General features: G+C 34.1%; 1 protein-coding gene across 1 annotated transcript; it reads right to left on the reverse strand.

Moving 5' to 3' along the window:
• Positions 1-3,909: 3,909 nt before the first annotated feature.
• LOC139871334 (uncharacterized) lies at positions 3,910-24,499 on the reverse strand. Its single transcript, XM_071859055.1, has 16 exons — positions 24,364-24,499; positions 20,490-20,614; positions 20,216-20,405; positions 19,747-19,808; positions 18,901-18,982; positions 18,431-18,689; positions 18,058-18,210; positions 17,814-17,963; positions 17,538-17,690; positions 16,922-17,074; positions 16,663-16,815; positions 16,416-16,568; positions 5,503-5,655; positions 5,308-5,385; positions 5,069-5,143; positions 3,910-4,517 (listed from the first exon to the last, which is right to left on the reverse strand). Exons 1-16 carry the CDS (start codon positions 24,395-24,397, stop codon positions 4,172-4,174), a joined length of 2,319 nt encoding a protein of 772 aa, XP_071715156.1. The 5' UTR covers positions 24,398-24,499; the 3' UTR covers positions 3,910-4,171.
• Positions 24,500-72,089: the final 47,590 nt, after the last annotated feature.

The raw sequence follows: 72,089 nt of genomic DNA on the forward strand, positions 1-72,089 counted from the left end.
CTATAACAATCTTATTTCAAGTGATGATCTTACTTGAACTTGTTTTCGTGTCATGATTCTGCTTCAAGAACTTCGAGCCATCCAAAGATCCGTTCCAGCTAGATCCATTTTTCTCTTTTCCAGTAGGTTTATCCAAGGAACTTAAGGTAGTAATGATGTTCATAACATCATTCGATTCATACATATAAAGCTATCTTATTCGAAGGTTTAAACTTGTAATCACTAGAACATAGTTTAGTTAATTCTAAACTTGTTCGCAAACAAAAGTTAATCCTTCTAACTTGACTTTTAAAATCAACTAAACACATGTTCTATATCTATATTATATGCTAACTTAATGATTTAAAACCTGGAAACACGAAAAACACCGTAAAACCGGATTTACGCCGTCGTAGTAACACCGCGGGCTGTTTTGGGTTAGTTAATTAAAAACTATGATAAACTTTGATTTAAAAGTTGTTATTCTGAGAAAATTATTTTTATTATGAACATGAAACTATATCCAAAAATTATGGTTAAACTCAAAGTGGAAGTATGTTTTCTAAAATGGTCATCTAGACGTCGTTCTTTCGACTGAAATGACTACCTTTACAAAAATGACTTGTAACTTATTTTTCTGAATATAAACCTATACTTTTTCTGTTTATATTCATAAAATAGAGTTCAATATGAAACCATAGCAATTTGATTCACTCAAAACGGATTTAAAATGAAGAAGTTATGGGTAAAACAAGATTGGATAATTTTTCTCATTTTAGCTACGTGAAAATTGGTAACAAATCTATTCCAACCATAACTTAATCAACTTGTATTGTATATTATGTAATCTTGAGATACCATAGACACGTATACAATGTTTCGACCTATCATGTCGACACATCTATATATATTTCGGAACAACCATAGACACTCTATATGTGAATGTTGGAGTTAGCTATATAGGGTTGAGGTTGATTCCAAAATATATATAGTTTGAGTTGTGATCAATACTGAGATACGTATACACTGGGTCGTGGATTGATTCAAGATAATATTTATCAATTTATTTCTGTACATCTAACTGTGGACAACTAGTTGTAGGTTACTAACGAGGACAGCTGACTTAATAAACTTAAAACATCAAAATATATTAAAAGTGTTGTAAATATATTTTGAACATACTTTGATATATATGTATATATTGTTATAGGTTCGTGAATCAACCAGTGGCCAAGTCTTACTTCCCGACGAAGTAAAAATCTGTGAAAGTGAGTTATAGTCCCACTTTTAAAATCTAATATTTTTGGGATGAGAATACATGCAGGTTTTATAAATGATTTACCAAATAGACACAAGTACGTGAAACTACATTCTATGGTTGAATTATCGAAATCGAATATGCCCCTTTTTATTAATTCTGGTAATCTAAGAATTAGGGAACAGACACCCTAATTGACGCGAATCCTAAAGATAGATCTATTGGGCCTAACAAACCCCATCCAAAGTACCGGATGCTTTAGTACTTCGAAATTTATATCATATCCGAAGGGTGTCCCGGAATGATGGGGATATTCTTATATATGCATCTTGTTAATGTCGGTTACCAGGTGTTCACCATATGAATGATTTTTATCTCTATGTATGGGATGTGTATTGAAATATGAAATCTTGTGGTCTACTATTATGATTTGATATATATATAGGTTAAACCTATAACTCACCAACATTTTTGTTGACGTTTTAAGCATGTTTATTCTCAGGTGATTATTAAGAGCTTCCGCTGTCGCATACTTAAATAAGGACGAGATTTGGAGTCCATGCTTGTATGATATTGTGTAAAAACTGCATTCAAGAAATTTATTTTGTTGTAACATATTTGTATTGTAAACCATTATGTAATGGTCGTGTGTAAACATGATATTTTAGATTATCATTATTTGATAATCTACGTAAAGCTTTTTAAACCTTTATTGATGAAATAAAGGTTATGGTTTGTTTTAAAATGAATGCAGTCTTTGAAAAACGTCTCATATAGAGGTCAAAACCTCGCAACGAAATCAATTAATATGGAACGTTTTTAATCAATAAGAACGGGACATTTCAGTGTTAGCGTATCTAAGCTTGTTATTAGACATTAATCTTATGTTATGTAAACTTAATTACTAAGAAAACTTAGTTATTAAGAAAACTTAGTTACTAAGAAAACTTAACTATTAAGTATTCTTAGCTATTAAGTATTCTTATCCATTAAGGATACTTAGCTATTAAGTATTCTTATCCATTAAGGATACATAGATATTTTAGTATCCTTAGTTGTTAAGTAATTATCGATATTCGTGATACTTACCTATTAAGTTTTCTTAGAGGTTAAGAAAGTTAGTTTTTTGTAGCCTATAAATAGGAGTTGTAATCAACAGTTGTATAAGATAACAAATCTTCAAATAATGCACTCAATCTTCTAAGTATTTCTATTCTACACTTCCATTATTTATTCTAATCTACTTAGCAACAAAGTCTTGCTATTTTAATCTTTAACAACAAAGTCTTGCTATTTTAATCTTTCAAGTGTAGAATTCTATTCTATTCTTGAACATTTACAATAACCGCACAAAAACAAAGATGAAACTGATGGTGGTACATTCAAGTACTTACTAGAGCTTTCTATTACAGTGAGATTCTCTAAGTTGTGGAACAATCACATTAATAACATTTGAACGCCTGCCATCGATTAGCAATGAGACTAGAGAGTCGATCAGTGATAATGTCAAAAAAAATTAACCATTATCACGATCAACGTCAATTTCTCTGCTATTTTGTTATGTGAAGTTCGGATCAATTTCTTGTATACTCGAGAAAAAACTTGTATACACGTTGGCAAGGTAGGTAGTTACTTTGGTTCGCAAAGTTGCATAGACAGTCCTTCCATCTAAAGGGTCATAATTTTTTTTGTTAAATACAGTCACATGCATTGCACATGAGCAGAGGGAAGATAGTTATATCCGGAGGGGTACCCGTCAGGCCGCCAAGTCCTGATAAAAAAAAATGTACACTATTTTTTTTTTAGTGTTTACCCTTCTGTCACTGGTTTCGTCTCATCTGTGGTTGGATTCAAGTTCCGCCACTGCAAATGAGAACATTTTTGTCAACTCAAGTTTTGTTTGCATCACCTGCATTTTTATCCCCGATCAAAAAATAACAAATCCTAATTTCTTACCGTCTTCAAATTTTCTATCGCATCAAAACACAACATTTAATATAACAAAAAATATTAGAAAGAGTATTAATAGAAAATCTATAATAACCAAAATCAAGATCTTAAACAATTTTTTTTAGATCCGGTCACCTTTGCCATTTCTATCACACCACAATCAAAGTGACCATTACCATCTTTATCTCCGAAATCGGAGTGCATCCCCACATTTAACCCACATCCGAATGAGAAAACAAAATATCAATAGAAGGATCTATGAAGCCTAGATCAGTGGGACGAGGCAAGACAGTCTGAGATCTCGACGCTTTATTAAACGCATCCCAACTCCAATCGTATGTGAACCCAGTTTAGACCCAATAACACCTTCCACAATCAACCCAACTCGCACATTATCAACAAACGTTTACTAAGTTGAGATATAGGTTGTGGTGCTATTGAATTAATGTCTAATATGTTTTGCATTAGGCCCAAAGTCGAATTTTTTAAAAGAACATTGTACTTTAAAAAATTATTTAAGAGTGTATAGTAGTTTAACGGAGTTTTTTAATGTTTTTGTCTTTGTGATATTTGCAAACTATGATCACTGACTTTGTTGAAAAAGAAGTTTAGATTGTCCTTATATGATTAATTGTCACCTACATCCGATTCACAAATCATCAACATCCACATCCACATCCACATCCACATCCACTATTCATCTATATTTAGATTGCCCACAGACACTACTAAGTGAGCAGATTGAGTATACATTCAATAGATTAGGCGACCTAATTGTATCCGGGTAAGAGTTATATTGGTAACCTCTTATGGTGGCGTATTCGGTGTTTCATTTTAAATTGCAGATTTATAACGGAACAAGAACCACTTAGCAAAATATAGAAACCTAGTAAACGAATGATTCACACCCGACACAAAAAAATGCACGAGCATGTAGAAAGTTGAACAAGAACATACTTGCCACCATATTAGTTGTCTCTTGGGCTAAGCTATGTCTTCGGGCTTCGGGACACCGGTTTTCAAATTGGGGCACTTGAGGCGTATGTGGCCCGCCTCCCCACAATTAAAGCAACCTGTCAACGAGACTTTGATGGGGCATTCTCGCATCATGTGGTCTGTCTTCCCGCAACAAAAACATCCTTCAAATTTCCCTTTTTTCTTTGAGGAGTCTTTCGATCCTTCAAATTTCCTCTTTATAGCTTGAGGCTCCTCATTCATAGCATCTTCTTTTACTGCCATGTCATCAGCATCTCGTAATTTAGAGCATGCTAATGCAAGATGACCCTTTTCTCCACAAATAAAGCACCTTTTCCTCCTCAGCTTAACCTCACTAACAGAATTGAACATGTTATAGTCAATCCCTTTGTTACTATTATTAAGTTAAAGATAAATTTAACACTACTTATCCAAAAAAAAAAAAACCAAAAAAAAAAAAAACAAATGGGGACTGTTGGTGATTTAGGGTCAAAACGTGTAAGTTGGCAGGGACACGCTAACCCTGTGTGCCGTAGCACCCACCAATCCCACCCCGAAAGAGACCTGTGCCGGAAAAGTACCTCCTCCCAGTACCCACAGTGACGGCAAGGCGATCTTTACCCCAGCTAGCTAGACCCCCGAAAGCACTTCACAAATTTCTCCCCGGAGGGAGAAATAATTCCATGCGGGGCGCCCAGACTGAGAATCGAACTTGCGCATTTCTTGGGTCAAAGCTTCCCCCACTGTAGGCCCAGGGATCAAAGGCATCGGGTACCACTGAGCTATAAGCTCGTTGGTACTGTTGGTGATTTAATAGAAAACCCCTCAAGCAAGAAAACTAGAAAGGGATAAAAAGCGAAAATTACGATATAACATGTAAAGAGAAATAATTTTTTTAAAACTTGCGGAGCAAGTGCCACATCAGCTTTTTCCACTGTCATGTCATTAACTTCTTTGACTGAATTTGCCACATCAGCAGCTCTTGATTTAGAGCATGCTTTTTTTTTTTTTTTTTTTTTTTTTGAAAGGCAATGTTAGTGGTTAGCTCACGAAGTTAATTCACGAAATCCCCCCCCCCCCGAGACTCGAACCCTGGTCTCCTCGAACACCATGTCATGGTGACCAATGAGGCAAAGCCCCATTGGCTTGATTTAGAGCATGCTGATATTAGATGACCCACTTCACCGCAATTAAAGCATTTTTTCCACATTAGGTTACCCTCACTAACAGAATTAAACATGTTATTGTCAACCCCTAAACATGTTATTGTCAACCCCTTTTTTATTACTTTAACACAAATATACCACATATGTAAAAGAAAATTAATTTTAAAATCTTACGAAGCAAGTGCCACGTCAGATTTCTCCACTGTCATGTCATTAGCTTCCTTTATTGAATTTGCCACATCAGCAACTCGTAATTTAAAGCATGTTGACGCTAGATGACCCACTTCACCACAATTAAAGCATTTTCTACTCCTTAGCTTACTCTCACTAACAGAATTGAACATTAGTTAACCCTTTGTTAATATTATTCTAGTATACATTTCTTATAACAAATACTCCCTCCAACCCAAAATAATTGTTCCAATTTGATTTTTGAAGTTATTCCTTTTCATTATTTGACTTCAAATATTTTTTTGGTGTTATATAATATTTAGTGAAAATTATACCAATGAAAATACGTTTAGTGTTATAATATATAAATATATATATAAATGGATAGTCAATTATTGATACACAAAAGTAATATTATTGTATTTCCTAAACTTGTGATATTTTTGCTATAAATAGCCATGAATGCAAGCATTAAACTTGCACCATTTCTCACACTTACAAAGTGTTTCTTTCTTTCTCTCCATTATCATCTTTGTTCTTACACTTCATTATTAGTATTCTTAATCAAGAATCAAATCACTAAAGGTAGTTATAAGCCTACTGAATTATAACATCAAGAATCAAACCACTAAAGGTAGTTATAAGCCTACTGAATTATAACACGTTATCAGCACGATAATCTTAATACTAATTATGGTTGGCTCTGCCACCTAAATGATATATGGTCGGTTATACCACCTGAATAATATATGGTCGACACTGTCGTCTAATTATCATTTATGTTACTAACATTTATATTTCTATTATCTAACATTTATATGGTCGACACTGTCACCTAATTATCATTTATGTTATATAACATTTATTTATGATTGCTTACATATGGTCGACACTGTCGCCTACTTATCATTTATGTTATATTAAATTTATGTTTAATGTTTATATACTTATGAATATAAATTGACTCTAATTTATCATGATGTTTGTTTTAATTTTTGATAATAGAAAATGTCGAATCTGGAAAAGCTTAAATTTACTCCTTTAGAATCAACGGGAAATAACTACATGCCATGGGTTATAAAAGTAAAAATGCATCTTAAATCAATGGGCATTCTTGAAACCATAAATGAAAACAACACTTGTTCTGAAAAAGAACAAGCAACGGCATGTTGCTTTATTCATCAACATATTGATGAATGCTTACAAAATAATTATGTGACTGTAGAAGATCCCCATGTTTTATGGGAAGGTCTCAAAAGCATATTCAATAATCAAAGAGAAATTTTACTTCCAGCTGCTATGGATCAATGGAGAACATTAAGGTTCCAAGACTTTAAGAAAGTAAATGAATACAGCTCAGCTCTGTATAATACAGTCTCACAACTTAAATTCCGTGGACATGAAATAAGTGATGCAGACATGTTGGAGAAAACTTTCTCCACAATGAATGCTGCCAACATCACAGTGCAAAGAAATTTGAGAATGCTAAAGTTCAACACATATCCTGAACTTAATTCATATCTCTTGGTTGCAGAGCAAAATGATGAGCTATTAATGAAAAATCAGCAATCCCGTCCTACTGGTACACTTGCAATCCCTGAAGCAAATACTGCAAATAATTATAAACAGGGACAAGGACGCGGGCAAGGTCGTGGTTATAATAACCATCGCCATCATCATGCCAAAAGCCATAACTATGGTAGAAACCATCCTTATGGTAATGGGAATGGGCGTGGACGTGGCCGTGGTGGTCAAAGAAATAATAATCCACGAAAATATAAATATCAACCACAAAACAAGCCCACTAAACAAGATGTTGAAGAAAATTCTTCTAAAAATTCTGAAGAATCTTGCTACATATGTGGTAGAATGGGCCACTGGGCTAATACTTGCCGAACATCTAAACATCTTGTTAAGATGTATCACAGGATTCGCTGAAAGATAAAGAAAAGGAAGTAAACTTTGTGGATAACGTCGATCCAACAGTCACTGAGAAACCATCTGATTTATATGAAGATTTCTTGAATGTTTAAGTTGTGTGTCTTTCGAAAAATAAACGATTTAATATCGTCTGTCTTTGTCATTATGTTTGCTAAATGTTTCAGTACTATCTATTTGCGTTTAAAATATTGTGTAATATTAATGTACTCACTATTTATTTCTTATATATGAAGTTCAATATGAATTTTGCTGGAATACAACATCAATCAAGTGGTGGAGATCTCTGTATAGCAGACAGTGGAACTACACACACTATACTTAAATCCGAGAAATATTTTATTGATCTAAAACCAACGGAAGGAACTATACATACAATATCAGGACCTGCTAACTTGATAAAAGGGATATGAAAGGCAAATTTCATACTACCAAATGGTACAAAATTTTTAATAAATGATGCCTTATTTTCTCCCAAGTCAAGCAGAAATTTATTGAGTTTCTCCGACATATACCTTAACGGGTATGATTATCAGTCAGTGACAACAGAAAATGAGAAATATTTAAGTATCACTGACAAGAGTCATGTGGTTGAAAAACTGCCAAGACTTAGTTCTGGATTACATTATACACATATAAATGTACCAGAAATACATATGGTAGTTAACGAAAAATATATTGATCCTGGTGTATTCAGTTTATGGCATAACAGATTAGGCCATCCAGGATCAACAATGATGAAAAGGATTATTGAATGTACTCATGGACATCCACTAAAGGATAGAAAAATCCATCATGATACAATGGTTCCATGTACATCTTGCTCTCTTGGAAAATTGATAACTAGACCCTCACCACTTAAGGTTGAGAAAGAATCACCAATGTTTCTTGAAAGAATTCAAGGTGATATATGTGGACCAATTCATCCACCACGTGGACCATTTAGATATTTCATGGTTCTAATAGACGCATCTAGCAGATGGTCTCATGTTTGTCTGTTATCAAGCCGTAATGTGTCATTTGCAAAATTTCTTGCCCAAATTATTAAATTGAGAGCTCATTTTCCTGATTACACCATTAAAAGGGTGAGACTTGATAATGCTGGTGAATTTACATCTCAAGCATTTAATGACTATTGCATGTCTATAGGAATTGTTGTTGAACATTCTGTTGCTCATGTGCATACACAAAATGGTTTAGCCGAGTCATTGATTAAACGTTTACAGTTAATCGCTAGACCATTGATAATGAGAACAAAACTCCCTGTATCTATATGGGGTCATGCAATTTTACATGCTGCTGCATTGATTCGCATCAGACCAAGTGCAAGTCATAAATATTCCCCCCTACAACTTGCTTTTGGTCAAGAGCCAAATATTTTCCATCTTAGAACATTTGGTTGTGCAGTGTATGTTCCAATTGCGACACCACAACGTACAAAAATGGGTCCTCAAAGGAGGTTGGGAATATATGTTGGATATGAAACATCTTCAATATTAAGGTATATTGAACCTATGACAGGTGACGTTTTTACAGCACGTTTTGCTGATTGTCATTTTAATGAAACATTGTTCCCTAGATTAGAGGGAGAAATGAAAAATAAAGAAAATGATGTTTCATGGTGTGAACCTCAATTAAAGTATCTTGATCCTCGCACAAAAGAATGCGAGACAGAAGTTCAAAAGATAATGCATATACAAGAACTTGCAAATCAATTGCCTGATGCATTTACAGATACAAAAACGGTGACAAAATCATATATACCAGCAGTAAATACTCCAGCTCGGATTGAAATTCCAAAAGCTGGCAATAACATCACTCATGAATCTTTGCCACGTCAGAAACGTGGAAGACCAATTGGTTCAAAGGATAAAAATCCTCGAAAAAGAAAATCAGCTGATAATGAAGTAAAAGAAAGTGTTCAAGAAGAACCACAAATCAGTACTCCTACTGCAGAGGAGATTGATGATGTCAATACAGAAATTGCAATCAATTATGCATATTCAAAAATATTATGGAACCGAAATGAAATGAAAAATCTTGATGAGAAATTTTCATTTAATGTTGCATATGACATCATGAATAATGATGATGATCCAGAACCAACATCTATGGTTGAATGTCAAAATAGACATGATTGGGCTCAATGGAAAGAAGCAATACGAGCTGAATTAGAATCACTCAATAAAAGAAAAGTTTTCGGATCCATCATTCTCACTCCTAAAGATGTGAAACCTGTAGGATACATATGGATTTTTGTCCGAAAAAGAAATGAGAAAAATGAAGTTACAAGGTATAAAGCTAGACTTGTAGCTCAAGGTTTTTCTCAAAGACCGGAAATTGATTATGAAGAAACTTATTCCCCTGTTATGGATGCAATTACTTTTAGGTACTTAATCAGCCTGGCAGTTTCTAAAAATTTAGAAATGCATCTCATGGATGTTGTGACTACTTACCTATATGGATCACGTGACAGTGATATATATATATGAAGATACCTGAAGGATTTAAGGTACCAGAAGCATCAAATGCAAAACCCAAAGAAATGTATTCGATTAAATTACAAAGATCTTTATATGGGTTAAAATAATCGGGACGTATGTGGTATAACCGATTAAGTGATTACTTGATAAGCAAAGGGTATACAAATAACCTTACTTGCCCTTGTGTTTTCATTAAGAAAACAACATCCGGATATGTGATCATAGCTGTTTATGTTGATGATCTTAACATCATAGGTACAAATAAAGAGATCCATGAAGCCATTCAACTTCTAAAGAAAGAATTTGAAATGAAAGATCTCGGAAAAACCAAGTATTGTCTTGGTTTACAAATTGAGCATATGCCTAATGGTTTACTTGTACATCAAACAACATATACTGAAAAGATTTTGAAACGTTTCAATATGGACAAGGCAAAACCATTAAGTACTCCTATGGTTGTTAGATCACTCAATGTTGAAACTGATCCATTTCGTCCATGTGAAGATCATGAAAATATTCTTGGACCAGAAGTACCATATCTTAGTGCAATTGGAGCTCTTATGTATCTTACAAATTGTACAAGACCTGACATTTCTTTTGCAGTTAATTTGTTGGCAAGGTTCAGCTCTGCTCCTACCAAAAGACACTGGAATGGGATCAAACACATATTTCGATACCTTCGAGGAACTACTGATTTAGGATTATTTTATTCTAACGAATCAAAACAAGATTTGGTTGGTTATGCTGATGCAGGTTATTTATCTGATCCACATAAAGCTAAATCTCAAACTGGATATGTATTCCTAAATGGAGGTACTGCAATATCATGGCGTTCTCAAAAACAAACACTTGTTGCTACATCATCAAATCATGCCGAAGTGATTGCATTACATGAAGCTACTCGGGAATGTTTTTGGTTGAGATCAATGACACAAATCATTACTGATTCTTGTGGACTAGAACGCGATAAAAGTCCAACAATTATCTATGAAGATAATGCAGCTTGTATAGCACAGATTAAAGAAGGGTATATCAAAAGTGACCGAACCAAACACATACCTCCTAGATTCTTCTCATACACTCAAAATCTCATTAAGGACAGTGAGATTGAAATGAGATATGTTCAATCCAGCAAAAACTCTGCTGATCTTTTCACGAAAGCACTTCCAACTGCTATTTTCAGAACACACGTTCATAACATTGGCATGAGACATGTTCAAAAGATGTAACAACTGAAGCGATGTCTACTTGAGGGGGAGTCAACTCCATGCTGCACTCTTTTTCCCTTAGCTAAAGTTTTTTCCCACTGGGTTTTCTTTAGCAAGGTTTTTAACGAGGCAGTAACTTACAGTTGATCTTCAACAAACAAAATTGCTATCCAAGGGGGAGTGTTATAATATATAAATATACTAGCCTTTAACAGCCCGTGCGTTGCACGGCGGACCCTAATAAAACTAAGTATAAACTTTTAACGAACTTATGAAAAATGAACATAAGAACGTCAATATAAAATATCACACTTGATATGTAAACAAACAATGTTTTTAATTCAACCAATGCATTCAAGTTCTTCTAAGGATTGTTGTAAAGAATAATAAAGATATAAAGCACGTTTACTAAAGTCGTAGGTGAATAAGCAAATTAAATTGATATGTAAAACGCTATATAATGTGTCTTTATCATAAGCTAAATATGACAAGTATATTTGTACATCTAATAAACTAAAATTTGTTATATTGTTTGACAGTATTATAAGCTCACTTTGATAAATACATAGTGAAATCGACCCGTTCAACCTCGTTTCCTAACCTAACCGACCCGTTCAAGTTGACATAAACAGCCATAACAATTTCAATTCAATCACTTAAAACTGAAATTCATTCTTACAAATTAAAACAACTTACATGTTGGTTTTTGGTAGCTAAATGACCGAGAGTTAAATCGTAAAGTACATCCATCACCTTCGGGCAGAAGTGCATCAGAGGAGTTAGAAAAGAATTGAGCCTGACACCCCAAACCATTGGCAGTGAAGTCAAGTATCATGATTGTGTGCCATAACATGTTATGTGAATCCCCAATCACTTTCCCTTGCATGGAACTGATGTTGTGTGTCTGCCTAAAGCCTACAACAAACAGTAACAATGTCACAAAGATCGTCATAAACTATAATACACCTTAGACATTAAACAACAAAGTTATCAAAGAAGACAATAACAACCAAAAATTGTAGAGATAAACACACTAAAACAAAATTCGCAAACATCACCAATCGTACATACCAATAACACAAACAAAGGCACAAAAGAAACAAATTCTGACATTTCCCTAAACACTATTAAAATAAGTAAATATCTACCTTAACAAATTAAAGTTAAGGCAACTAAATTTAAGTGAAAAAGTTCTTAGGTGCCAAAATCTTTTGTTAGTCATTAATTAATTTATTTATTAACACAAAGTTTCATACTAAAAACTCCAATGACCAGATTATAACAAAATAATGAAAAAAGATGTATATTTTACCAAGCAATTTTTATTAATTCGTTAGACTTAAACCAGCTAAAGTTAAAATTTATAAATGCATATGCCTCAAAACTTTTGTTACTCATTCATTCCATCATTAACAAACAGATTTGTACCAGTAATCTCATGTTACGAAAACTACTAAAACTTCAGTAACAAAATTAAAAGCCTACACGAACAAATATATTCCTAGAGCAGCTTTAATTACGTTTCTTATCGGAATTGGTCATACGGGTCAGATTCACCTAAATTGACCCAAACGAATGATTAATCATAGTTCTATTCCAAATAAACTCTACAGCTAATGACTGATTAGTTTATTCCAAATAAAGTTGTTTTATTTGCTTAGTATGAGCCTGGAATGAATTAGAGTTTTAAATGGTGAATGAAAATATAGATGATTACCTGGCATTAATCGATTTATAACACGGACACGATTGAGGCTTGTTGCCAAAAGTTCTCCAAACTTGTGGCAGAGTTGATTGAACTGCTGATTGTAATCATCAACAATATACATTACAATACACTTACCTCATGAACATGTTGAGTATACGATAACGGTAGAAATTCTTAACTCCCATGTACTCATATTCAGAAATTAGAGAAAACAACTGCCAATATGTAAATCAATTGAACCCCAGGGGGTACTCTAGTTGTGAAGACTTGGTAATCTCTTATAGAATTAAAAAGTATCAAAATATTGTAAAAAGTATAAAAATAGTTACGTATAATGTCAATCATACAAAAACTCAATTAAATGTTAGTATACTTTTTGTAGCGTAATAACCAATGAAAAAATGGCTACAATCTCAAGAAGTTCGTTAATGATGCGTCTTCCTAATCATTTTCCCAACACTTTTCTACATTACAAATCCAAGATCATAAGCCACTTATACTTTTTATTCTTCAAGATTTTGGTTTACACTAATCATCTCATATATGGTATTTCAAAATATACCTCTAATAGATTCAGTGAAATTAGAAGATCAATTTGTTGTTGCTGATCAATGAGATTAGAAGATATAAAAGAAAAACAGTTAAGTCCATAGAGTGTGACCCTGTTGCACTTTCAGATTAAACAATTAACTGTAACTCTAATTGCTCATTACCACAAACCAGTAACTCTAGTTGAGATACATAAAGTAAAACAGTTAAGTATAAGTCACATATTCATATTGGACCAAAAAACTCATCATCTTTACCAAATAAAACAACATGAACAATGTAAACAACTCACCATTTAAATTATGAAACCCTAAAGAACAATAGTTATGAATCAGAGATGTAAATTGATGAATATGTATAAACTAATACATATAGAAGATGAATAATACATACCTACGACCATTTCCGGTGGACTGCCTTAAAAAGGCTGCCAAATCGGCAACCACCAACCGCAACTTTGACAGCTGCCGCTACGACCACTGAAACCGCCACCTCTTTGAGGTCGCATAACTTGTTTCAATTTATTTATAGAGTAGAGATTGTATGGCTGCTGATTTCGTGATCGATTGAATTAAACCGTGGATATCTGGATAAAAGATATCAATCATGGTTCTAAAAATTCCATAACATTCAATGTGAAAACAAAGCACGATTAAAGATCAGTTTCAAAGTAGAATGATGGTGAGCATACCCACATGTATTTGACAATTATGATCACATCAGCATGTAAACTTACTCATTGGAAACTTCACACAATGATTCCACAACTCCCAAAAAACATTTTAAAAGTCCTGGTAACCTGAAATTCCCAAAATTAGTCAAACGAATCTATATGTACACTATTTTACTTAAATGGGTCGAAATTGCCCCTTTAACCTAAATATACTCACCACTCATTTGCAATTATATTTAAAACCTAGAAATTCACTTAGTACGACATGTTGGACATGTACACAGTAATATTGCCCAACCTGATAACAAATTGGCCAAACATGTCAGAGGATCAAAATAAACTATTTAAACTCATTTAACTATATAATCTTCAAACGGCTACTATTTCCTTCCATAACTTGCGGTTAGGATTTTATTGATCTACAGAATAATTATTTAATGAGAAAATGAGAAATATCAGTAGGGGTAATTAGTGCCATGTGTCAACCCAAGTGGGAAAAAAAATTCGAAATTCAAATATTTATATGTAGAAGTTATCCATCTTGATAACTGTGATATTGTTAAAGATTTATATATGGAGCTGATCTGTTTACATATTGTTACATTGTTGTGTATACTATAATTTTTAATGTTATCAATTATAAGTTAATAGTTAAAGGTTAAGATATGAAATTAGCTTAACCATAGAAAAATTGTACAAAATTTAAATCGACAATCAGGAGCCATGATATGTGTATTTGACTTTTAAAAAATTCATGACATAAAACTCTTGATCACAATAAGAAGTCATGAGATGTAAGCATTACCTTGAGTCTATAGTATTTCAAAAATGGATTGGATCCCCCGGTCTGATCACAGCACATAAGAAATATGAAATTGATATCACTGTAATAGAGTTTTGTCCTGCAAACAAATAGTCAGGTTTATCAATTTATATAAAACTTACATAATATAAATTGTCAAGTATTAATATGCTTTCTGGATCAAGTGTAAGCCAAAATTGTAAAACTAATTTGGAATAAATTCATTTTTTTCTGAATCACAGGCTCATGACATATAGTACTCCATTTGACATCTGATGTGTATAATGAGTGATGCATTTCAAAAAAGCTATAAACAAAGTAAAACAAAATGTCGAATTAAAAGGATCACAATTCTTCAAATTGACATACCTTTAAACAATCATACTCATATGAGTTTGAATCGAGCCTTTTTGTTGCCTTCAGTTTAGCATCAATCATAACCAGATAGGTAATCAGAGGTCTTAGATGTTAGTTCGAAATTTAACAACTTAAAACGAAAAAAAAAATCAGTTTTGTTTGTAGAGTAATCAAGCGGCCTTCGCAAGATTCACACTCTATTGAACTTGAGGAATCGATTTTCAGAAATCGTAAACTTGAGCCGGCGATTAACAGCAGCGGTTACAATTTGTGAGCAATTGCACGCAATATTTCGATTCAGTAACCGGTGTTGCGATTCAGAAATTGATTAATATAAAATTAGTACCGTTCCGATCGTAAAATTGTAGAGATTTATTCTGCAGGCGGCGGGGTTTCTTATCGGCGCTGGAGACCTCTCGTAAAGTCGGTGTAAATGGTTTAGGGTTCGAATTTCGAAGAGAGAGAGTAAGAGCGACGGTTCTGTTTCAGTTAGGGATTAAAAGTTTAATTTTAAGCCTGATTGGGACACGTGTAATTATGTGGTAATCAGCAAAACTTAATCCAGATTAGTGAGGAGATTACAATTGTCGCGTAAGGATTAGGGGATTTAGCAGGGTGACACGTCAGCTTTGTTTGGTACGCTTTATGTGAGGTAAGTGATATATAAATGGATAGTCAATTATTGATACACAAAAGTAATATTATTGTATTTCCTAAACTTGTGATATTTTTGCTATAAATAGCCATGAATGCAAGCATTAAACTTGCACCATTTCTCACACTTACAAAGTGTTTCTTTCTTTCTCTCCATTATCATCTTTGTTCTTACACTTCATTATTAGTATTCTTAATCAAGAATCAAATCACTAAAGGTAGTTATAAGCCTACTGAATTATAACATCAATAATCAAACCACTAAAGGTAGTTATAAGCCTACTGAATTATAACATTTAGAACCTAGTCCATTCATATAAATTTCATCAAATTGTGAGAAAAAGACTTTTAGAAGTCAAATGCGACAATTATTTTGGGATTGACGGAGTATTATAAACAAATATTTTAGTATACATTTTTGTAAACAATAAAGATTTTATAGAGAACTCCTGTAGCAAGAAACTAGAAAGGGATAAAAGGCGACAATTATGAGAAATATATTTAGTATATACATAAGTAAAGAGTATCATTTATAAAAACTTACGAAGCGAGTGACAAGTCAGCTTTCTCCATTGTAATGTCATTAACATCTTTTACTAAATTCGCCACATCAGCAGCTCGTAATTTAGAGCATGATGACGCTATATGACCCACTTCACCACAATTAAAGCAGTTTTTCCTCCTCGGCTTACCCTCACTAACACAATTGAACATCTTATGGTCAACCCCTTTGTTATTACCTTAACACAAATATATACATATGTAAAAGAAAATTTATTTTTAAAACTTACAAAGAAAGTGCCACGTCAGCTGTCTCCACTGCCATGTCATTAACTTCTTCTACTGAATTTGCTACATCAGCACCTCGTAATTTAGAGCATGCTGACACTAGATGACCCACTTCACCACAATTAAAGCATTTTCTACTCCTTAGCTTACCCTCGCTAACAGAATTGAATATGTTATAGTCAACTCCTTTGTTATTATTTTTAAAACAAATATACATATACATATACATATGTAAAAGAAAATTAATTTTAAGAAACTTACGAAGCAAGTGCCACATCAGCTTTCTCCACTGTCAAGTCATTATCGTCTTTTACTGAATTTGCCACATCAGCCGCTCGTGATTTAGAGCATGTTGACGCTAGATGACCCACTTCACCACAATTATAGCATTTTCTCCTACTTAGCTTACCCTCACTAATAGAATTGAACATCAGTTAACCCCTGTGTTACTATTATTCTAGTATACCTTTTTTTAAACAAATACTCCCTCAGTCCCAAAATAATTGTCCAATTCGACCTTTGAAGTTATTCTTTTCATCTTTGACTTGAAATATTTTTGTTTGTGTTATATAATATTTAATGAAAATTGTACCAATGAAAATTACATTTAAAACCAAGTTCATTAATATAAATTTCATCAAATATACTATAGAAAACAAACAAAAATATTCAAAGTCAAAGTTGTGAGAGAAAGACTTTTAGAAGTCAAAAGGTACATTTACTTTGGATCAGAGGGAGTATTAAAAACAAATATTCTAGTATATATTTTTTTAACAAATAAAGATTTTATAGAGAAACTAGAAAGGGATAAAAGGCGACAATCACGAGAAATATTTAAGATACATATGTAAAAGAAAATTAGTTTATAGAAACTTACGAAGAAAGTGCCACATCAGCTTTCTCCACTGTCATGTCATCAACTTCTTTTACCGAATTTGCCACATCAGCCGCTTGTAATTTAGAGCATGCTGACACTAGATGACCTACTTCACCACAATTAAAGCATTTTCTACTCCTTAGCTTACCCTCACTAACAGAATGGAACAAGTTATAGTCAACCCCTTTGTTATTGGAGTACTTTAACACAAATATACATATTTAAAAGAAATTTAAAAAAAAAAAAAAAAAAAAAAACAACAACAACTAAACTTACGAAGCAAGTGCCACATCAGCTTTCTCCACTGTCATGTCATTAACTTTTACTGAATTTGCCACATCAGCAGCTCGCAATTTAGAGCATCCTGACGCTAGATGACCCACTTCACCACAATTAAAGCATTTTTTACTCCTTAGCTTACCCTCACTAAAAGAATTGAACATGTTATAGTCAACCCCTTTGTTATTACTTTAACACAAACATACATATTCAAAAGAGAGATATTTTTTAAAAAACTTACGAAGCAAGTGCCATATCAGCTTTCTCAACTGTCATCTCATTAACTTCTTCTACTGAATTTGCCACATCAGCCGCTCCTAATTTTAAGCATCCTGACGCTAGATGACCCGCTTCACCACAATTAAAGCACTTTCTCCTCCTTAGCGTACCCTCACTAACAGAATTAAACATGTTACAGTCAACCCCTTTGTTATTATTTTAACACAAATAAAAGTAACGAGATATTTTTAACACAACTTATCCCAAAAAAAAAAAAAAAAAACAAATCAAATGGGGACTGCTAGTAACTTGACAAAATAAACCATACCAAAAGAACCAGAAAATGGTTGTGAACAACAATTCAATGATTAATTTAAGTGTAATGTCATAGTTACCTTGGAATAGCACAATCGTGTTCGTCTTTATGAGACGGTTGTTGAAATGGATAACAAACAAGTAGACCACGCTCATCTCTATTGGGCGGTAGTTGAAAAGAACGATTAGCAAGATCTCGTTCCTCGTTATCACGATGTAGTTGAGATTGAAAGTGAGCAAAACCTTGCTCCTCTTTATCAAAAGGTAGTTTAAATGGAAAATGAGCAAAATGTATCCGCAAGGTTGCGGAATCGGGTTTCTTGTAGTCAAACTTGTAACCTACATTGTTAACTCGTCTTTAATAAAACGTTTGAAGAGTGATCTAGTGTGATTTATAAAATAGTGTGCAGTGCTATGATGTTTATATTGTGATATACTTAAACATTTCCTCTTGAAAGTAAAAGGTAAAAAATAAAAATAAAAATGAGTGTGTCTTCCATAAAGTTGATTGATATAAAACACGTTTTATAAAATGGTAGATTCACCTAACCTTGAAGGGCTTCTAAAGCATTTAGAGCGTGATTGGAGTCTGAAAACTCAACAAAGCACAAAACGATGGCTTTATCACCACTCTGGAGTCAGCAATATTACGATATATCAGTAAATCAGTAAATATCCAATATACAACACTAGTAAATATCAGTAAAAAAGAAAGTAAATATCAGTAAAAAAGAAAGTAAATATCAGTAAAAAGGAGTCATGACAAGTTGGAAGTAGTTAATTATGTTCCAGTAGTATACACCTCCACTAACAGGCGGATCACATATCTAGTGAAGCCATTATGTGTGCATAATGCAGTTTCATCTCGAGGGCAAAAAAGTAACTTAAATAGACAAAATTTCTAAAGTATACTAGCAGTTATATACAAGTAAAATTGATTTACTCAGTGTTCCGATATTAGGCTCAGTCGTAACAAACTTACTAACATTTATAGTACATAATTAATAAAAGTATCAGCTACATAACCTGGGAAATTAAAAAAAAAAATAAAAATATCATCCATATCTACTAAGAAGGGACCGATTTTACTTTACATGCCAACTTTTTGAACTAGTTTATAACTATCATTTTAGGTAATTTGTCGCCATGTGGCTTACTTTAACAGGCCAACTACCAAAAGCCTCAATTTTCCAAACATAAGCATCACTCTTCCCTATTTAAGCAAATTACTTTTGAGGTCATTTATGGCATTCTACAAACAATTGTGAATAATAATGGAAAAGAAGAGCTCGTGAGCTCGTGTGCATTTGTCAAATTTATATTACTCAATTCATGCCTTTCAGAATTGTTAAAGCGTAGTAAAAAGAAAAAATAACGCAGAGTATATCAAACTTACATTTCTTGGCTCCTTGTGCACAACTTTAATTTCAATGAATCCAAGAAATGGACGGAACAAGTCTTAAACGGGTGTCAAGGATTAATAAACATACAAATATCAACATGTTATAAAAGCAAGAAACATTTTAAGCATCAACTATCCATCGACAGTTGAAACACAAAATTTTGTTCTCAAATCTTCCCATTTACATGTACATATGTGTGTATATATCTATCAGAAGTTAACAAAAATCTTAGCTTGTTAAATTGTTTCTAGTTCAAAGATAATTCAATATTTGGATCAAATAATTTAGCATGTTTTATACGATAAAGATAGACTTTGTACGACATTCAATCCATTTGACGCCTTAAACCTATTTCCTTTTGAGCCAATACATTCAAATTTTACCCTCTGACCCCATTATAAACAAAACATGACCCATTTTATATGCAGATTCAGGCTTGATATATCTAGATGAGGAGGATACGAGATACTTCTCTTCGGGAACAATCAAAAGGTAATGCATCCACAAACAAAACATTCGATTTCTGACTTCCAGCTGGCAAACCATTATCTTCAAAAGGTGACCGGTAATCGTTTCCACTAGTTCCAGCAGTGTATCCATTAAAAACAAATTCATTATGAGCACCATACGGTTCTGGGCGTGGTGATAAAATCTTAAAAACACAACAAAAAATGGAGTCATGAAGTGCTACGATATTATAAAAGAGTCGAACGAATCAAACGTGTTCAGTTCTTACGTCCGTGTGTAGTTGATAATCAGATGAGGTACTCAAGTGATTTTGAGAAGGCCATAAAGGCTGGGATGACAATGTTGATACATCAGATGGTAGATAACTAGTATATCCTGGTCTTGAGACACTGGCTGTTACAGAAAAATTAGACAGATAAATAAATCGTGCACCGATTAATATGCAAAAACTGCAACAAAGGTATCATTATGCGCCGTATATTTTCTTGATTGTTTGATTTTTACAGGGTTTGATTTTACTTCATATAATTGGCAGTGGCGGAAGCAGAAATTTTTTTCACCGGAGGCGAATTATTTTTTAAAACTGTATCAACTTTTTTGGGGCAAAATATGGAGGTTTTTGAGCAAAATATGGAGGTTTTGGGGAAAAATATAGAGCCTTTTGGGCAAACTACTGAGGCTTCGGGGGCAAAATATAGACTTTTGGGCAAAAAAAAATCCACTGGGGGCAAAATTGAAAAACCCAAAATTTTTGCACTAAGAATTACAAATCCAACCCCCCCCCCCCCCCCCCCCCTTGTCCCTTCATATTTTCGCCCCTAATAATTGGTGTACTCCTAAAGCACACCTGAAGCATAAATTGCTAAAGATTGTGTTAATAACACCACTAACTATATGTGATTATAGAGCACTATATACATGCAGGTGTACATACATATACATGTATATCATATATGAGGGGGGAGGCTTCCAATGAGAAGGGAATATTTAGTAAGAACCATAAAGACTACTCTTTACACATTAGTCCTAGTCATATATCATATAAGTTATAGAAAATCACATTTTTTAATATCTCCATTGAATGAAGTTCCTGGTAAAATACTAAGGCCATAAATCCGAAAAATTCACAAATTATTATTATTATTTATACATATGTAAGGTTTTCGACTTTATCATTCAGACAGACCTTCACCAACAATTCAATCAACATTAATAAACATAAAGCTTGTAACTTTTTCGACACAAATGTTTCCTATTAAACTTTCTGAGTAATTATTTTACGATAACTATAATTCTTGTATGTTTATGTGTACACATAATTTGGATTCTTTGATATGATGAACTGGCGAAGGTAGGTCAATTTGGTAGTATAATCTAGTATGAAGCATGATAATTAAACAAAGAGTGGAATATGGTGAATTTTTCTCTCTCCTAAAAGGGCATCTGGCCACTGTTCACCGCCTCCCACCACTCGATTATTTAGTTTTTTTCTTTAGATTTTTGCATCTCACCACCCCCGCCAATCGAATCAGACATACTCGAATTGCAAACCCTGAAATTTTCACGCTGTTCCGACCACCACTGTCATCCCACGCGCCGCCGAATTCCGCTGCCGGTATTCCACGCGCCGGCGCGTGAACATCTGTTCCACCGCCGTTCGCTGCCGTTTTCTTCCAGTACGACTGTCTTGGATCTCCGACCAAAACCTTGGTGAGTATTGGTCTGAATTGTTGCTTTCAAATTTGAGTTATAGTTCTGAGATACCTGCTATCTGCTGCTATTGCTATCTGCTGCTATTGCCACTTCATAGAAGCTGATCTGGGTGTATCATGGTGTCCAAGAAGAAGAAAAAGTACCAAGATATAACGGCGACTGCTACTAGGGTTTTGCGAAACCGATCGGTTAGTCGTGGAACAGCGGATGCGGCTTCTAAAAGTGGAGAAGTGTCTTCATCTGATTCTGATGGGGATCGTTCATCTCAGATTATGGATGATGTCGTACGTTCCAATCTGATGGTAGATGAAGTTGATCAGCCAAATAAGAACGAGGGAGATGTGCCAATTGATCAACCTGGGAAGGATAATCGTGATTCATAGAGGATGATTCTGAAAACCTATAGTTCTAGAAAGAGGAAGGGTAAAGTGAACCGGCTGATTGATGTTGGGGATGGTCCGTCTAAAGAAAAGAAGAGTGCTCAATTTGTTCCTTATGCTGGTGATTCTTCTATTCCTGCTAATGAAAAAATACTCCCTGAAGTAATTAAAAAACGCAAGGGTAACAGGAAGAAAGGTGGGTATGGTAAGAATTATGCTGTAACTGATCATTCTATTGATGATATTGTAGTTAGTAACGATGATATTATTGCTAAATCTATTGGTGAAACAATTGCTGTTGCTAAACCGACTGTTTCTGCTAGTCCTGTTGTATTCTTTAAGAGTTCAAAAGATGGTAGTTATAATGAGGTTGATGTAAACTTAGTGGCTGCTGCTGAGAATGCTGTTAAGTTATTTAAGAATGATGGTATTAGAGAGTCAATTGTTGTTCCTGATGATTTCTCCTAATTTACATTGGGTGGCAATGTAACATTAATAAATACGCAGGATAATAATAGCGGTGATAAAGATAATGTTGTTTCTGGGATTAAATCTACAACAATGGAAGGGGTTGAGACTAGTGATGGGCAAGGCAATACAAATACTAAAACCCCAAGAGCATGGGAAAATCCAAACATCACTTTTGCTGACTTCTTAAAACAAAACAAAGAAGAAGAAGAATTAAAAATGGAGTTCATTCCTCATGTTTTAATGTCTAATGGTCAAAAGAGAGTAGTTTTCTCCGCTGAGGAGGTTAAGAAGGGCGGTAGTGCATTTTCTATTCAATTATATGGGTATTTTATTGGAACTTCTATGGATTATAGGGTTGTTAATGCCCATCTAAGGAGAATGTGGCGGAGGTATGACCTTAAAGAAATCGTCAAAACAGCTGCAGGATTTTATTTATGCAATTTTAAAAATGAAAAGGGTATGAAGGAGGTTCTTGAGAGTGGTCCATGGTTAGTTAATAATGTTCCTTTTTTCGTGAATCAGTGGGAACCTGGGGTTTGGCTTGAAAAAATTGAACCTGAAAAAGTTCCAATTTGGATTTGCATTCACAATATACCCATTGAACTATGGAGTGGCAGAAGTATAGGTAAACTTTTTAGTGGTATTGGTAGGCCTATGTTGATGGACAAAGTTACTTCAGAGAGATGTTTGAGTAAAAGTGGAAGACTAGGTTTTGCTAGATTTTTGACTGAAGTCAATGCAGCTGATGACCTTCCTAACTTTGTCGAATTTTCCTATCCTGTGATTGGTTCTTTTCCAGCCAAAGTGGGTAAACTTGAGGTGACTTATCAATGGAAACCGCCTTTATGCACTCATTGCAAAGTGTTTGGGCACTCTTTTAATACTTGTAAAATTAGGCCTAAAAAAGAAGATGAAGTATCTGCACAAGTGTTAAAAGACGCTTTGAAAATCAACAATGATGGTGAAACAGTTGATTTAAATAACCTGTGTGTTGAGGACGGCTCTAAAGTTGTTGGTAAGAAAGGAAGGGTATTTCATAAGTTGAATTTTGATAATAATAAAAGTCAATGGCAGTCAACAGAAGCAAAAGGTATCAAGCAAAATGCAGTTAAGAATAATTATGGTATTAAAGACAATATTGTTGTGGAGGAAACAGATTGGAATGTGGAGTCCCAGAAAAATCGAAATCATAATGTTTTAAGGAAAAGAGATAAAGGGAAGAGCATTGATGGTGAAGGTAATAATAAGACATATTCCAAAGATAGAATTGAAACAAACAATCTTTTTTATGTATTAGTAGATGATGAGGGTAATGGTGATTGATGTTAAGTTCGATAATACTGCTCCGAAATTAGGGTATTCTACATCTTATTAGTCTCTTACTTTATATCTAGTATAGGTCCTCGAGTTTCGCTCAAATTAGTGTTACTCATGTTGTAATTCTCTTTGTATCATTTACTTATCAATAAAATTATCTTGCTTTTCAAAAAAAAAAAATTAAACAAAGAGTGAACCGGATTGTTAAGTTAAAAAATTAGGGTTTGGTTTATAATAGAGAAGAAATAAAAGAAAACGAACCTGTGTCAGCATATCGCCGGTAAGGATCCCCCATTTATAACTAGCTGTTTGAATGTTAACTGGATTAGCCCTGTTTTTTATTTGTTTAATTTAAAGAAGAAACGGAAAACGGAATGTATATGTTTATTTATGTGTTTAGATTAATTCCCATTCCCAACACACACATTTTTGTACTAACTGTAGCTATAAAACTAAACTGACGGTAAAAGGAAGACCCGTGAGATACTATGGGTGTTAAGCATCGTAGTTCGCGTGTTCATATATATACACTATTTTGTAACTGTTTATAAACAACTGAAATTTCGTGATTTATGCTTTACTTACGAAATAAAACCTATAAATTTACTCAACTATTGTGTTGACCTTTAGCATGTTATTCTCAGTCAATTAGCTTTAGCTAGCACTTCCACAACAAGAGAACAATTTAGAGGTCAAGCATGGCGTCTTTAGACTTAAGCATATAGAGTGCGTCGACTGAACTTTGACATCTGATAATATGCCGCGTCAGGACCCATTTTGACGGGATGTTACAATATTTGTTATAAAAAATTGACAACGTTTGCATTAGCGAAAGAAATAACAAAATCCTTTTTATTCCTTTTATATAAAATAACAAAGATGAAAATAGGTTATTTTTATTAACTACAATCAATCCTAGCCATACATTCAATTAGTGGTCAATAATCTAGGCCATCAATTTTTTTCTAATCTTCATAATGACCTCATAATCAAGAAGTTGATTTATTTGATTACTAAAATACCCTTCTCACAACGATTTTAATGTTCATTAATGACCTAATTATAATTAATAAATTTATATAATTAGCTAATTATAGTATTTCCTTAATTGAAAGTTTGAACAAAAAAAGATTTAAATGGATAATATTATGACATACTAGACTTGAGATAAAAAATGATACAGTTCACTTTCAAATTCAAATTTGAAACCGAAAATAAAGCACTAGATAGTATCAACAATTCAATACGGTTCCAAGAAATTAGCTAATTACACACATAACATTTACACTATTGATAAATGCAAATCAGTCATCATAAAATAAACCGCGATGATGGCTTTTAACGGTATTTAAATGACTCAGTATTTTTCACTTTATCATTCGCAATTATTTTCAAACATCAATAACCACAATTCTTTATGTAGAAGGAATCACTCCACTTAATCAAGTGACCAATAAAAAGGAAGACTAAAAGATTAAAGTGAAGGTACACATCGTGTGGAACAAGTTTTTTAAGTACAGTACATCCAAACCATCATCCCTTGAAATGGTCTTGGTCGATCAATAGGTATTGACGGTTTGTATTTATGTATTATGCAAAATAGATATCATCTCTTTTCTGATATGCTTATTGCATTGTTAATTTTCAATGTGGGATAACAAGATTAGAGCTGCAATGCTTATTAAATTGTTGATTATTAATGGTCAATCAGCGGATATTGATGTTTTGTATTATAAGAATTGTTGTATGAACGTGACCATAATTAAATATGACTATTATTGCTATATTATGCTACAAATTATACACTTGAATATGGTGTTCTGAAATTCCAATTCCTTCTGATCAATTGTATGATAGTAGAAAATTCAAAGTAGCGATCTTATGTATGCTTGTGTTTTTATTATAGTTTTGAATCTGATCATATTTGATATAAGGGATTCAATTAATGATTTGAATTTCAAATATATACCTAAATACAGCTTTAAATACATCTATATAATCACTACATTTAAAAACTCCTCTATATACACTTAATAAAAATAAATGGAAGTAAAATCATGCTAAAAGTTTTTTACTTATTCTTGAATGATCTTATTAGTCATAATAGTCAAATAAACAATATCATACAAAGAGATTAATTGATTTTAATTTAGACTTTTTTGCTTCGTTGGTCTCTGTATTATACTTCATTTTGTTAACAGTGCCTCTTGGTTATTAATTGGTCTTTAGGATCTTTTGTTTATCAATATTTTGCAATCAATGTCCCTCGGAGGGACGCTGATTGCAAATTTGCAATATACCCCCTTTTGCTAACAGCGTCCCTCGAAGGGACGCTGATTGCAAACTTTTGATAAACAAAAGATTCTAAATGCCAAATTCGAGGGACGCTGATTGCAAATTTTTGATAAACAAAGGATTCTAAATGTCAAATTAATAACCAAGGGACGCTGTTAGCAAAATGGGGTATAATACAGGGACCAACGGAGCAGAAAAGTCTTTAATTACTTGCCTATAATAATAATTTATTCGATTGATGATTGATTGATGATTGATATACATAATTAGTGGGAAAAAATAACTAATTATGGAAGATATTAGGTAAACACATGATTATAAATATAAGGGATTCAATTAGTGATTTGAATTTAAAATATATCCCTAAACACAGCTTTAAATACATCCATATAATCACTACATTTAAAAACTCCTCTTTATACACTTAATAAAGAAAAATACAAATCAAATCATGCTAGGAATCTAATAAATTAATGATCACTAATCTAAACCATTCATTTTCACTAATCTTCATCATGACCTCATAATCAAATACATGATTTGTTTGATTACCAAATTACCCTTATTTACATATTGTATGAAAGTCAACTAACCATAAATGATATACTTATGAAATGATCACATTTCCTTAAATAGATGTTTGACCAAAGTGTACATATATATGATTGATATTATGAATTACTCCATAAGATAAGATTGAAATAAATTGGGATAAAGTTAGTATAATTGAAAGTCAAAAGCAAACAAATAATAAACTGCAAAAAGATAAAGTCATGTACTAAATACACTTCAAATATGCTTAAAATACGTCAATAAATTTGCTTAAAATACGTACACTCATATTTATTCCATTTTTAACTCCATAAAAATCGCTGTCAACATTAAATTAAAAAACCAATAAATGTGTAATTGTTACCTATTTTAAAAAGTCAAATAAATTATGATTACATGCTAATAAATCGGATAATAATTTGCTAGGCATCCATATATAAAATCATCTACCCTAAATTAGTTCAAAGTTTGTTTGAAGTATTAATCATATTCCATGCTTAATATCAACATCATAATACATTTTCTGTAATTTGTTAAATATCAGGTTATATACACATCAACAATCATATTCGATGAGTTCATATGTTTGTGTTATCAAGATCGTCATTCTTGATCACTTACAAGGTAAACGCTATACTAATATCAAAAAATTGTTATATTACTTTATCATGTATATGATTTTAATATGTTGCAGAAGATTGTATCATATGCAACTATAGAAGCACTATATTCATTCTGTTTATGATAATAGAAAAATATGTAATTCAAGATTGTGGGTTTTTTTTACTACTGTTATGTTAGAATGGGTCAAAATTGTTGTTGTTGTTTGGATGTGGGCCATGTTTATATTTGCATAGTTGTTATGGATCATAGTTATTGTTGTTGCTTGATTGTAGATCATTTTTGCACCTGTATTCTTGATTTGAATCTTATTGTTACTTGGGCCAACTCTGTCAAAACTACATATATGGGCCTAATTTTGAAGCTGTTGAGATTTAAATCAACATTGTTTCTAATATTGGGAATTGAGTTATTATTGCATTTGCTCATCTTTTTTTTTGGGTCAACTTTGGTGATATAAAAAAATGAAAGATCACTGCTAACTGTTGGTGTTTCTGTATGTTTGTTTTGAGATGGAATCGTACATTGAATATTTTAATTTGCGAACTATAAACTGAATGTTATCACAGTTATTGGATGTCGTATGTATTATATTTTATTCATGTCTTACTTATTATGGATAATCAGGTTGTAATGGTTGTGAACATTGGGCTAAATGATTTGTTAAAGGACACTAGATGAGCTGATTTGAAACATTTGTTATTGGGCTTAGAGAAATACAACAATATGAAGAGAATGAAGGATAAAGTTTGCAAATATTATTATTATTTTAATTGTATTAGTGATATGGATATGGTAGGGATACTACAACTCTCCTACGTGGCATACTAGATTGCATATATATTTATATGAGAAACAAGACCTAAAGTTTAAGAAGAAATTATAAAGCATGATGTTATTCGCGTTTATGGTTTTATTTGTTTTGATTTTGTCAACAACTATACAACAGTGTTCTATGATTTGGTTTCATTACTAGCAACCATTCAAATAATATAAAATATCAGTTTATGGAGTTTCAATTTCAATATCTATCATTGGTTAGTCCCATAAAAAAGCCCCGCGAATTCATGAGCATTAAGCTAGTTGAAATTGATAAAAAAAAAAAAACTGGAATTGATCGTATACTGGTATTGATATGTATATAGGTGTCGTGTCTTTATTCTTATACAAATACAAGAGAAGTTGAAATTATTTAATGATTCCGAAGCGAAAAGAACATATTATGATTGAACAGAAACGAATAAAGAGCAAATAATGAATTGAAGATAAAAATGATCAAATAATTAATTTTGTAAATCAATGTTGTAGAAGTCTTAACATTTCAAATAGTCTCTAGAAAATGCGTGAAATACTCACAACTAAACAATTGGCAAACACATTGTTAGTGATATATGAATACATCACGAGGTAACGTATTAAATAATCTTTGAATATCTCGTCGGTGTTGTTTGTTTTCTTGTCTGCAGACCTTATTAAGTCTTATGTCTGCACGCACGCAGACGTTTTTACTGCAGACAGTTTGTTTTTCTAAAGACATAAGATAAAATAATGTCTTATTATGTCTGCAGCCTCGCAGACTTAGAAATGTGCTTCTAAGTGCTGCAGACAGAATTAAGTTATGTTGCAGACATAAAAAACAAACAGACTGTGACGATCCAAAAATTTCCGACCAAATTTAAACTTAATCTTAATATGAATTCGACACGATAAGCAAAGTCTGTAGAGTTGAGTCTCAAAAAGTTTGAACTATTTTCATATATTCATGTGACATTCGACTGTCCCCGGTGATTCACGAACCATTGCTTGTAAATATGTGGATATATATAAATATGTGTATATCTAAATATATGTATAATAATATATATAATAACATGAACATTAATAAACTATTATATACATTTATTGTTATAAATAAATATGTATAATAAAATACATTGTAATAAAATTTATTATTTTATATGTATATTTCTTGTATATATATATTGTAATATTAAATTTAATTATTTAATATATATTTATGTGCTTAGTAAATTTTTTTATTTAAAACTGTATATATATATATATATATATATATATATATATATATACATAGTGTATATTAAATATAATTAATTTTGAGCTTAAATGGTAAATGTCTGTAACTTTCGGTTGACGTTTAGTTATTTTTAAAATAGGTCTAATATATATATATATATATATATATATATATATATATATATATATATATATATATATATATATATATATATATGAAGTTTTAAAATAAAAGTTGTTCCAAAATTTGATTAAAAAGATAGTAGTTTTGATAAATATTTTTTTTTACCTTTTCAATCTAAGTTTTTGTACTCCGTACATATAAATTAGAACAAAAAAAAAATAATTATCGAATCTTTTTGATCGAGTTTCAAACAGGTAATGACTGAAATAAATAAATAGACTTAATTTGAAAATTTGGGATTTTTAGGAACACTTTTATATTTTAACTGTTTAGCAATGAACACGAGATGATATCCGGGAAGAACTGTCGGCAGACAAAAATAGACTATGGCACGTTTTATTTTCATAAGTATTATTATATTAATACTTTAATTATTATTACATCTTATGCAATTTATATTTAATTATTATTATATCTTATGCAATTTATATACATACATTCTTACAATGATCAAACTGAAACTATCAAAACCCATAATTCTTCTTCTGCTTGATTCTAATCCTTCTCCTTCTCATTTCATCGTGAAAGATCACTGCCACCCTCGACTACCGGCAAACCATCATGAACCGCCATCATTACTACTATATTCGATCATCACCCTCATCACATGCTCGACAACCACACAAACCAAACTCATGATTTACTACATCCTATTCCTTTTCGATTTGCAACTAAACCATCACCCATGATTTCATGAACCAAACTATTTCGGTTGTTAGCATCATCTATCACCTTCGGTCACTCTCCTCGTTGATCATTACATCATCATTAGACATCTTTGAGTCGTGCTTCGGGTTCGACTAAATCATGGTACATCACCCTTACCTTCTTGTTAACCACATTTGATCACCACTTCACCTCCATCAATCACCACTCAACCACCATTCTTCCTTCAATTTTCTGTTACTCGTTGAAAGACACGAACCACCAACTTTATCATCTCCTTCTCTATATATATATATTTTTTTTTATTTTTCTCTCTTTCCATTTCTGAATCAAACGGACACAAAACAAACATATAAACATAAAATATGAACCTGCTTTTTCTTTTGTTTTTGTCGTGGACCCACGGTAACAAACGCACTTTCACTTTGTAGCTATATAATTGTTGTTCATCTACAGCCTCCACCTAACAACTTGCGTTTGCTATTGGTTAGATCATGAGGTATATACAAGTTAGGTTAATGGATCCAAAACTGATACGAAAATGGATTTGTTTACAGTTGGGAAATTTAGTTCTTAAAAAGACTCGTACATGGGCTCCATTATTAATGTTGGTGGACTTAAACCTTGGACTTCTTTTAATTAGTTTAATGGGCTAAACTAATGGACTGTTTGATTTTGGCCGCAGGCCACTAAAGCTATAAATTGGGCCGGCTCACTATCCTTCTAATATAGATACAAAGGTAACGTGTTAGATAAACGATGGTATATTATGATAATTAGTGATGATACAAATAGATGATGATCGAGTATGATGTTGATGATGAAGTAATCAACATGAGTAGCATGATGAAGAGTTATGATTTTATGTGGATTTTAGGTGATGCTACGAAGAAGATAAAAGATGATGATGATATTCGATTGTAACACCCCTGATTTTTTTTTATACAGCGGAAGACCTGGTTATTATATATATATTATATAAAATCCACATGATTATAATATACACGTTAATATTTAAAAGTCTGGGTGTTATATTAAATATTACAATAACTTTTAATATAAAGGACACGACATCAGAGTTTTTGGCTTTGTCAAACATATCTTCCAGCATCTCATCTTCACCATGATGACTAGCATACAATAAATCCATAACCTGCAGGGAAGATGTGGGGGATTAGCACGAAGCTAAGTGAGTGCCACTAACTACAGGCATAGCATACAGAAGTATTATACTAATCATGTCACATAGTCTAACACACAAACATCACCCAAGTGCCGTCTACAGAGACTCTGGCGGCTCGGCCAAACTATTAACCACCAGCTGATTGGACTGGGGCTTACCAGAAGTTCCTCCACCACCGTATGTATATACATAATCCATACGCGACGGACACATCATTCACATGTATATACACCACTGCTGTCTAGGCAACCACATGAGGAACCCAACCCGCAGGTTGATCTCTCTTACCGAGGCAACCACACAATAGGGACGCACTGGGATCCAACAGACAAGCATCAACCAACATGCAGTCATCACGACATACTAACTAACTGTATCAGTAAGTATAACTAACAAGCATGGCAGTCATAATATAACATGCTACTCTATACTATATTCCACAGTTAGTCCCACTCACCGATACCGGCAGCACTCGGTAGTCTAATGTCACCGAGTCTTCCTCGTCCATATCAACTGAGAACAAATACTGAATAAGTTAATAATCGTATTCCAATACTAACTATATCACGATCACAGTATATATAAACTAACACTTAAGCACATAACAACTGGTCCATCAACCGTACGAGTAACACTCTCACTCGTACGTTTGAGAACACTCAACCGTACGGGTGACAACTTACTCGTACGTTTGATCTATGACCATACATCATACATTGACTAATCTGATTCGTACGGTTCACCACACGAGTGACCGGTGACTCGTACGAGTCACATCTCAATCGTACGTATCATCATAATCAAATCATACATTTCCATCACTACTCACTCGCACGGTTCACCACACGGGTGACTATCTCAACCGTACCAGTGAAGGCTCACTCGTGCGAGCGATGAAGAACATTAGCAGCAACTATTTAATCGGGTTTCAACTCCAAATGTACAACATAAACATCAATTCATACAATAAGTTAACACATATCATCATATATTCACTATATGATAAGCCTACATCATAAACTCAACCAATAACGACACTAAACGAGTGCACAACAAGACATACACTTACAAATACCTAATTCTGACCAAAATAAATTTTGATCTGGCTTTTTAAAACATTATCATTGGATAGTAAACTTCAAGACGATTCCAACTATAGTTTATTCATCGAAAACGGAGTTACGGTTTAAAAGTTACAGCCTTTTCAAGTTTACCAAAAAACTGACCAGTGCTCACTCGCGTGGGAGAGACCTCACTCGTGCGAGTGAGTCATCAACCGCATGGTTGAGCCTCAAACGCGTGGTCACACGTACGGTTGACCTGTCAGAAGTTTGGGAGCTGTTAGAACATTCCAGCTCGCTGATTTTTGCCATTTTGGCCCAAAAACTCGATTTTTGCAAGATCTAACACCAAAACCACTCCCAAAACATCATATAAACTATATAGAACATATTTCTAACATCAATTAAGCACAACAAACACTTTAGATCAAGAATCAAGCATCAAAACCTAACTTTTACTCAAGAACACAAAAACCCATTTAATCAAGTATTAAAGCAATGATTCAAGCAAGCAAACCTGGTTAGATGATCACAAGGATGCTAGAAATCAGTCCCTCAAGCTTCTTAATCCAATCTCTAACATGAATCAATTAGGGTTTTGGTGATGGAGGAAGTTAGGTACGAGCTTCTTATCCAATTTGGGAGAAAATGGACAAGAATTGTCCAGACCATGGCTATATGTGGGTTTAAAACCCATACCCCATATCACACGAGTATTTATCAGTTAACTGAATTCTTTCGTATGTCATTTGGTGACCCAAACGAAGTCCAAATTAAACAAACAAACATGTTCTGTGACCCTTGTCACTAACTGGTCCTAACCACATCATCAAATAATAATAAACACTAATTAAAAAATAAAAGCATATTAAACCACACAAGGGCAAAATAGACAATTTCAACTAGGCCCAATTCAAGGATGTTACAAATCTACCCCCCTTAAAGAGATTCCGTCCTCATAATCTGCTAAGTCATAGCCAACAATCAACTGTTTAACAAGGGTCGTGCACGTCATCTTCTATCCTAGTGCTAAGCTAAGAGGGTAACGATCAAACAATTCAACACTAGATTCAATCAACATTCACTCAAATACAAGACAACCCAAAAGTATTATAAAGACCCATCATCAACTTAATTGACTTCCAAAAAAATTTCACGTCAAACTGTCACTACACCCCACTTTCTAAAGATACCAACAGTTATACACTGTCAATTTCATCGAATCAGACTGATTCATTAAATTTCGAGATTACCCATAAAGTAAATCCATCAAATCTCTCATTCAGTTTATTCTAAGTCATCTGTTTGTTGTCAACGTGTCACATGACGACACAACTCAGTTAAGCCCACAATTCTACATCACTAAATCAATAAGGGTCATGGGTATTATAAACCACCACAACGGGCCATAGCGTGACCTAAATCAAAACATGTCCTACAGTCATACGTCTTACAAAGCTCCGTCCATTCTCGTAGGTCAAAAACTATCTTATCGGTCTAAAGCCAAACACACCATCTGCTAGTCTACTACCCAAGGGTCAAGACCCGCTATGTGCCAATATGCAAACTTACTTACTTACACTACACGATATCCAAATCGTTCTTCAAATTCTGTTCTAGAAAACAGTCTTTACCACGAGCTAAAGAAATTCAATGCTGATAACATGCCGCTATCTAATAACTGAACAAGTCTATTTTCGTCTGAATTCCAACTTGATCTATCATTAATTTTACAAAATACCACGATAATTCTATCTCATGTCTAGGTTTTACATACTAACTCTCGAGTCACTACTAATGACCCACTACATGATATATGTCAATCATAATTTGGGGTTATCCCCGAATCACCTTCATCTAATTTCCTAAATCAACTCACTTTAAGACACTGAATAATGGCTATCATTTACCTTAGAATACAAACTTAGCTAATTTCATCACTACAACATAGCCAAATCAACCCGGATTACACTAAATTACCCAAACACCGTAATTTAATACCTGTTTCAATCTCGATATTCAAGAATTTCGTTGAAATTCGCTTATCTGGTTCAATATTCACCCAATTATTCAACGACTAAATCGGGATTCTGGTCAACTCAATCATAGTAGAAATGATTACTAACCCAATTTCAAATCAGTTCAATCATTACATCACAAATCTTGAATAAAGAATAATCATCCACACATTCTGAAATTAATTATCCAACTATTAATTTCCTCAAGTAACATCAATACACATGCCCAACACTGCTACAGTTACATCAGGAAGATCGTCACTTGGTTAAAGTACTACCAGAACCCTCAATTAAATACCTATTTCAAACTCGATATTTATGGGTTTCGTCATAAACCACTTATCTAGGTCGATACTTACCCGAACTTCATTACTAAAAGCATGGTTTCATTCATATCACCATTAGAAGAAACACTTACAAACGCAATATTAATCTAACATTAATCCTTCAAACATGGATTTCAAGTCAACGGTATTCACTAACACAAGCAACAAACATCCATCTAACAATTAAATCCGTCAAATGACATTAATACACGTGCTGGATACTGCTAAAACTATCTCTGTATCATCTTAATTTTGCTTAGAACCTCATCAGAACTCAAAAACTAAGGCTTATTCGATCATCAATAGCCTAGGTCCAAATATTGCTCAACTAATATTACTATGTCAGAAAAGTCTACTCCCAGTCAACAGTTCATTGAAAATCACATTCATCGTCAAACAACACCCGATCTAACACTTGTTACATCTCTTCCTACTCTCGAAACTACTGTATGATTTACTACAATGTATTTCCGTTGGCCAGACGTAATATATCATTCTAAATCACACTTTTATTTCGAGTATTTCGGAACGAGATCTTAATCGAGTTCTTCATTACAACACAGTCTATCTTCTCAAGTCACTGGTAGTTATAAATTTCCACTATACCCCAATCAAATAGATTTTACAATCTAAGATTATCAAAACCGCAAGAAGTCTTGTAAGTAAACACCTAGTTCGGTTCTAGCTCGGTCTTAATTCTACTAAGTCCTCTTTAGCAACCACATTATAAAATCCAATCCAACATTCAATAAACTATACATACTTACTCCGTCTTATTTACAAATACTATTATCGTCCATCTTCGACCTTATATTCAAATCTTCAAAAGACAAAATATTCACAACGGTCACTATCGAACTACCAGAACAATGATTCTATCTTAACAGTAATATGATCAATGTTCTAATCACGTCTCCCGACCTAGTCAACATTCATCATAATTCAGCTTGAACTGAATTTCTATTCCCATTAAGGACTTCTCTACTTCCAAGAAAGTCACTAAATGAACGTCTCCTATATTTTCATCTAATGAGTCACATCAATTCACAAAAATCAACAACTTCTCAGGATAACTCTACAGGTCCTACTTAGCTAGTCAAACCATGCAACAGTACTTCCAGGCTAAAAATACTCTGCACATAACGACAAAACACAGTTTTCCTATTTTTAGTCAAGACTACATGGAAAACTCCATTCAAGCTTACTTCCTAAAGGTCACCACTAACTCACATTAGTCTATGGTAGGAAAAGCGATTCCTCAAGGTCTTATTACGGTCACAAATCTAAACCAAAAGTCAACATCATACATGACACGCAAACCACATACATACAACATTAACAAACAGGGTTTGGGTCCTCTTATTAGAAGACAAGAAAACTACTACTCTATCCCAATCCTTACGGACCACTACGTGTGTCCTGTCGATCCATGGAAAGGAATTATATTTCACCTAAGTCCAACACAACTAGTCCTGTCATTTACTGGTTCAGTCACGTCGACAAACATGAAATCTATACTTCGCATAGTTACACAATAGGTTTCGGGACCTTCACCAATCATCAAGGGGTCACTACCCTAATCAGTCTCTATGGGTCACTACACGTGTCCCAACAGTCAATGGTATAGATATGACTTCATATTCGTCTAGGCTAATACCACAAATCATTCACCTCAAATCTTCTAGTCTAGGCCAACAGTAATCTCATGTAAAGTATAACATGCCATATAACAACTAATTCACAATTGCACGACACCATATCACAAAGGTTATGTCTAAAAAGTCTCACAGAACATAGCATCAGTCTAAGGGAATAAAATCCCGATAGTGGCAAGGGTAGTTCCAAACACAATCGTCGTAACTGGATTCATCAACAGTCATCTACTTCTATCTTATAGAAATAAGCAATCAACTGCAACTAGCAACACTAATCGTCACATATTATCATCATAACAAATACAAAATTCAACAAGACAAGAACACAATCCACAGGTACAATATTAACAATTACAACAATGTAACAAGAATGTACCTTTATGAATAAGAAGACATCTTCTGTATCTATCAACACCTCGATCGCACCCGCACCCGCACCCTTAACCCTCATCAATTCTGCAACTGAATCCTCATCATTAAAGCCACGTCAAATAATACTCGTCAAATCCTTCATCCAAATCAGCATCAAACGCGTCCACCGAAGTTCTGTCAGCATTGAGGGTCAACGGGTCACCAGCAGGGTGGAATCGATCTTCATACCTGTCTTATCACAACATCTCACAGACAAAAGCTTAGTAGATAATCTGTTAGTTTCCGCCAACTAACTCGTTAATACCTACTTCATTCACTTAACCCACCCCCAAGATATGTTTGACTCGACACACGGTTTGGGAACATGTCACTTCCGTGCACATGCTGCCAAACCTACGCTCTGATACCAACTTGTAACACCCCTGATTTTTTTTATACAGCGGAAGACTTGGTTATTATATATATATATATATTATATAAAATCCACATGATTATAATATACACGTTAATATTTAAAATTCTGGGTGTTATATTAAATATTACAATAACTTTTAATATAAAGGACACGACATCAGAGTTTTCGGCTTTGTCAAACATATCTTCCAACATCCCATCTTCACCATGATGACTAGCATACAATAAATTCATAACCTGCAGGGAAGATGTGGGGGATTAGCACGAAGCTAAGTGAGTGCCACTAACTACAGGCATAGCATACAGAAGTGTTATACTAATCATGTCACATAGTCTAACATACAAACATCACCCAAGTGCCGTCTACAGAGACTCTGGCGGCTCGGCCAAACCATTAACCACCAGCTGATCGGACTGGAGCTTACCAGAAGTTCCTCCACCACTGTATGTATATACATAATCCACACACGACGGACGCATCATTCACATGTATATACACCACGGCTGTCTAGGCAACCACATGAGGAACCCAACCCGCATGTTGATCTCTCTTACCGAGGCAACCACACAATAGGGACGCACTGGAATCCAACAGACAAGTATCAACCAACATGCAGTCATCACAACATACTAACTAACTGTATCAGTAAGTATAACTAACAAGCATGGCAGTCATAATATAACATGCTACTCTATACTATATTCCACAGTTAGTCCCACTCACCGATACCGGCAGCACTCGGTAGTCTAATGTCATCGAGTCTTCCTCGTCCATATCAACTGAGAACAAATACTGAATAAGTTAATAATCGTATTCCAATACTAACTATATAACGATCACAGTATATATAAACTAACACTTAAGCACATAACAACTGGTCCATCAACCGTACAAGTAACACTCTCACTCGTACGTTTGAGAACACTCAACCGTACGGGTGACAACTTACTCGTACATTTGATCTATAACCATACATCATACAGTGACTAATCTGATTCGTACGGTTCACCACACGAGTGACCGGTGACTCGTACGAGTCACATCTCAACCGTACGTATCATCATAATCAAATCATACATTTCCATCACTACTCACTCACACGGTTCACCACACGGGTGACTATCTCAACCGTACCAGTGAAGGCTCACTCGTGCGAGCGATGAAGAACATTAGCAGCAACTATTTAATCGGGTTTCAACTCCAAATGTACAACATAAACATCAATTCATACAATAAGTTAACACATATCATCATATATTCACTATATGATAAGCCTACATCATAAACTCAACCAATAACGACACTAAACGAGTGCACAACAAGACATACACTTGAAAATACCTACTTATGACCAAAATAAAGTTTGATCTAGCTTTTTAAAACCTTATCATTGGATAGTAAACTTCAAGACGATTCCAACGATAGTTTATTCATCGAAAACGGAGTTATGGTTTGAAAGTTACAGCCTTTTCAAGTTTACCAAAAAATTGACCAGTGCTCACTCGCGTGGGAGAGACCTCACTCGTGCGAGTTAGTCATCAACCGCGTGGTTGAGCCTCAAATGCGTGGTCACACGTACGGTTGACCTGTTAGAAGTGTGGGAGCTGTTAGAACATTCCAGCTCGCTGATTTTTGCCATTTTGGCCCAAAAACTCGATTTTTGCAAGATCTAACACCAAAACCACTCTCAAAACATCATATAAACTATATAGAACATATTTCTAACATCAATTAAGCACAACAAACACTTTAGATCAAGAATCAAGCATTAAAACCTAACTTTTACTCAAGAACACAAAAACCCATTTAATCAAGGATTAAAGCAATGATTCAAGCAAGCAAACCTGGTTAGATGATCACAAGGATGCTAGAAATCAGTCCCTCAAACTTCTTAATCCAATCTCTAACATGAATCAATTAGGGTTTTGGTGATGGAGGAAGTTAGGTACGAGCTTCTTATCCAATTTGGGAGAAAATGGACAAGAATTGTCCAGACCATGGCTATATGTGGGTTTAAAACCCATACCCCATATCACACGGGTATTTATCAGTTAACTGAATTCTTTCGTATGTCATTTGGTGACCCAAACGAAGTCCAAATTAAACAAACAAACCTGTTCTGTGATCCTTGTCACAAACTGGTCCTAACCACATCATCAAATAATAATAAACACTAATTAAAAAATAAAAGCATATTAAACCACACAAGGGCAAAATAGACCATTTCAACTAGGTCCAATTCAAAGATGTTACATCGATGATTAGGATTATGATTATGATTATGATTATAATTATGATTATGATTAGAATTGAGTATGATGATAGTTGACGATGATAGAAGTAATTAAGATGATGATGATTTTTGATGAAAGGTTGGTGATAAAATGGATAAAAGATTTATGATGTGGAGAAGATGATTATACAGCGAATTACATGTTAAAAATATAATAAGGCGAATTAAATCAGAAATGTAAGGATACACAAATGGTTGAAGGTGTTTCGGGTTAGCGGGAGGTCTTGGGTTCGAGCCCGGGCCAGGCGTTTATTTTTTTTAAAGCTTGTTTCATTAAGGTTCGTGAATCCGGGGTCAACCCTACATTTGTTCAATATAGTCATATGTATTTTTACTACAAAATACATTATGGTGAGTTCATTTGATTCCCTTTTACTCTTTACATTTTTGGGACTGAGAATAAATGCGCTGTTTTTACAACTGCTTTATTAAATGCTTTTGAAATATATTTTGAACTGCGAATACATGAAATGCTTTTATAAATGTTTGACGAGATAGACACAAGCAAAACATTCCTCGAATGAATTATGTGGACGTGATAATTGCCACCATTGAATTATGTGGACGTGATAATTGTCACAATTGATATGAGTATTTTTTCCCTGATTATTATTGCTTGGTAACCTAAGAATTAGGGAACATCACTAATTTTGAGAATTAGTGCACGCCTAATTGACGCGAATCCTAAAGGTAGCTACCGGGTTTAACACCCCCACCCAGAATGTTCACTAGACGGAAGGGCTAGTGGGCGTGGTGTTTAGTACTTCGAAGTTTATATGATTATTATACAGACGAGATGTTCTGTTTTCGGGATATTATTATGCGCATTATATGTTAAGGTCGGTTACCAAGCCAAGCTATGAAAGCAATGAAAAGTGAATGTTATGTATCGAGAGAATGATTTTATACACAGGTTATGTGTATGTTATTTTTGTGCACAAGATATGTGTACGGTTACTAAGATTTATAAAAAAATGGTTTCGTACACGAGAAAGGTGTACTGTATTTAAAAGATATCGCATGTACATTACAGGTGGGTATAGGATTCGGGCCCATTTGTACCATGCAGCATTTAAATCTTGTGGTCTATCAAAATGATGAATTTTTATTGTTTATGATAAACTTATGAACTCACCAACCTTTTGGTTGACACTTTAAAGCATGTTTATTCTCAGGTATGAAAGAAATCTTCCGCTGTGCTTTTGCTCATTTTAGAGATATTATTTGGAGTCATTTATGACATATTTAAAAAGACGCTGCATTCGAGTCGTTGAGTTCATCAAGATTTTATTTAGTCAATTATAGTTGAATGTATTATGAAATGGTATGCATATCGTCAACTTTCGATGTAAGGAAAGTTTGTCTTTTCAAAACGAATGCAATGTTTGTAAAATGTATCATATAGAGGTCAAGTACATAGCGATGTAACCAAATGTAATGTATTCATCCGGATGGATTATGATGGGTCATTTCAGGTGGTATCAGAGCGGTGGTCTTAGCGAACCAGGTCTTGTATTAGTGTGTCTAACTGATAGTTGTTTAGATGCATTAGTGGGTCTGGACTTCGACCGTGTCTGCATGTCAAAAGTTTTGCTTATCATTTAGTGTCGAAAATTACCTACTTATCATTCTTAGGAAATTACCTGCTTATCATTCCTAGTCTAGACACATCTTACTGCATTGATTGCATGAATAGTGTATAGACAAATCAATATCTTAGAGTATCTGTTACTGTAGACTTTATCTGACACGTTTCCTTAATTTCCTCCGTAATCTACGGGATCTTCTGTACTATATTAGATATTCTATATAATTAGAATATTATTCGATAACCGAAAATCATTTCATATCGAAAATTCTCTAACTGATCATAAGAGATGGATCCTACACCTAGCTTAGATTCCATTAGTTCCGGAAGCAATTTCGAGATGCGTATTGAAGTAGACTCCGAAGTCAATGAACCCGAAGTGTCTCCACCGTTGAGCTATTTTTCTTTCTGGAGGAGATGGGGGTGGGTTTGAGACTTACTCACTCGATGGAGAAATGAAAAAGGTGAGCCCTACCGCGAACCAAACTTACCTCCTAACATCGGAGAAAATGATGTACTCACCGGTGAACCTATGCGCAACACTGTATTCACCCTTCTTGCTAAAGTTTTCCACCTCGAAGGTCGCATTACTGCAATCTCAGAAAATATTCAACCTCTACTTCCGAATACCAATCGAAGGGGAATATTAGAAGAAGTTAGGGAACTTCGAATTGATAATCAAGATCTATCGAATCAGATGAGTGGATGGATAGAAATGATAGAGGGTAGGATAGAAACCCTGACAAGAATGGTGCGTGATCTACAAGCTATACTTACTACACCAACATCATCACCAACCTCAGCACCAACAACACTTGTAGCACCGACAGCAACAGTACCACCATCAGCAGCACCAGCAGCATAACCAGTACCAACAACAACAACATCATTACACGTCTCAACCTCTCAATCTATACCTCAAGCATAATCATCGTTCTACGAATCGTTCTACATAAACTATCTTCGTCCTTCATGGCGATTATGTAATCTCTGATGTTTTAAAGATTATGTACTCTAGTTCTAGCCGTAAATCTGATGAGTTTAAAATCACATTGACTCATTAAATCCATGATTACATATGAAGAAAATATATATGTATATATATTTTCATAAAGATTGTAATTAAAAAAAAAAATCTTTCGTACAAACTGTTAATGGTGAAAATATTTTAACGGGTAGGTAATACCCGAGGAATATTTAGATTTCACATTAATAAGTTACACTGTACATTCTTCAAATCTGATTCAACAGTCATTTACTATCCTACTTACCCCCACCCAGAATGTTCACTAGACGGAAGGGCTAGTGGGCGTGGTGTTTAGTACTTCGAAGTTTATATGATTATTATACAGACGAGATGTTCTGTTTTGGAGATATTATTATGCGCATTATATATTAAGGTCGGTTACCAAGCCAAGCTATGAAAGCAATGAAAAGTGAATGTTATGTATCGAGAGAATGATTTTATACACAGGTTATGTGTATGTTATTTTTGTGCACAAGATATGTGTACGGTTACTAAGATTTATAAAAAATGGTTTCGTACACGAGAAAGGTGTACTGTATTTAAAAGATATCGCATGTACATTACAGGTGGGTATAGGATTCGGGCCCATTTGTACCATGCAGCGTTTAAATCTTGTGGTCTATCAAAATGATGAATTTTTATTGTTTATGATAAACTTATGAACTCACCAACCTTTTGGTTGACACTTTAAAGCATGTTTATTCTCAGGTATGTGATAATGCTAAAAACGAACATATATTTCATAGCATTATTCCTCAAGAAAGACAAGCTTTTAGTTGCAATTGTTCTATTTAAAAGTGATATTCGTTTAAATAATAAAAGGTGAAGACAAAAGACAGATTCGACGAATTGAAGACGTAAACGACCAAAAAGCTCAAAAGTACAAAAAACAATCAAAGAGGTTCCAATTATTGATAAGAAACATCTCGAAATTACAAGAGTACAAGATTCAAAACGCAAAGTACAAAATATAAAATTGTACGCAAGGACGTTCGAAAATCCGGAACCGGGACCAGAGTCAACTCTCAACGCTCGACGCAACGGACTAAAAATTACAAGTTAACTATGTATATAAATATAATATAATATATAATTAATTATATTAATTATATATATATTATAAACTGTCGGCAAGAAAGACTCCAAAAGGGACTGAGCTGTAATTTCAAACTCAGCGACTCGCGGAGTTTGAAGGCAAAAATGCCGCGAGTCGCGGAGCCCCAAAAGTCGAAAATCCCTATAAAAGCAAACGAATTCTGAGCGCAAAAATACCAAAAATCCATCCATCTCTCTATCTATATCGTATATATTTATATTTATATTTTAATTTTAATTTTAATTTTAATCCTAATAATAAGGGTATGTTAGCGAATGTTGTAAGGGTGTAAGTCGAAATTCTGTCCGTGTAACGCTACGCTATTTTTAATCATTGTAAGTTATGTTCAACCTTTTTATATTAATGTCTCGTAGCTAAGTTATTATTATGCTTATTTAAAACGAAGTAATCATGATGTTGGGCTAATTATTAAAATTGGGTAATTGGGCTTTGTACCATAATTGGGGTTTGGACAAAAGAACGACACTTGTGGAAATTAGACTATGAGCTATTAATGGGCTTTATATTTGTTTAACTAAATGATAGTTTGTTAATGTTAATATAAAGATTTACAATTGGGCGTCCCTATAAATTACCATATACACTCAATCGGACACGATGGGCGGGGTATTTATATGTACGAATAATCGTTCATTTAACCGGACACGGGAATGGATTAATAGCCACTAGAATAATTAAAACAGGGGTGAAATTATGTACAAGGACACTTGGTATAATTGATAACAAAATATTAAAACCTTGGGTTACACTCAGTCGACATCCTGGTGTAATTATTAAACAAAGTATTAAAATCTTGTTACAGTTTAAGTCCCCAATTAGTTGGAATATTTAACTTCGGGTATAAGAATAATTTGACGAGGACACTCGCACTTTATATTTATGACTGATGGACTGTTATGGATGTAGTGACCCGAACTTTTCCATGTTTATATATATTAATTGAGATTGATATTTACATGATTAAATGTTTCCAACATGTTAAGCAATCAAACTTGTTAAGACTTGATTAATTGAAATATGTTTCATATAGACAATTGACCACCCAAGTTGACCGGTGATTTACGAACGTTAAAACTTGTAAAAACTATATGATGACATATATATGGATATATATATAGTTAACATCATACTATGATAAGTAAACATATCATTAAGTATATTAACAATGAACTACATATGTAAAAACAAGACTACTAACTTAATGATTTTTAAACAAGACATATATGTAACCATTATCGTTGTAAAGACATTTAATGTATATATATTAAGAGATATTCATACATGATAATATCATGATAATATAATAATTTAAAATCTCATTTGATATTATAAACATTGGGTTAACAACATTTAACAAGATCGTTAACCTAAAGGTTTCAAAACAACACTTACATGTAACGACTAACGATGACTTAACGACTCAGTTAAAATGTATATACATGTAGTGTTTTAATATGTATTTATACACTTTTGAAAGACTTCAATACACTTATCAAAATACTTCTACTTAACAAAAATGCTTACAATTACATCCTCGTTCAGTTTCATCAACAATTCTACTCGTATGCACCCGTATTCGTACTCGTACAATACACAGCTTTTAGATGTATGTACTATTGGTATATACACTCCAATGATCAGCTATTAGCAGCCCATGTGAGTCACCTAACACATGTGGGAACCATCATTTGGCAACTAGCATGAAATATCTCATAAAATTACAAAAATATGAGTAATCATTCATGACTTATTTACATGAAAACAAAATAACATATCCTTTATATCTAATCCATACACCAACGACCAAAAACACCTACAAACACTTTCATTCTTCAATTTTCTTCATCTAATTGATCTCTCTCAAGTTCTATCTTCAAGTTCTAAGTGTTCTTCATAAATTCCAAAAGTTCTAGTTTCATAAAATCAAGAATACTTTCAAGTTTGCTAGCTCACTTCCAATCTTGTAAGGTGATCATCCAACCTCAAGAAATCTTTGTTTCTTACAGTAGGTTATCATTCTAATACAAGGTAATAATCATATTCAAACTTTGGTTCAATTTCTATAACTATAACAATCTTATTTCAAGTGATGATCTTACTTGAACTTATTTTCGTGTCATGATTCTGCTTCAAGAACTTCGAGCCATCCAAGGATCCATTGAAGCTAGATCCATTTTTCTCTTTTCCAGTAGGTTTATCCAAGGAACTTAAGGTAGTAATGATGTTCATAACATCATTCGATTCATACATATAAAGCTATCTTATTCGAAGGTTTAAACTTGTAATCACTAGAACATAGTTTAGTTAATTCTAAACTTGTTCGCAAACAAAAGTTAATCCTTCTAACTTGACTTTTAAAATAAACTAAACACATGTTCTATATCTATATGATATGCTAACTTAATGATTTAAAACCTGGAAACACGAAAAACACCGTAAAACCGGATTTACGCCGTCGTAGTAACACCGCGGGCTGTTTTGGGTTAGTTAATTAAAAACTATGATAAACTTTGATTTAAAAGTTGTTATTCTGAGAAAATGATTTTTATTATGAACATGAAACTATATCCAAAAATTATGGTTAAACTCAAAGTGGAAGTATGTTTTCTAAAATGGTCATCTAGACGTCGTTCTTTCGACTGAAATGACTACCTTTACAAAAACGACTTGTAACTTATTTTTCCGACTATAAACCTATACTTTTTCTGTTTAGATTCATAAAATAGGGTTCAATATGAAACCATAGCAATTTGATTCACTCAAAACGGATTTAAAATGAAGAAGTTATGGGTAAAACAAGATTGAATAATTTTTCTCATTTTAGCTACGTGAAAATTGGTAACAAATCTATTCCAACCATAACTTAATCAACTTGTATTGTATATTATGTAATCTTGAGATACCATAGACACGTATACAATGTTTTGACCTATCATGTCGACACATCTATATATATTTCGGAACAACCATAGACACTCTATATGTGAATGTTGGAGTTAGCTATACAGGGTTGAGGTTGATTCCAAAATATATATAGTTTGAGTCGTGATCAATACTGAGATACGTATACACTGGGTCGTGGATTGATTCAAGATAATATTTATCGATTTATTTCTGTACATCTAACCGTGGACAACTAGTTGTAGGTTACTAACGAGGACAGCTGACTTAATAAACTTAAAACATCAAAATATATTAAAAGTGTTGTAAATATATTTTGAACATACTTTGATATATATGTATATATTGTTATAGGTTCGTGAATCAACCAGTGGCCAAGTCTTACTTCCCGATGAAGTAAAAATCTGTGAAAGTGAGTTATAGTCCCACTTTTAAAATCTAATATTTTTGGGATGAGAATACATGCAGGTTTTATAAATGATTTACAAAATAGACACAAGTACGTGAAACTACATTCTATGGTTGAATTATCAAAATCGAATATGCCCCTTTTTATTAAGTCTGGTAATCTAAGAATTAGGGAACAGACACCCTAATTGACGCGAATCCTAAAGATAGATCTATCGGGCCCAACAAGCCCCATCCAAAGTACCGGATGCTTTAGTACTTCGAAATTTATATCATATCCGAAGGGTGTCCCGGAATGATGGGGATATTTTTATATATGCATCTTGTTAATGTCGGTTACCAGGTGTTCACGATATGAATGATTTTTATCTCTATGTATGGGATGTGTATTGAAATATGAAATCTTGTGGTCTATTATTATGATTTGATATATATAGGTTAAACCTATAACTCGCCAACATTTTTGTTGACGTTTTAAGCATGTTTATCCTCAGGTGATTATTAAGAGCTTCCGCTGTCGCATACTTAAATAAGGACGAGATTTGGAGTCCATGCTTGTATGATATTGTGTAAAAACTGCATTCAAGAAACTTATTTTGTTGTAACATATTTGTATTGTAAACCATTATGTAATGGTCGTGTGTAAACATGATATTTTAGATTATCATTATTTGATAATCTACGTAAAGCTTTTTAAACCTTTATTGATGAAATAAAGGTTATGGTTTGTTTTAAAATGAATGCAGTCTTTGAAAAACGTCTCATATAGAGGTCAAAACCTCGCAACGAAATCAATTAATATGGAACGTTTTTAATCAATAAGAACGGGACATTTCAGTTGGTATCCGAGCGTTGGTCTTAGAGAACCAGAATTTTGCATTAGTGTGTCTTATCGAGTTTGTTAGGATGCATTAGTGAGTCTGGACTTCGACCGTGTTTACTTGAAAAATGATTGCTTAACAAATTTTGTTGGAAACTATATATTTTTAACATGTGAATATTATGTGATATATTAATCTCTTAACGCGTTTGATATTATGTGATAGATGTCTACCTCTAGAATTAGTCCCATTGACTCACCTAATAATAATGAAGAGTCAAATGTAAATTGGAATGATTCGTGGACTGATTCACAAGTTCCCGAAGAGGAACCGGAAGAAGAGTCGGAACCGGAAGAAGAATCGGAACCGGAAGAAGAATCGGAACCGGATGAAGAAATAGAACTGGTGGGGGAAATAATAAAACGGTTAAGTAAAAGAAAATCCTCAACCAACCGACCAAGGTTAATTATGGTCAATGGTGTTTCCGCCAAGGAAGCAAAATATTGGGAGGATTACCAATTCTCCGATGAATCGGATTCCGACGAGAATTCCGATGATGTTATAGAAATTACCCCAACTGAATTTAAAAAGGCAAAAGAAAATAATAAGGGAAAGGGCATAAAAATAGAGAAATCTAATTCCAACCCCGATGAACTTTATATGTATCGTCAACCCTCGAAGTCCTTAAGTTGTAACAATGACCCGGGAACCTCTAAACCACCAGGTTTTTCTAAACCAATGTGGATAACGACGGCTCGTATTAGGGGAACATCATATATCCCTAGAAACTTGGCAAAACGAACCAAAACCGAAGAAGAAGAAACAAGCGAGTCGGAATAAGATAGTTGTATTCGTGTGGTGTAATATATGTAATATAGTGTGCTTATGCATTATGATATATGTAAAAATTGCTTGTATTAATAAGTATTTTTTTTTATGAATCTAACTCTTGTCTATTTTACAGTATAAAAACACAAAATGGATAGACAACCCAATATTTTAAGAGACCTACCCGGAGACATGATTGATGAAATCTTGTCTAGAGTCGGTCAGAATTCTTCGGCACAACTATTTAAGGCGAGATCAGTTTGTAAGACATTCGAAGAACGTTCCAAGAATGCCTTGGTTTATAAAAGGCTTTCGTTCGAAAGATGGGGGATATCACATTGGGAAATCCATAAGTTACGATGTGTTTACTTTGACGCATATATTGCGGGGAACCCAAATGCTATTTTACGCAATGGGTTAAGAAATTATTTTGACTCAATATATCAGAATATTGGACTTCGTGATTTAGAAAAAGCGGCTAACATGCAACATAAAGAAGCATGTTATGCTTACGGATTAGTAATGTTCGCTTCTCACCAAAGTGAGAACAAGAACATCGGGCTACAACTATTAAACAAAACGTTCCCACAAGTGACGGAGTCGGTAATTGGGGTAAGAAATGAGGTTTTTAGATTGTTACAGGACTGTTGGACATTACGTAACCCTCGTCCCTTTGACGACATTACAACACGCTGTTTTATCAACGGCCATAACGGTTATGTTCCACAAGACCAAGGATGGGAAGTAATCCTAGTAAAACCAGAATGCATGACTTGTTTCTGGACGTATGAATTACGTGTCTTTATTTCCTTTGCTGAACGACTTGTGTACTAGCTAGAATTATCTTCACAACCATCTTGTATCAAATTTATTGTGTGCTATATTTCATGCTATATGTAAAATAAGCGGTATTGTAAGTTTGTAAAATATTGTATAAAAGTTTGAACGCGAAATATTATTATAATCAGTTTTTCATATAGAATTGTAGTAGTTGAATTGTATATTAGCTACTAAGTATGAACTTAACGGGTAGGTACTACCCGAATTTAAACTTATAAAATGCTAATATGAAGAAAAAGCTTTTATAAATGAGTTCATATTATGCTACGAAATACTATTAACTACTCTTAATATTCTGTATGATTAACTTGTTCCATTTGACTATTTTGAAGGAAATGGCACCGACTACTCGACACACCGTGAATATGAATGAAGAGGAATTCCGTACTTTTCTAGCTTCAAACATAGCCGCAGTACAGGCTGCGCTACATACCAACAATAACCTTGTATCTAGCAGTACAGGAAATTGTGTAGGATGCACCTACAAAGAATTCACTGCCTGCAAACCTTTGGAATTTGATGGAACCGAAGGACCGATCGGATTGAAACGGTGGACCGAGAAGGTCGAATCGGTGTTTGCCATAAGTAAGTGTACTGAAGAGGACAAAGTAAAGTACGCTACGCATACCTTCACAGGTTCTGCGTTAACATGGTGGAATACCTATCTAGAGCAAGTGGGACAAGACGATGCGTACGCACTACCGTGGTCAGCATTCAAGCACTTGATGAACGAGAAGTACCGTCCCAGAACCGAGGTCAATAAGCTCAAGGCAGAACTTAGAGGGTTACGAACCCAAGGATTTGATATTACCACGTACGAAAGACGATTCACAGAATTGTGCCTATTGTGTCCGGGAGCATTCGAAGATGAGGAAGAGAAGATTGACGCGTTTGTGAAAGGATTACCGGAAAGAATCCAAGAAGATATAAGTTCACACGAGCCCGCCTCCATACAACAGGCATGTAGAATGGCTCACAAACTTGTGAACCAGATTGAGGAAAGAATTAAAGAACAGACGGCTGAAGAGGCCAATGTGAAGCAAGTCAAAAGAAAGTGGGAGGAAAACGGTGATAAGAATCACCAATACAACAACAGCAGCAATTACAACAATAATCGCAACAATTATCCCAACAATCGCAACATCAATCGCAACTACAACAAACGGCCCAACAACAACAACAACAACAACAACAGCAACTACAACAATCATCCCAACAACAATAATAACCGCAACAACAACAACAATCAGAAGCAGCTATGCCAAAGGTGTGAAAAGTATCACTCGGGGTTCTGCACCAAATTTTGCAACAAGTGTAAAAGAAATGGTCATAGTGCGGCGAAGTGCGAGGTCTACGGACCAGGGGTTAATAGAACGAAAGGAACAAATAGTGTCGGAACGAGTAATGGCGGAGCAAGTAGTGTCGGAGCAAGTTATGCCAATGTAGTTTGTTATAAATGTGGAAAACCGGGCTACATTATTAGAAATTGCCCGAACCAGGAGAACACGAATGGACAAGGTGGAAGAGTTTTCAATCTTAATGCGGCAGAGGCACAGGAAGACCTGGAGCTTGTTACGGGTACGTTTCTTATTGACAATAAATCTGCTTACGTTTTATTTGATTCAGGTGCGAATAGAAGCTATATGAGTAGAGATTTTTGTGCTAAATTAAGTTGTCCATTGACGCCTTTGGATAGTAAATTTTTACTCGAATTAGCAAATGGTAAATTAATTTCAGCAAATAATATATGTCGGAATCGAGAAATTAAACTGGTTAGCGAAACATTTAAGATTGACTTGATACCAGTAGAGTTAGGGAGTTTTGATGTGATAATCGGTATGGACTGGTTGAAAGAAGTGAAAGCAGAGATCGTTTGTTACAAAAATGCAATTCGCATTATACGAGAAAAAGGAAAACCCTTAATGGTGTACGGAGAAAAGGGCAACACGAAGCTACATCTTATTAGTAATTTGAAGGCACAAAAACTAATAAGAAAAGGTTGCTATGCTGTTCTAGCACACGTCGAGAAAGTACAAACTGAAGAAAAGAGCATCAATGATGTTCCCGTCGCAAAAGAATTTCCCGATGTATTTCCGAAAGAATTACCGGGATTACCCCCACATCGATCCGTTGAATTTCAAATAGATCTTGTACCAGGAGCTGCACCAATAGCTCGTGCTCCTTACAGACTCGCACCCAACGAGATGAAAGAACTGCAAAGCCAATTACAAGAACTTTTAGAGCGTGGTTTCATTCGACCAAGCACATCACCGTAGGGAGCTCCTGTTTTGTTTGTCAAGAAGAAAGATGGTACATTCAGGTTGTGTATCGACTACCGAGAGTTGAACAAACTTACCATCAAGAACCGCTACCCACTACCGAGAATCGACGACTTATTTGATCAACTACAAGGCTCGTCTGTTTATTCAAAGATTGACTTACGTTCCGGGTATCATCAAATGCGGGTGAAAGAGGATGATATTCCAAAGACTGCTTTCAGAACACGTTACGGTCATTACGAGTTTATGGTCATGCCGTTTGGTTTAACTAATGCACCAGCTGTGTTCATGGACCTTATGAACCGAGTGTGTGGACCATACCTTGACAAGTTTGTCATTGTTTTCATTGATGACATACTTATTTACTCAAAGAATGACCAAGAACACGGTGAACATTTGAGAAAGGTGTTAGAAGTATTGAGGAAGGAATAATTGTACGCTAAGTTTTCAAAGTGTGCATTTTGGTTGGAAGAAGTTCAATTCCTCGGTCACATAGTGAACAAAGAAGGTATTAAGGTGGATCCGGCAAAGATAGAAACTGTTGAAAAGTGGGAAACCCCGAAAACTCTGAAACACATACACCAGTTTTTAGGACTAGCTGGTTACTACAGAAAGTTCATCCAAGACTTTTCCAGAATAGCAAAACCCTTGACTGCATTAACGCATAAAGGGAAGAAATTTGAATGGAATGATGAACAAGAGAAAGCGTTTCAGTTATTGAAGAAAAAGCTAACTACGGCACCTATATTGTCATTGCCTGAAGGGAATGATGATTTTGTGATTTATTGTGACGCATTAAAGCAAGGTCTCGGTTGTGTATTAATGCAACGAACGAAGGTGATTGCTTATGCGTCTAGACAATTGAAGATTCACGAACAAAATTATACGACGCATGATTTGGAATTAGGCGCGGTTGTTTTTGCATTAAAGACTTGGAGGCACTACTTATATGGGGTCAAAAGTATTATATATACCGACCACAAAAGTCTTCAACACATATTTAATCAGAAACAACTGAATATGAGACAGCGTAGGTGGATTGAATTATTGAATGATTACGACTTTGAGATTCGTTACCACCCGGGGAAGACAAATGTGGTAGCCGATGCCTTGAGCAGGAAGGACAGAGAACCCATTCGAGTAAAATCTATGAATATAATGATTTATAATAACATTACTACTCAAATAAAGGAGGCGCAACAAGGAGTTTTAAAAGAGGGAAATTTAAAGGATGAAATACCCAAAGGATCGGAGAAGCATCTTAATATTCGGGAATACGGAACCCGGTATAGGGCTGAAAGGATTTGGGTACCAAAATTTGGAGATATGAGAGAAATGGTACTTAGAGAAGCTCATAAAACCAGATACTCAATACATCCTGGAACGGGAAAGATGTACAAGGATCTCAAGAAACATTTTTGGTAGCCGGGTATGAAAGCCGATGTTGCTAAATACGTAGGAGAATGTTTGACGTGTTCTAAGGTCAAAGCTGAGCATCAGAAACCATCAGGTCTACTTCAACAACCCGAAATCCCGGAATGGAAATGGGAAAACATTACCATGGATTTCATCACTAAATTGCCAAGGACTGCAAGTGGTTTTGATACTATTTGGGTAATAGTTGATCGTCTCACCAAATCAGCACACTTCCTGCCAATAAGAGAAGATGACAAGATGGAGAAGTTAGCACGACTGTATTTGAAGGAAGTCGTCTCCAGACATGGAATACCAATCTCTATTATCTCTGATAGGGATGGTAGATTTATTTCAAGATTCTGGCAGACATTACAGCAAGCATTAGGAACTCGTCTAGACATGAGTACTGCCTATCATCCACAAACTGATGGGCAGAGCGAAAGGACGATACAAACGCTTGAAGACATGCTACGAGCATGTGTTATTGATTTCGGAAACAGCTGCGATCGACATCTACCGTTAGCAGAATTTTCCTACAACAACAGCTTCCATTCAAGCATTGAGATGGCGCCGTTTGAAGCACTTTATGGTAGAAAGTGCAGGTCTCCGATTTGTTTGAGTGAAGTGGGGGATATACAGATTACGGGTCCAGAGATTATACAAGAAACTACCGAGAAGATCATCCAAATTCAACAACGGTTGAAAACCGCCCAAAGTCGACAAAAGAGCTACGCTGACATTAAAAGAAAAGATATAGAATTTGAAATTGGAGAGATGGTCATGCTTAAAGTTGCACCTTGGAAAGGCGTTGTTCGATTTGGTAAACGAGGGAAATTAAATCCAAGGTATATTGGACCATTCAAGATTATTGATCGTGTCGGACCAGTAGCTTACCGACTTGAGTTACCTCAACAACTCGCGGCTGTACATAACACTTTCCACGTCTCCAATTTGAAGAAATGTTTTGCTAAAGAAGATCTCACTATTCCGTTAGATGAAATCCAAATCAACGAAAAACTTCAATTCATCGAAGAACCCGTCGAAATAATGGATCGTGAGGTTAAAAGACTTAAGCAAAACAAGATACCAATTGTTAAGGTTCGATGGAATGCTCGTAGAGGACCCGAGTTCACCTGGGAGCGTGAAGATCAGATGAAGAAGAAATACCCGCATCTATTTCCAGAAGATTCGTCAACACCTTCAACAGCTTAAAATTTCGGGACGAAATTTATTTAACGGGTAGGTACTGTAGTGACCCGAACTTTTCCATGTTTATATATATTAATTGAGATTGATATTTACATGATTAAATGTTTCCAACATGTTAAGCAATCAAACTTGTTAAGACTTGATTAATTGAAATATGTTTCATATAGACAATTGACCACCCAAGTTGACCGGTGATTCACGAACGTTAAAACTTGTAAAAACTATATGATGACATATATATGGATATATATATATAGTTAACATCATACTATGATAAGTAAACATATCATTAAGTATATTAACAATGAACTACATATGTAAAAACAAGACTACTAACTTAATGATTTTTAAACGAGACATATATGTAACCATTATCGTTGTAAAGACATTTAATGTATATATATTAAGAGATATTCATACATGATAATATCATGATAATATAATAATTTAAAATCTCATTTGATATTATAAACATTGGGTTAACAACAATTAACAAGATCGTTAACCTAAAGGTTTCAAAACAACACTTACATGTAACGACTAACGATGACTTAACGACTCAGTTAAAATGTATATACATGTAGTGTTTTAATATGTATTTATACACTTTTGAAAGACTTCAATACACTTATCAAAATACTTCTACTTAACAAAAATGCTTACAATTACATCCTCGTTCAGTTTCATCAACAATTCTACTCGTATGCACCCGTATTCGTACTCGTACAATACACAGCTTTTAGATGTATGTACTATTGGTATATACACTCCAATGATCAGCTATTAGCAGCCCATGTGAGTCACCTAACACATGTGGGAACCATCATTTGGCAACTAGCATGAAATATCTCATAAAATTACAAAAATATGAGTAATCATTCATGACTTATTTACATGAAAACAAAATAACATATCCTTTATATCTAATCCATACACCAACGACCAAAAACACCTACAAACACTTTAATTCTTCAATTTTCTTCATCTAATTGATCTCTCTCAAGTTCTATCTTCAAGTTCTAAGTGTTCTTCATAAATTCCAAAAGTTCTAGTTTCATAAAATCAAGAATACTTTCAAGTTTGCTAGCTCACTTCCAATCTTGTAAGGTGATCATCCAACCTCAAGAAATCTTTGTTTCTTACAGTAGGTTATCATTCTAATACAAGGTAATAATCATATTCAAACTTTGGTTCAATTTCTATAACTATAACAATCTTATTTCAAGTGATGATCTTACTTGAACTTGTTTTCGTGTCATGATTCTGCTTCAAGAACTTCGAGCCATCCAAGGATCCATTGAAGCTAGATCCATTTTTCTCTTTTCCAGTAGGTTTATCCAAGGAACTTAAGGTAGTAATGATGTTCATAACATCATTCGATTCATACATATAAAGCTATCTTATTCGAAGGTTTAAACTTGTAATCACTAGAACATAGTTTAGTTAATTCTAAACTTGTTCGCAAACAAAAGTTAATCCTTCTAACTTGACTTTTAAAATAAACTAAACACATGTTCTATATCTATATGATATGCTAACTTAATGATTTAAAACCTGGAAACACGAAAAACACCGTAAAACCGGATTTACGCCGTCGTAGTAACACCGCGGGCTGTTTTGGGTTAGTTAATTAAAAACTATGATAAACTTTGATTTAAAAGTTGTTATTCTGAGAAAATGATTTTTATTATGAACATGAAACTATATCCAAAAATTATGGTTAAACTCAAAGTGGAAGTATGTTTTCTAAAATGGTCATCTAGACGTCGTTCTTTCGACTGAAATGACTACCTTTACAAAAACGACTTGTAACTTATTTTTCCGACTATAAACCTATACTTTTTCTGTTTAGATTCATAAAATAGGGTTCAATATGAAACCATAGCAATTTGATTCACTCAAAACGGATTTAAAATGAAGAAGTTATGGGTAAAACAAGATTGAATAATTTTTCTCATTTTAGCTACGTGAAAATTGGTAACAAATCTATTCCAACCATAACTTAATCAACTTGTATTGTATATTATGTAATCTTGAGATACCATAGACACGTATACAATGTTTTGACCTATCATGTCGACACATCTATATATATTTCGGAACAACCATAGACACTCTATATGTGAATGTTGGAGTTAGCTATACAGGGTTGAGGTTGATTCCAAAATATATATAGTTTGAGTTGTGATCAATACTGAGATACGTATACACTGGGTCGTGGATTGATTCAAGATAATATTTATCGATTTATTTCTGTACATCTAACCGTGGACAACTAGTTGTAGGTTACTAACGAGGACAGCTGACTTAATAAACTTAAAACATCAAAATATATTAAAAGTGTTGTAAATATATTTTGAACATACTTTGATATATATGTATATATTGTTATAGGTTCGTGAATCAACCAGTGGCCAAGTCTTACTTCCCGACGAAGTAAAAATCTGTGAAAGTGAGTTATAGTCCCACTTTTAAAATCTAATATTTTTGGGATGAGAATACATGCAGGTTTTATAAATGATTTACAAAATAGACACAAGTACGTGAAACTACATTCTATGGTTGAATTATCAAAATCGAATATGCCCCTTTTTATTAAGTCTGGTAATCTAAGAATTAGGGAACAGACACCCTAATTGACGCGAATCCTAAAGATAGATCTATCGGGCCCAACAAGCCCCATCCAAAGTACCGGATGCTTTAGTACTTCGAAATTTATATCATATCCGAAGGGTGTCCCGGAATGATGGGGATATTTTTATATATGCATCTTGTTAATGTCGGTTACCAGGTGTTCACGATATGAATGATTTTTATCTCTATGTATGGGATGTGTATTGAAATATGAAATCTTGTGGTCTATTATTATGATTTGATATATATAGGTTAAACCTATAACTCACCAACATTTTTGTTGACGTTTTAAGCATGTTTATCCTCAGGTGATTATTAAGAGCTTCCGCTGTCGCATACTTAAATAAGGACGAGATTTGGAGTCCATGCTTGTATGATATTGTGTAAAAACTGCATTCAAGAAACTTATTTTGTTGTAACATATTTGTATTGTAAACCATTATGTAATGGTCGTGTGTAAACATGATATTTTAGATTATCATTATTTGATAATCTACGTAAAGCTTTTTAAACCTTTATTGATGAAATAAAGGTTATGGTTTGTTTTAAAATGAATGCAGTCTTTGAAAAACGTCTCATATAGAGGTCAAAACCTCGCAACGAAATCAATTAATATGGAACGTTTTTAATCAATAAGAACGGGACATTTCAGTTGGTATCCGAGCGTTGGTCTTAGAGAACCAGAATTTTGCATTAGTGTGTCTTATCGAGTTTGTTAGGATGCATTAGTGAGTCTGGACTTCGACCGTGTTTACTTGAAAAATGATTGTTTAACAAATTTTGTTGGAAACTATATATTTTTAACATGTGAATATTATGTGATATATTAATCTCTTAACGCGTTTGATATTATGTGATAGATGTCTACCTCTAGAATGAGTCCCATTGACTCACCTAATAATAATGAAGAGTCAAATGTAAATTGGAATGATTCGTGGACTGATTCACAAGTTCCCGAAGAGGAACCGGAAGAAGAGTCGGAACCGGAAGAAGAATCGGAACCGGAAGAAGAATCGGAACCGGATGAAGAAATAGAACTGGTGGGGGAAAAAATAAAACGGTTAAGTAAAAGAAAATCCTCAACCAACCGACCAAGGTTAATTATGGTCAATGGTGTTTCCGCCAAGGAAGCAAAATATTGGGAGGATTACCAATTCTCCGATGAATCGGATTCCGACGAGAATTCCGATGATGTTATAGAAATTACCCCAACTGAATTTAAAAAGGCAAAAGAAAATAATAAGGGAAAGGGCATAAAAATAGAGAAATCTAATTCCAACCCCGATGAACTTTATATGTATCGTCAACCCCCGAAGTCCTTAAGTTGTAACAATGACCCGGGAACCTCTAAACCACCAGGTTTTTCTAAACCAATGTGGATAACGACGGCTCGTATTAGGGGAACATCATATATCCCTAGAAACTTGGCAAAACGAACCAAAACCGAAGAAGAAGAAACAAGCGAGTCGGAATAAGATAGTTGTATTCGTGTGGTGTAATATATGTAATATAGTGTGCTTATGCATTATGATATATGTAAAAATTGCTTGTATTAATAAGTATTTTTTTTATGAATCTAACTCTTGTCTATTTTACAGTATAAAAACACAAAATGGATAGACAACCCAATATTTTAAGAGACCTACCCAGAGACATGATTGATGAAATCTTGTCTAGAGTCGGTCAGAATTCTTCGGCACAACTATTTAAGGCGAGATCAGTTTGTAAGACATTCGAAGAACGTTCCAAGAATGCCTTGGTTTATAAAAGGCTTTCGTTCGAAAGATGGGGGATATCACATTGGGAAATCCATAAGTTACGATGTGTTTACTTTGACGCATATATTGCGGGGAACCCAAATGCTATTTTACGCAATGGGTTAAGAAATTATTTTGACTCAATATATCCGAATATTGGACTTCGTGATTTAGAAAAAGCGGCTAACATGCAACATAAAGAAGCATGTTATGCTTACGGATTAGTAATGTTCGCTTCTCACCAAAGTGAGAACAAGAACATCGGGCTACAACTATTAAACAAAACGTTCCCACAAATGACGGAGTCGGTAATTGGGGTAAGAAATGAGGTTTTTAGATTGTTACGGGACTGTTGGACATTACGTAACCCTCGTCCCTTTGACGACGTTACAACACGCTGTTTTATCAACGGCCATAACGGTTATGTTCCACAAGACCAAGGATGGGAAGTAATCCTAGTAAAACCAGAATGCATGACTTGTTTCTGGACGTATGAATTACGTGTCTTTATTGCCTTTGCTGAACGACTTGTGTACTAGCTAGAATTATCTTCACAACCATCTTGTATCAAATTTATTGTGTGCTATATTTCATGCTATATGTAAAATAAGCGGTATTGTAAGTTTGTAAAATATTGTATAAAAGTTTGAACGCGAAATATTATTATAATCAGTTTTTCATATAGAATTGTAGTAGTTGAATTGTATATTAGCTACTAAGTATGAACTTAACGGGTAGGTACTACCCGAATTTAAACTTATAAAATGCTAATATGAAGAAAAAGCTTTTATAAATGAGTTCATATAACGCGTCGAATTTTAAAAAAACTGTCATTTGAATTTCTGAACCCCGCGACTCGCGGGGTTTGCTTCATTGATTACCGCGACTCGCGGAGTTTCTCTGACGCCACCGACAGAACCCTAACTCTGCATTAATTACGGAGTATTTATTAATTATTATTATTATAAACCTTAATTATCTATTATTATTATAATTAAGTTTTATTTTAAAGTTTCTTTTTATTTAATTTGTTTTATTTAGTTTAATTAGTTTAATTAAATCGTAAAATTAGTAGTTTTAATAAATAAATAATATAAAAATAATATTTTTATAAAAATTGTACTTTTTATAACTTTTTGTATATTTTTATATTTCGTCCCTTTTTAATCGTTTTAGCGTAATATTTGTATATTTAGCTCATATTTAGTTTTAAACTTAGTTTTTGCCATAGTTATTTTTTACTTCTAGATTTTTAGGCTTTGCCGTAGAATTCCTTAAGTGCTTTTTCTTTAGACTAAGATTTAGGTGCTTTAGAATTTTGCGACGCCTTTTTAAGTTTTAGTTTCTTTTTAAGTTATTTCCATTTGGGATATAGTTTTTCCTATAAGCTTTAATATTTTTAGACACCTTTTACTATGTACCAATTATCATTCCAATTAGTAATCTCAATTTGCGATTATAATTTTAAGTTAGTTGTAGTAATAAGGTTAGGTTAGTCAAGTATTTTTAAGTTTTTATAAGTTTCTTTTATTTTTCCGTCACCTTTTATTTTTCAACCATTTTTCTTTTTCGACCTTTTTCGACGAACTCTTTTTCTTTCTTATTTCTCGCTATTCTAGTTTTAGGACATAGATTGTTATTCTACTTCTTATCTAAATTTCTTAAAATTACGAAAATTTATTTTAAGTGGTTAAATTGATAGACATCAAAATTTTCTGGTTCGTAGTAATAGTTGGATTTGTACGTGGACCGGGTTATTGGAGCCAAACAGTCCTCAATTATATTGAGACCAAACGAATCCTGCCCCTCTGCTGCATCTTTTGGCTATTCGAAACGTGGGCAAAATCAGAAAAGTCTATTAATTGGATAACTTATTATAATTTTTCTTTCCTTTTAAAAACTAATAGGATATTCAGTGAATGCACCGAGCAAGACGTTCACCACCTTTTGTACGTTCACCACCTGTAACTAGATCAAGACATTTAGCAAATATAACCGCCGTTGATTTTTCTTTAGAATCGTCATCCAGTCGACCAAGTACTTCAGTTCAAATTTTCGATAATCCATTTTTTGAACCCGACCTCACAATTGAGAATCCGGAGAATATTCAGGAACGGTTTGTAGATCCTGAACCACTAAACTTTCCTCCGGAACCACCAATCATTCAAACAGAGATTGTTGAGGAACGAACCATTAAATCAGAATCATCTAGTGATACCGATTCAACAAATTCAATTATGGAGAATCTGGAACCTTTAAGTATGGAAGACCGAATGAGAGCTAAACGCACTGGCCAAGGTCACGCAATTACTCATCCAGACATTAATGCGCCAGATTATGAAATCAAAGGACAAATTCTACACATGGTGACTAATCAATGCCAATTTAGCGGTGCGCCAAAGGAAGATCCAAATGAACATCTACGTACCTTTAATAGGATCTGCACACTATTTAAAATCCGAGAAGTGGAGGATGAACAGATATATCTCATGTTATTTCCCTGGACTTTAAAGGGAGAAGCCAAAGATTGGTTGGAATCGTTACCTGAAGGGGCGATTGATACATGGGATGTTTTAGTTGACAAATTTCTTAAACAATTCTTTCCTGCATCTAAAGCCGTAAGACTTCAAGCAGAAATTGTTACGTTTACACAGAAACCAAATGAAACTCTATATGAGGCGTGGACTAGATATGGAAAGTTATTAAGAGGATGTCCGCAACATGGTTTAGACACCTGTCAAATAGTACAAATATTCTACCAAGGATGCGACATCACTACAAGGAAAGACATAGATATAGCAGCTGGTGGTTCTATTATGAAGAAAACCGAAACTGATGCTTACAAAATTATTGATAACACTGCTTCCCACTCACATGAGTGGCACCAAGAAAAAGACATCGTTAGATCATCTAAAGCAGCTAGAGCCGATTCTAGCCATGACTTAGATTCCATTTCCGCAAAGATAGATGCTGTGGAAAGACGAATGGAAAAGATGACTAAAGATATTCACTCAATACGAATTAGTTGTGAGCAGTGTGGAGGACCACATTTGACAAAAGATTGTCTCAGTATTGAATTAACAATGGAACAAAGAGAGAATATTTCATACATAAACCAAAGGCCTGGAAATAATTATCAGAATAATTATCAACCGCCAAGACCGATTTACAATCAAAACCAGAATTATAACCGAAATATTCCATACAACAACCAACAAGGTCCTAGCAATCAACAAGTATCCAATAATACTTACAATCAGCAAAGACCTAATTTTCAAAACGAACCACCACAACAAACAGATGATAAAAAGCCGAATTTAGAAGATATGATGACAAAGCTAGTTGAAACTCAAACGCAATTTTTCACATCTCAGAAACAAACCAATGAACAAAATGCTCAAGCATTTAGAAATCAACAAGCTTCTATTCAAAATCTGGAACAAGAAGTGAGTAACCTAGCAAGGTTAATAGGTGAAAGAAAACCAGGAAGTCTACCTAGTGATACAAATGCTAACCCCCGGAATGAAACAGCTAAAGCCATTACCACAAGAAGTGGTACAACACTTAAACCACCTGAAATACCTGTAACTTCTGATGAAACTATTCCTACTCCACAAGAACCACAACCTGATCAAGATAAGGAAAAAGAACCGGTAGTTGAAAAGGTTAATGAAGATAACACAGTTAAGGATAAACCTTATGTTAAACCATACCAACCACCACTTCCTTACCCGAGTAAAATGAAGAAAGAGAAACTTGAAGCCGAGCAATCCAAATTCTTGGATATGTTTAAACAGATAAATGTAAATCTTCCTTTCATTGATGTGATTTCAGGAATGCCTAGATATGCTAAATTCTTGAAAGATCTAATCTCAAATAGAAAGAAAATGGAAGAACTCTCGGCTGTTACTATGAATGCTAATTGTTCAGCAGTGCTGTTGAATAAGATACCAGAAAAACTATCTGATCCAGGAAGTTTCACAATTCCATGTTTTCTGGGTAGTCTTAGTTCAATAGAAGCATTGGCAGACTTAGGTGCTAGTATAAATCTAATGCCATATTCACTATACACTAAACTAGACCTTGGAGAATTGAAACCAACAAGAATAAGCATACAACTAGCCGATAGATCAATAAAATATCCTAGAGGGATAATGGAGAACATGCTAGTTAAAGTTGGTACTTTAGTATTTCCAGTAGATTTTGTTGTTCTGGACATGGAAGAAGATTCTCAAGTTCCTCTCATATTAGGAAGACCATTCTTAAACACGGCTAAAGCAATGATAGACGTGTTCGGTAAGAAACTGACCCTAAGTATAGAGGATGAGAGTGTTACCTTTTCAGTTGATAGAGCAATGCAACAACCACAATCTGCAGATGATACATGTTATTATATTCAAACTAAAAATGCACATGCAGAATTATTAGAAGAATTTCCAGAATTACAAGGAACAGGAGAATGTTCTTTAGGAGAAGGTAATGAACCAATTGATGAAGCTGAAATGTTAGCTACACTTATAGCTAATGGATATGAACCAACAACAGAAGAAATCCAAATGCTAAAAGAAGAAGACAGATATCGATACAAATCATCGATAGAAGAACCTCCGAAATTAGAGTTAAAGCCACTTCCAAACCATTTGGAATACGCTTATTTACATGGTGAATCTGAATTACCTGTAATAATATCGTCTTCTCTTACTGAAAATGAGAAATCACAACTCATTTCTGTGTTGAAAGCTCATAAACCAGCCATTGCATGGAAGATTCATGATATTAAAGGAATAAGTCCTTCGTATTGCACACATAAAATCCTTATGGAAGAAGGTCATAAAACGTATGTGCAACGCCAACGAAGACTAAATCCTAATATGCAAGATGTAGTTAAGAAAGAGATTATTAAACTGCTAGATGCAGGTTTAATTTATCCAATCTCTGATAGTCCATGGGTAAGCCCAGTTCAATGCGTACCTAAGAAGGGTGGCATGACTGTCATTACAAATGAGAAAAATGAGCTTATTCCTACTAGGACTGTAACAGGATGGCGTGTGTGTATTGATTACAGAAAATTAAATGACGCCACCAGAAAAGATCACTTTCCCTTACCTTTCATAGATCAAATGTTGGAAAGATTAGCTGGAAATAGTTACTATTGTTTTCTAGATGGATTTTCCGGATATTTTCAAATTCCAATAGCACCCGAGGACCAAGAGAAAACCACATTCACGTGCCCTTATGGTACTTTTGCTTACAAACGCATGCCATTTGGACTTTGCAACGCCCCTGCAACCTTTCAAAGGTGTATGATGGCGATTTTTCACGACATGATAGAAGAATGCATGGAAGTTTTCATGGATGACTTTTCAGTCTTCGGTGATACATTTGAATCATGTCTAGTTAATCTGGAACGAATGCTTCTTAGATGCGAACAATCAAATCTAGTACTTAATTGGGAGAAATGCCATTTCATGGTTAAAGAAGGCATCGTTCTTGGTCATAAAATTTCAAAAGAAGGAATTGAAGTGGATAGAGCTAAAGTAGATGTAATTGCTAAACTTCCACATCCCACCAATGTTAGAGGAGTTAGGAGTTTTCTAGGGCATGCCGGTTTTTACCGACGTTTCATAAAAGATTTTTCTAAAATTGCCACTCCTATGAATAAACTCCTAGAAAAGGATGCTCCATTCATCTTTTCAGATGAGTGTATCAAATCTTTTAATATTCTTAAAGAAAAACTCACTAATGCACCGATCATGATAACACCAAATTGGAATCTACCATTTGAACTAATGTGCGATGCAAGTGATTTTGCAATGGGAGCCGTTTTAGGACAAAGGATTGAAAAACGATTTCAACCTATATATTATGCTAGTAAGACGTTACAAGGAGCACAAAAAAACTATACAACTACTGAAAAAGAACTCCTTGCTATTGTCTTTGCTTTTGACAAATTTCGATCATATCTCGTTCTAGCAAAAACGGTGGTCTATACCGACCATTCTGCTCTTAGATACCTATTTTCAAAACAAGATGCTAAACCAAGATTAATCCGTTGGATCTTACTCTTACAAGAGTTTGATATTGAAATCCGAGATAAAAGAGGAGCAGAAAATCTCGCCGCTGATCATCTTTCTCGTCTTGAAAATCCCGAATTAGAAGTTCTAAATGAATCGGCCATACAAGACAACTTTCCTGATGAATATCTATTGAAGATAGATTATAAAGAAATCCCATGGTTTGCAGACTATACAAACTACTTAGTATGTGGATTCCTTGAAAAAGGATTATCGTACCAAAGACGAAAGAAATTCTTCAGTGATATAAAACACTATTTTTGGGAAGATCCACATCTGTTTAAAAGTTGTCCCGATGGAATAATACGCCGATGTGTATTTGGAGTTGAAGCTAGTAAAATTTTAAACCATTGTCACACAGGACCAACAGGAGGGCATTATGGGCCTCAACTAACAGCAAGAAAAGTTTATGATGCTGGATTCTATTGGCCTACAATTTACAAAGACGCACACCTTCTTTGCAAATCCTGTGATGCTTGTCAAAGGGCCGGAAAAATAAGTCAACGTGATGAAATGCCACAAAATGTCATCCAAGTATGTGAAGTATTTGACATTTGGGGTATAGACTTTATGGGTCCATTTCCAAAATCTCATAATAATCTATATATACTCGTAGCCATTGATTATGTATCTAAATGGGCGGAGGCACAAGCTCTCCCAACTAACGATGCACGAGTTGTAGTCAACTTTTTAAAACGTCTTTTTGCAAGGTTTGGAACACCGAAAGCTTTAATAAGTGATCGAGGTACTCATTTCTGTAATAATCAACTTGAGAAAGTTCTTAAAAGTTATGGAGCAACTCATAAAATCTCCACCGCATATCATCCACAAACAAGTGGACAAGTTGAAAATACCAACCGAGCTTTAAAACGTATTCTAGAGAAAACCGTAGGATCAAATCCGAAGGAATGGTCCATTAAATTGGAGGATGCACTCTGGGCTTTTAGAACAGCCTACAAAACTCCAATTGGAACCCCACCTTTTAGACTTGTTTATGGAAAAGCATGTCATCTTCCAGTAGAAATTGAACACAAAGCATTTTGGGCTTTGAAGACATGTAATCTTGATTTACATGAAGCCGGACGTTTACGATTAAGTCAACTAAACGAATTAGAAGAATTAAGACATGAAGCATACGAAAATTCGTTAATCTATAAAGAAAGAACGAAGAAATGGCATGATAAAAGAATCAGAAGTTCAAAAGAATTTAAAGAAGGAGACAGAGTTCTTCTTTTCAATTCACGATTCAAGCTATTTCCTGGAAAATTGAAATCAAGATGGTCTGGACCATTCATAGTCAAAAGAGTTTTCCCATACGGAACGATAGAATTAATAAATTCAAATGGGATTGAATTTAAAGTTAATGGTCACAGAGTTAAACATTACATACATGGTCCGATGGAAGTCGACAACGAAGTTAATCACAATTTTGACACCACAGCTAACTAAGTGTGGGGAGAATCAAGTCTTTAAAGGATAATATGTATTTCTGTTAGAGTTAGATTGTCTGTTTTCGTGTAGTTCTCGAAAATGGAACCCGAATGGTCTTTCCCTAGCAGACCCTAAAGAACTAGTCTTCTCCCCCCATTCTGAATTTTTATTTTTTTTAGGTTTTTACGAAATGAAGACTGCCTGTGAACTAAACCATGGTCTAATGCTACACGCTTTGATCACTAAACGTAATAATGACATACTACCGAGTGAAGTAGTATCAGTAATCAGAGAAAGAATGGACGGAGTTAGAAAAGAATCCAGATGCGAAGATAATAAGTTACAATTTGGTAAAGGAAAATCAAAATCCACAGCGAAAAGAAGAGCACGACACCTAGAAAGATGTCACAAATGTGGAAAATGGTCACATGGAGGTAAATGTTCAAATAATCAAACCTATTCAAACACAGAATTTGTTACTTTATGCAGAGACGGACCGTTCATATGTTTAGAAGAAAAGACACTGAATGCTCGAGGTTACGCCTATGTAGCCATGGAAAACCAATTAAACCGACTATCTTATGAATGGGATAGATCATATAACTAAGAAATCTATTTCACAGGTATGTCTGTACAGTTTTTATTTTTATTTTTATTTTTAACCTTTTGATAATAAACGCTAATTTGTTCGCTAAAAAGTATTAAATTGGTATTGAATAAAATTAGGTTTGGCGACCGAAATTATTGATATCATTCAAAAATTTATTATATCACTGCAAAATTTAACGTTTATTCTTAAGGTATAAATATCTTTAATCAATCAACTCAAAATATTTCAAAAATTCGTCATGAGTTAAATTAGGTCTTGGAACCGAAATTACTTTACCGAAAAGAGGGGCGCATATTTTTGATAATATTTGATTGATAAAAGTGGGATAAAAAGCCAAAAAGATTTTTAATTTTATTTTTACCATGTTTTTAAAATTAATATTTAAATCTTAAATTAATATTGTAAACTTTGTAAAAACAATATATTTAAAATTGTAAATATTTGAAAAATTAATATAAGTTTGGTGTGAATTTATAATATGAATTTCTAAAATTAAGATTGGTGTGAATTTTTTATTTTATGAATTTTTAATTTTATGCATTTTAAATTTTAAGTTTGGTGTGAATTTTTAATATTAATTTTGAATTTTATATTTAAGTTGTGTGAATTTAAAAACAAAAATTTACTTTATCTCATTAAGTTAAAAATATAATTTTTAAAATTCGTCGTAAGTTGAAGACTAGGTCTTTGAACCGAAATTGCTTTACCCAAGGAAGGGACGAGAACTTTTATTATCATTATTTTTAATCTTATTGAATTAAAGTATGCCAAAAACATTAAAAAAAAACCCAAAAATCTTAGCTTTTAAAACAATCGCTACAAAAAGACAAATTTTAAAATTTTGTCGAAGGACGGACTAGGACATCGATCCGAAACGACCTCGTCCTAAATAACAAGGGAAACAAAATTTTAAAATTAATTACTTATTTGTTTTAATAAGTTAAAGATTATAAAAAAAAAAAAATACCAAACTCCGCGACTCGCGGAGTTTGAAGGGTCCAAACACCGCGAGTCGCGGGAGGACTAAAATACAGAAAAAAATATAAACGCACAAACTGATCAGTCCACACCCCCAAAACAGAAAACACTGCGAAATACTCCGAAAAAACACCCAAAAACACCCCCAAAATCACAATTTTTAACCGTTAATCACCAAATCTTTTACTAAAATCATGTTGAGAAGGATGCTATCTAGGAATTACTCAAGAAAAATGGTAAATTTCTACACCTAAACACCATTTAATCCGAAATTAGTGTTCTTGAGCAATTTTTTCCCCAATTTGATTTTGATGCTTTTTAGTGTAATTAGGCTTAAATTGTTTATGTATTATGCTTGTATAACCTAGATTGATGCTGTTTAACATGATTAGAAGCCTTAAACTTCAAATTTTGAGTAATCTAGGGTTTGTGTTCTTGAGCAAATTTGGGGCTTTTTGATATAAACAGGTTATGGCCGATTTTTGTCATGAATTGTTGCTAAATTAAGTAGTGTAGCATGTTTAGGTAGTTAAATGATCCAAACTTTGAGCCTAAACATGATTTTGAGAATTAAAGTGGACTTTTTCAAGTCTAAAAATTCATAAACTTGATTTTTGAAAGATAATGCCATTTGAGACTTGTTTAATTGCTAGTAATGATTATTTTGACATGTTATTTGAGTTGAATGCTTATGAACTTGGCGAACATTTTCGTATATGCTTATTTGAAAAAGTGTAGATTTGATAAAAATGTGAAAATGAGCTTAAGTTTGATATAAATTGATCATGTCATTGTAATTATTTTGATTGATGATTTTGCTGACACTAATGCATATTTGGATGCACAAAAATTGTGTTTGATGTGTTTTGCAGACTGAAAGGGGTGAATCTTCATCCCAAGCTCGCAATGCTCCTGCTGAGAATGCGGAACAACAGGAGGTGGATAACTACTACAAGCAGGATATACCGCATCCAGTCATGATATTTTCTGATATGCACTTGGAAGAGTTGCACCCGAACCTGAGATTTGACAGACTTTGGATAGATTATCCAAAATATCAAAGGGGTTTGCATACTCTTCATTCTAAGGTTGTTGAGGTACCAAGGGTCATAGAATGGGGACCCTTAGAAGCTGTAGAATTGGCCGGGCCAATTAGGGAATTACGTGTACAGAGGTATGGTAATTCTACTTTTAATGACTGGGTACGTCTATTCACCATGCGTAGACCTGTATATAAAGTATGGTGTGAAGAATTGTTATGTAGTATAGAGTTGAATGATCGGGTAGCTAGTTTAACCGATCGATCTTTTATTAGATTTTTGTTAGGCGGTTCGATGCGCCACATGTCTTTACTAGACATGGCTCAGGCTTTACGTATATATACGCCTGAGGAGTTAGCATCTGCTGATTGTAGAGGGTTGATACTAAACGGTAGAAAGATAGATGAAAATTTTGATACACACGGTGTGTGGAGTCAAATGACAAGCCATCACCGTTTCAAAGGGGGAAATTACTCTTACTTGGACATAGATAGAGCTGAATTAAGAGTAATTCATAGGTTTTTAGCTAATTCGATTACACAAAGGGGTAAGAACAAGGAAAAAGTAAATGAACAGGATTTGTTTTACCATATGTGTATTCGAGACCCACAAAGCGCTGTAAGTATACCGTATTGTGTGGGTTATTATTTATCAGCTATGGTTCGGGGGATGAGACCGCATAGCATAATAGGAGGTGGTATTTTTATTACTTTGATTGCTGAATATCTCGGTGTGGATATAAGTCGGGGGGGATTATTAGTGGAAGAACCAGAACCCCGCGATACTATAGGTTTAAATGTATACCATGGTGCGAAAGTTTTGAAGAGGCGAAATAACGTCGCAGTACCATACCTTGGTAGACATCCACAGGTTGAGAGAAACCAACAGCAAGGTAATGTAAGAGGGGGGAATGAGATGCAAGAAATGCAAAGGTTTATAGCTTCTCAGGAGTACGAAAATGCTAGACAGAGAGCATTTGAAGATTGGCAAGTTCATCAGAACCAAATCATAGCTCATTGCCAACATATAGGTAGAAACTATATTCCTACACCGAAACCCATCTTCCCTCCCTGGTCTATAGAGATGCAGCCACCGTATCCTACGTATAACCCTGCCGAAACATTCTATAGCACCTATGGTTATGCCTGGAACCCCTATTGGTATCAATATCATCCCTAGTTTACTTATTATATTTTTTTTTATTTTGTAATTTGTAATGATTGATACGTTTAATACTTTTGTTAATATTGTAATAGTTTTTATAATTGTCTAACTTTTATTCTTAGATTTTAATAATTTTTGAATGTGGGGTAATATACCAAACTTCAAAAATATGTATATATGTTTGCAGTTTATCTTATGTACACAACAGGGTAAAACAACGCATTTTCAAAGACTGGCATTAAGTTCAGCAAAAGCAACTAATTTTGACGACAAGATGCAAAATATATGTGAAATAACAACAAGACGGAATGAACAAATGATGTGCACCATTTATCATTCAGCAAACAAACGCCAATATATTTGGAAACTTTGGTAAAAATTTAATCATTTTCACACAAATCACCCTCAATAATTTAAATTGTTACTGATTTCTTGCAAATGAGGGCATTGCAAGATCTTAAGTGTGGGAAGGGGTTAAATTCTTTCGGATTTTAAAATTTTTATCTTAAACACTTGGTTACCATTAAAAATACTAGTAAAGCAGTAGTTGTATTAGAATCTAGTGCTCTCTGATAATAAAGAACAGCCCTAGTCTTATATACTGACTACCCAATTCTAGTAAAATTTTTCAAAATTTTCAATTAAATGAACTCAAAATCATGTTTATACATATTTATGAACGATAAAACTAGGATTTAACACCGAAATTATTGTTACCTCAAAAAGGACATAAATTGAGAAACAAACTAAAATGTTAAAATTCATTTAAAATGGAATAGAGGACGATAAAAAGGAAAATAAAAGCCAAGTGTGGGAAAATTTACCAAGTTATCTTAAACATATGTCACATATATCTGTAACAAATAACTGAAAATACTTTTGCTTTGGACTAAACTAAACTGTTTTACCCGATGAAAGAAAAGAAAAGATGGATCTACACGATGAATCAATTCCATCATTAAAATGAAGTAAAGTCTTCCGAAAAAGACACGCGCTTCTTGATTTAGGTCATGAAGTTGTCGTCCAGACCAGCTGTAGGTTGACGAAAAATCGAGAAAAGTCATCACTAAAATTAGCAGGAAATCCACGGACCTCAGCATTAAACAGGGTCGCCAAGTGGTCAGATTTATCCTAACCATGAGAAGGATTTATCTCGTAAAATGGGGGGGCACCATGCAAATTAGCTGGATAAGACTAATGAATCAGATCCCCAGAAAGGATAATCTCCTTAAAGATTAAAAATCAGCTTTTAAGCCTGATATTACTCAATCCTAGAGATTGACCTTAAAGATTTAGAATTCAAACTCATGGAATTCAATGATATCTAAACTTGAGCTTGAACGAGAAAATATTTTGATCAAAATTACAAACCGATTTGTTTTCTGAAAACCCTATTTTCAAAGCGTTCATAACCATTGAACGTAAAATCCTAGGAATTCACCTGGAATTCATTAGGTCACCTGAACTAAATCGGGTGTCAACTGTAAGAACGGTGGTTGCATAGCATGGTCAAAGACAACACCTTGTGCCAGATCGAAAAATCATAAGGGTGAGCTTTACTATTGCTCCTACCAAGGATAGTAATTGCGTCCGACACGTTATAGACCATAATTAAAAGCATGTCAGGGGACATTGCCTTAACAGTTGCTTGTTCAACGCTTTCCTTTACAACCGGACGGTAGTTTACCGAAAAGTAATATACGGGACAAGTAAACTGGACGTGTTGCTTTCCAAATACAAGGTTAGCAAGTGGGTGACACAAAACCATAAGTTTTGAGCTAAAATTTTCAAATCTGAAACCCACCAAACCCACAAAAATATTTTGCAAACACCGGTAAAGGGTTATCCCGGAAAACTTATTGATATTGCTCAATAACATCATATATATCTATCGCAATATCACTAAAAATGCTCTAGAATCGAAGATGATGAAGGTGTTCTATAAGCTATAGGCCAAGATGTACAAATTTGTATCGGAAGAATGATTTACAAAGAATTTTGATGATTTATGACATTGGTTGATCCCGATACGAGTTAGGGTCAAGATAGCACTCTAAAATGAAGTAATATTGAAAAGAAAACGAAACAGTCAAAATCAGCACAACAGGACGCCGTCCTGGAAGGTGGGACGCCGTCCTGTCTTTCAAATCGGGACGCCGTCTCGGAAATTGGGACGCCGTCTAGCCCTTT

This window comes from Rutidosis leptorrhynchoides, chromosome 10 (assembly GCF_046630445.1).
Source record: "Rutidosis leptorrhynchoides isolate AG116_Rl617_1_P2 chromosome 10, CSIRO_AGI_Rlap_v1, whole genome shotgun sequence".
NCBI lineage: Eukaryota > Viridiplantae > Streptophyta > Magnoliopsida > Asterales > Asteraceae > Rutidosis > Rutidosis leptorrhynchoides.

Bases quoted from the DNA above. Each gene is read 5' to 3' on its own strand.
- LOC139871334 (XM_071859055.1), bottom strand. From the start codon at position 24,397: ATGGGGGATCCTTACCGGCGATATGCTGACACAG. The intron at 20,615-24,363 runs GTTCGTTTTCTT...TTTCTGTAACAG, and splicing joins CCGGCGATATGCTGACACAG to CCAGTGTCTCAAGACCAGGA. The intron at 18,211-18,430 runs GTAACTATGACA...TAATTCTGTTAG, and splicing joins CACGATTGTGCTATTCCAAG to TGAGGGTACGCTAAGGAGGA.